This window comes from Hypanus sabinus (assembly GCF_030144855.1).
Source record: "Hypanus sabinus isolate sHypSab1 chromosome Y unlocalized genomic scaffold, sHypSab1.hap1 SUPER_Y_unloc_8, whole genome shotgun sequence".
Lineage (NCBI taxonomy): Eukaryota > Metazoa > Chordata > Chondrichthyes > Myliobatiformes > Dasyatidae > Hypanus > Hypanus sabinus.
Genome location: NW_026779038.1, coordinates 428,542 through 500,630, shown reverse-complemented (window position 1 = coordinate 500,630; position 72,089 = coordinate 428,542). Strand labels below are relative to the sequence as shown.

Genomic DNA, 72,089 nt, shown 5'->3' with positions numbered 1-72,089 from the left:
CCCTTATGAAATGTTGTTTGGCCTTCCATATTGGAACAAGGTGGAGGGCTATCCTTCCCTGCAAGGGGGAGATGTCTTTGTAAGGGACTATTTACAGGCACGGTCTCGTTCTTTTGCAGAATTGCGCAGGAAGGGGTTACTCGCACAAACCCCACCTCTGGACTTCGCACTCCACCGAACTCAGCCCGGTGACTGGGTCCTGATTAAGACTTGGAAGCCAGAGAAGTTACAGCCGCAGTGGGAAGGCCCATTCCAGGTGCTACTGACCACCGAAGCCGCAGTAAGGACAAAAGAAAAAGGGTGGACCCACGCCGCGAGAATCAAGGGACCCGTAAAGCCCGAAGAAGGTGCAGAATGGACTTGCGTCCAGGGAGAAGACCCGATGGTGCTAAAGCTCAAAAGACGGACAGAATGAACTTTGGGACTGTAATGTATATACTGCTATTGTTGAGAAGCGCTGAAGGGGGATGTGATAAGTGCAGGACGACGGTAAGGGTGGGCATGACGGTTTTTCCAGGGTCCTTTGTATCACACTCGCATGTAAACGAGAAATGTTATGACTACAACAAAAAGGAGGAGTATGTGGAAAGTTTAATCTAACCAACTGCTGCTTAAAGATAGATGACAACGGAAAGGTGGTTCAAAAAATATCAGATAAAATAAGGAAACTGGCCCACGTGCCGGTACAGACCTGGAAGCCGCTGGGGTATTGGGACTGGCTGGACGGATGGTTGAAAGGAGGCTGGTGGCGAACCGCTTTAGGGGTTATAGGAGGGGGATTGATGGTCCTCCTTCTGCTACCATGTCTGATCCCCTGCTTGCGGGAGCTAGTAGCTCGGGTGGCAAGACAAGTCATGCAACCAGGGGCCCCAGCTGATCCTGTTCAGGTACTCCTACAAAGGGAAATAGAGCTAGAGGAAGAAGCCTATGTAAACCCGTGGCAAAAGCCCAACTGATAGCACATTCTAAAAAGAAAAAGGGTGGATTGAGAGAAATGATTAAATTAAAGACGGTACTTAAGGAGTCCATTTAGAATGTGCTGACACAGAAAGAACGTGCAAAGCAACTTGCAGGGCAACGTATAAACCAATTTGCAAAATCAGGATGAAACAATAGCTTGCTGATTAAAGAAGCGATACGGGTAACGGGAAGACATGCTTAACGGTTGAACAATAACGGTGTTAATGCGCTGAGGCTGATAAGTGGGCCAAAGGGTAATCACATTTGTAATTTTGTAATGAGATTAAGGAAGAATGTCTGCACCTCACATGGGTGCAACTCACAAAGTCGTAAACAAGTAGGGTATAAAAAACTGTGCAAAGTGTAATTCGGCACTCAATCTAGCAGGAGCTGGTTGGGTCCGACTCTGCAGACTCGAAAAATAAAGTTTACCGTTCTGCAAATTGCTGAGACTCAGTGTGTTTCTGACAGTTAATAAAACTAAAGTAAAATAAATGGACCTTCTGAAGATCAAGCAAAAGGAGGAAGAAAGGTGTTTAGAGCTGCCAGAGCCAATTTCTGCAGTTTCAAAATAAATTCCTAACAGTAACAAAGGGCAGGCCTGAGATTATTTTCACAGCCACAAGTCTCACTGATCAAATGAATGTTTCCCTCTTGTCAGAAAAGATGCTAACCCACAAGAGTAAGAAATCCTCCACAGTGATTAATTCTTTAGGCCTTGATGCACCATCAATAACTCACACTGAGACGTAAGGCGAGATATCGGCTTTTATTGACTGGAAGAAGGAACCAGGAGTGAGTGTCTATCATACAATGTCCTGGAGACTGAGGCCGAGCGTTGGGCCTCAGATCTCCTTTATACAGGGGCCTGTGGGAGGAGCCACAGGAGCAGTCAGCAGGGGCGTGTCCAGACAGGCACATAGTTCACCACAGGCCTGAATGTGACAATTTAAAATTTACTGTGTTGTGAATATGCATTTTTAGAAGTTGTACTATATAGTGTGCTGTGTATATAGTTAGTGCATTCTCTAGTGAGTTGCAGTTGATAATCATGGAGGAATGCCATGTATTTAGTATTTACTATGTATTATCTTGTAATCTTGTATATAAGTATATTTTGTTACGAACCCCGTAACTGGGTCACTTACCAGCAAAGGTAGAGACGTCAGTTGAAGTCAGATGATACTATTTTTAACAGTATTAGTAAAAATACACAAAAATAATATTAATGCAAATATACCAGGACTCTGGTGAAGTCGTTGTCGGACAGCGTGATGGAGCCGAGGTGTGGGGCCGGCGACTGGGCTTCACCCAGGGAGAACGTCTGAAAGGTCTCGGCGTGGACCAGTCTCTTCCTGGGCAGGTCGACCAGTAGGCTGTCAGCTGGCAAAAAATCCGCACCCAGGAGCGGTTGGGCTACAGCGGCCAGTGTGAAGTCCCACGTGAACCGGCTGGAACTGAACTGTAGCTGCACCGTACGGATGCCATAGGTCCTTACTGTGCTGCCGTTTGCGGCCCTCAGGGTGGGACTCGGTTCTCTATTGTGGGTGTCGTAACTCGTTGGAGGTAAGACGCTGATCTCGGCTCCGGTGTCGACCAAAAAGCAGCGTCTGAACTGCTTGTCCCAGACATACAGGAGGCTATCCCAGCTGCCATAGCCATCAATGGTGGCTGGCCCTGGCATTTCCCGGGAACTTGCAGGGCGGGCTACAGCAGTGGACTTCTGCGCCCCACCGCTGGTGGTAGAAGCACCATTGTTCGTTGGCCTCCACACTTCTGCCTCTGGGGTTAGTGGGCTCTGTGGCCGGGCCTGGTCTGGTTTGCTGCTGGGAGCGTGGCCTGGTGATCTGTGTGATGGACGCTCCACTCTCCTTCTTGGTTTTCCACAGCACGTCTGCCCGGGTTGCCACCTTCCGGGGGTCACTGAAATCCGCATTGGACAGCAGCAGGCACATGTCCTCGGGCAGCTGCTCCAGGAACGCCTGCTCAAACATGAGGCAGGGCTTGTGTCCTTCGGCAAGGGACAGCATCGCATTCATTAACGCTGATGGCGGCCTGTCCCCCAAACCATCCAGGTGCAGTAAGCGGGCAGCTCACTCACGCCGTGAGAGTCCAAAAGTCCTTATGAACAGGGCTTTGAATGCTGTGTATTTGCCGTCCTCCAGGGGCGACTGTATGAACTCCTCAAACTGGGCCGCTGTCTCCTGGTCGAGGGAGCTCACCACGTAGTAGTAACATGTGGCCTCCGAGGTTATCTGCCGAATGTGGAATTGGGCTTCTGCTTGCTGGAACCATAGGTGAGGTCGCAGCGTCCAGAAGCTTGGCAGTTTTAAAGAAACTGCATGAACAGATGTTGCTACACACAGCGCTGCAATAACGAGATGGAGTCGGTGAGCTGCAGTTACAAAAGACGTTTATTCAAACTTCGCAGCCTCGCTTTAAAGCCTACCTGATCCCGTCCTCCCCGGGCGGGAATGATGTATTCACAGTCCCATTCTGCGTGCGGGCTTTTCCCTTTGTTGGTGAAGCAGACTTGGCGCTCTCTTTGGGACTGGCCTCAATGCCGGCGCGCGCTGCTTTGTGAACCCGTTCAAGTGCTCTGGAAAGTGGGTCGCCACAATATAATCATATATATCACAAATTTCCACAAAGTATTTATCTGAGGTATACATTTACAGAAAAGAGTGGAAAGAAAAAAACAAGCAAAATGAAAGAACTATGTACAAGTAGGGAGTGATCTTTTTTTTACAACAGATTCAATGATCTGTGAGAATAAAATCAGGCCTACGAGGCATTATGTAGTTAAACCATTTTTCTCAGTATGAATCAAATTGTTCCAGCTTAACGTTAACAGATGCTGTTATCTTCTCTACTTTGTAAATGTCCATTGTAATTTCTATCCATGTATTTAAAGCTGGGCTCTCCTGTGATAACCATTTCCTAGTAAGAGTCTTTTTACCAGCTACCAAGAGTATATTCATTAAATATTTATCTCTTTTCAACCATTCTTGAGGTATATATCCAAAATATATGGTCTTACTCTCCAAGGGTATTTCATATTTAAAGATGTCTTGTAGGGCATTGTGTATCCCCCTCCAATAACAGGGCAGTCCCAAAAAATATGATAATGATTTGCATTTTGATTTCCACAATTTCTCCAGCAAACGGGAAGGTTACTATCATAATGGGATTTCTGAGAGGGTGTAATAAAATATCTTATCAAGTTTTTCCATCCAAACCCCCTCCATTTCTGTGAACTGGTACACTTCCATTGATACCTCCATATTATTCCTCAGATATAATTATCCCTCCTTCCTTCTCCCATTTTGTTTTAATGTATGAAGTCAAATGTGTTTTAAGATTTGACAACCCCTTATACATGCTTGAAATGATTCTACTACCATTATCTGAATTATATGCTTTTCTAAAGAGCTCTATCAAGCATGTATTTGCCTTGGTTACATTTTTAAGCGTCTTATTAATATATTGCTGCATCTGTATATACCGATAAAAATCTTGTTTTTCTCTTAAGTGTTTCTCTTTAAGCATTTCAAAACTGAACAGTGTTCCTTCTTTCATTATGTTGCAAAGAACTGTTATTCCTTTAGCTGTCCAGTCCTTAAATCTAGCATCCAGTTTATTTGGTGTAAAATCAGAGTCATATGCACACCATTTAAGAATTGCAGTATCTCCCTCTAGTTTATATTCTTTTATAGTAGTTTTCTATATTTTAAGAGTCAATTTCACCCATGGGTTATCAATAGTATTTATGTACCTTTGCAGGTTGTTATCAGCCAAAATTGCTTGTATAGGGATGGGAAGTACCCGCTCCTGAATGTTTTTCCATTGAGCGTCTTATGATGGGTTGCACCAACATATCACAGCTCTCAACTGTGCTGCAAAATAATAATCTCTAAGAGAAGGTAGGCCCCATCCCCCCTTTTCCTTTGCTAATTGCAAAGTTTTGAGACAAACTCTAGGCCTTTTACCCTGCCAAATATACCTTGATAACATCTTGTTCCATTCATTGAATTGATTTTGACTAATCTCTATTGGTAGGGTCTGAAAGAGATATAGCAGTCTGGGCAGTATATTCATTTTAATAGACTCAATCCTTGAACTGAGACTGAAAAAAGGAATCAGGTTCCATGCATATCTGTGATATGTTAATTCACATGAACCTTTCTTTAACTACCAGAAGTACAAAGAAAAGATTTTCAATAGTTTTACTGACCAACAATTGTATTTTGTAAATATACACAAATTTAGAATTTGATGGCTGCAACACACTCAACAAAGTTGGGACAGAGTTAAAATAAGATTGAAAAGTGCACAGAATATTCAAGTAACACCGGTTTGGAAGACTCCACATTGAGCAGGCTAATTGGGGTTTGTACATTGTTAATTTTGCCAAATCTTTTGGCATAATGGTGCCCAAAAATTTGAAAATTCTATGTGCCATGCCCAGGGGTATTGACTTTCAATTTCTCTTGGTGGGCTTTAGTAATATGAATTGGGTTTTATAAATTGGGTTTTATCTTTGTTGTTCTTGTATCCTGATAATTGACCATATTGTTCAAAGGATTGCATCAATTTAGGCAAAGAGTATGTTGGTTGCCCTAGATAGATAAAGGTGTCATCTGCATAACAAGCCAATTTATGCTCTGACCCTTTAATAGTAATTCCCCTGATATCTTCATTTTGTCTGATGTATTGAGCTAATGATTCCAGATATAATGTGAAGAGTAGTGGTGACCATGCACAACCCTGTCTTTTGCCCCCTTCTAGGGTAAGACTATTTGATAATGATTTTAATCATAGCAGAAGGATTGTTGTATAGTGTCTGTATAGCCTTAATAAATGTGTATTGGAAACCAAATCTATGTAAAACTCTGTAAAGAAAATTCCAATTAACCGAATCAAATGCTATTTCAGCGTCCACGCTTATCACTATTGCTTCGATTTTATTTTTTTGTATATGATCCATAATGCGAAGTGTCCTTCGTATATTGTCTTGAGTCTGGCATTGTCGTATAAAACCTGTCTGATTGTTACGTATCAGTATGGTATGTAAACTCCTCTAATCGTTTGGCCATGATGGAGGTAAATAATCTATAGATTAAGAATGGATATTGGTCTAAATGACCCACATTCCATTTTATCCTTACCTTCTTTCGGTATAGCTGAGATTATCGCTTCTTTCCAACTGGGTGGCATTTGTGCCCTTTTTAGAGCCCAGTTCAGTGTGGGGAGTAAAACAGGAATCAACTCAGTTTTAAATTCTTTGTACCACTCTGCCATAACCCATCTGATCCTGGTGACTTGCTTAATTTAAGACTACTAATTGCAGTTCAGTTATGTCAGCAGTCATCGTTCTATTTTATTCTTCGCTTAAAGTGGGTAATAGAAAACTAGAGAATTTAAGAAGGTGTCAATTTGAGTTATGCTTCCCCCTGGAACTTTGGAATTTAGCGTTTTGTAAAACACTTCAAAAGCTTCTTGAATTTCACTTAGCTTATTTTTTATCGTTTTTGTTCTTGGGTCCCTAATTCTATGAATTGTATTTTCTGCTATTTTTTTTCCAGTTTCCTCAAAAGTATTTTCATAGATTTTGATCCACTTTCATAGTCTCTGTTTCAGAAACATTAAACTTTTCCTGATTCCTTGCATAGCCAAACTATTCATCTCATTCCTAATTCTTTTAATTTCCCCTAATGTATCCTGTGCCAAATTCAGTTTGTGTTTTTTCTCTAGTTCCTTCAGCCTATTTTGTAATTCCTCTAGTGTTTTATTCCTTATTTTTTTTCTTATATGAAGATAACACTATGATTTTCCCTCTTAAAACAGCCTTCAGAGTATCCCATAAAATGGGAGGTGAAACCTCTCCATTATCATTAAATTCTAAGTAAAGACCAATTTCTTTTTTAATTTGTTCCTTAAAGTAGGGATAATTGAGTAGACTTGAATTTAGTTTCCAAATAGTATTCTTTGGTTGTAGGTCAAAATCAACAGATAAATATATAGGTGCATGGTCACTTACGTCTGTTGTCCCAATTCCACAGGTGTTTATTTTGTCTTTGTCTTTTCCAAATGTTATGAAATAGTCTATTCTTGTATATACAGAATGTGGAGCAGAATAATGAGTGTAATCCCTTCTGTCAGGAAAAGGTCCCTCCATATATCAATTAAACCAACATCCTCAAAAAGTGTATTAACTTTCTTATGTAAAGATTTTGTTACATAGGTTTATCTATTGGAAGAGTCTAAGTTTGGTTGTAATTGTAAATTTAAGTCTCCCCCCCATATCAGGAGACCTTCTGTTCCCGTTACCATAATATCAGTAATTTTCTGAAAGAAACCAATATCACTTCCCAGGGGGTGTGTATGTATACAACAGAATAACTGAATTGCTGTCTATATTACCCCTTACCAGAATATATCGGCCCTCTTTATCTCCCATTTTGAATACTTTTTCAAAACTTAGCTTACTTGAGATAAGAATAGTAACCCCTCTCCTATGTCCTAACTTATATGAGAAGAAAAACAGATTAGTGACGCCCATTCTCTTGAGTTTTTTAAGCTCATTATCACTTAAATGAGTTTCCTGTAAATATACTACATGGGCTTGTTCTTTTTTCATTTTGAATAAAATTCTCTCACGTTTGATTGGATTTAATAGCCCATTGACATAAAAAGAAATGAATTTTACCTTGTCTTTAGCCATCTGTATTTATCTGTCAATGTATCATTGAAATTAGAATAAAACTTAATCGATCTACTCCCTGAACAATTAAGAACCAAGAAATGCAAATAATAACAAAAATGGCAACGAATGTGTGATTCCAAGGCTGAGGTCTCTGGTAGATGACCCTGCGTTGAGCTAGAGGAAATGTCTAGCTGTGGGGGAATAACCCCTCCTACTTGTGAGTTGAGGGCCCCCATTGCAGTATTCATAAAAGTCAGTGAACAAATCCATTACACAGAAAAGATTTCCCAGTGTACTCCTCCTATATATGTATACACACACACAAAAACATATCTATCTATATATATATATAGACACACATATATATTCTCATTTTGGTGGGGGAGAAAGGAATAAGTGAGGAAATAAAGAATAACAACTAAGTAATATAAAATCCACATTATAATAAGTATTTCTCGAGATAGGTATATCACCGTCTACTTTTGCTTCTGTTTAGCTTCTCAACATTTTTAAAGTTAGCCAAACCTTATGGCTCTTCTGGAGGGGGTGAGGACTGTCTTTGGGAAACTCCCGGTCTCTTCCCGATATACTTCTCTCGGCCTCCTCCCGTCTCCTGCCTTCTCGATTCTCGCACTACTTCCCAAGTGGAGCGGGATAATTCCTCAGTCAGGCTTTCCCTCGTTTTGGTCATGCTGACATGTCTGTAGTCGCCTTTGGCCTTCATGTCTGTAGTCGCCTCTTCCACTGTCTGGTATAACCACGTCCCGTTGTCATAAAACACTCCAAGTTTAGCAGGGCACAGAGTTTGAAATCTAATCTTTTTTTTGCTTTAGTACTCGCTTTACTTCAGAGTATTCTTTGCGTTTCTGGAGGACCGCGGGGGGTAATCTTGGTCGAAGTATATTAATTTATCGTCTAAAAACACTCTCTTCCTACCCCAGGTCCTTTGTAGAATCTCCGCCTTGGTGCTGTACTGAAGGAATTTAATTATTATTGACTGTGGCTTTCTATCCTGGGCAAGTTTTGGGACTAACGCATGGTGGGCTCTTTCGATTTCCAGCTCCATATCCGAGGGAAGATCCAGCGCGTCCCGCAGTAACTTTCCAACAAACTTCGTAATAGACGAGCCCTCCGCTCCTTCAGGAATGTTGAAGATTCTTATATTTTTCCCTCGTAATCTTCCCTCCAGATCAAGCAGTTCACCTTCTTGATGGTGTAATATTTTTATTGTCTTGCTCAGTATCTGTTCCACGTTTTGAACGCGATCTTCCACCTTCCCAATGTGAGTCTCTGCCACCGCTATTTTTTGATTGACGCTGATGAGCTCTGACTTAATATCACGGACCTGCTGCTTTATTTCTTTCTGGATTTCAAAGACATTTGCCGTTTCGCCTGAACGAGGCCCAGCGGCCGCCTCGCTAGCACGTGATCGGGTAGGAGAGCCGCTCGCTGCACTCCTCTCGGACGCAGGCTCCACAGTGTCACTTTTGTTATTTCCATTCCTTTTCCCCATTCTTGCCCCTCTTTTCAGTTCAAATATTTTTAGAAAAATATTATATTATTATATTTGATGGGTTAACGGGGTTTAATATGTGTTTTTCTGGAGGAGCTAGTGACTTAAGCTGCCATTCTCGACGATGATGTCACCGGAACTCCTCAATGTCCCGTTGTAACCTCTGACAGCCTTCCACACTATCCACAACACCCCCAACTGTTGTGTCATCAGCAAACTTGCTAACCCATCCGTCCATTTCCTCATCCAGGTCATTTATAAAGATCACAAAGAGTAGGAGTCCCAGATCAGATCCCTGAGGCACTCCACTGGTCACCAGCAGAATATGATCTGTCTATAACCACTCTTTGCCTTCTGTGGGAAAGGCAGTTCTGGATCCACAAAGCAATGTCCCCTTGGATCCCATGCCTCCTTACTTTCTCAATAAGCCTGACATGGTGTATCTTATCAAATGCCTTGCTAAAATCCACATACACCACATCTACAGCTCTACCTTCATCAATGTGTTTAGTCAAATCCTCAAAAAATTCAATCAGGCTTGTAAGGCACAACCTGCCTTTGACAAAGCCATGCTGACTATTCCTAATTATATTATACCTCTCCAAATATTCATAAATCCTACCTCTCAGGATCTTCTCCATCAACTTACCAACCACTGAAGTAAAACTCACTAATCTATAATCTTTCTTGAATAAGGGAACAACATCTGCAACCCTCCAATCCTCTGGAACCTCTCCCGTCCCAATTGATGATGCAAAAATCATTGCCAGAGGCTTAGCAATCTCCTTCCTTCACCTCCCACATCAGCCTGGGGTACATCTCATCTGGTCCCGGTGACTTATTCAACTTGATGCTTTCCAAAAGCTCCAGCACATCCTCTTTCTTAATGTCTACATGCTCAAGCTTTACAATCCACTGCAAGTTATCATTACAATCACCAAGATCCTTTTCCATAGTGAATACTGAAGCAAAGTATTCATTAAGTACCACTGCTATTTCCTCCGGTTCCATGCACACTCTTCCATTGAGGAGAGGCTGGTTCCCATGATGTGCTGAGCTGCATCCATAAGTCTCTGAAGTTTCTTACAGTCGGGGAAAAGCAGATGTCATACCAAATCATGATACCTCTGGATAGGACTAATTGCTTTTAATAACCCATCCCTCTTTCAAAAAGATTAGATCTATTTTAACACCGTCATTGGTCTTCCCTCAGCCACTTCTATTACAGTGAAGACAACCACAGCCTCATCATTGCTTATAGCTTCAGCTTTATGTGTTGGACCATACAGACAAGAATTAGACCATTTGGCCCATCAATCCACTCCGCCATTTCATCATGGCTGATCCATTTTTATTCTCAGCCCTAATTTCCTGCCCTCTCCCTGTAACCTTCATGACCTGACTAATCAAGAATCCATCAATCTTAAATAGACATAAAAACATTGCCTCCACAGCAGCCTATGACAATTAATTCCACAGATTCACAACTTTCTGGCTAAAGAAATTCCTTCCCATCTCCATTTTAAATAGACACCCCCTTATTCTGAGGCTGTGCCCTTTAATCTTAGACTCTCTCATCATAGGAGGCATCCTCTCTACACACACTCTATCATTTGAAAGGTTTCAATGAGATCACTTCTCATTCTTCTTGAATTTCAGTGAGTAGAAGCCTAGAACCATTTCATTATATGCTCCTCATATGACAAGCCTTTCAATCCTGGAATCATTTTCGTGAATCTCCTTGAACCCTCCCTGGTTTCCTTTGAACCGTCTCCAAAGTCAGATACCCTTTGTAAGATAAGGCTCTCAAAACTGCTGTCAATACTCCAAGTGCATCCTCACCAGTGCTTTATTAATTCTGAACAGTATCCCTGCAATTATATTCTAGTCCTGTCAAAATGAAGGCCAACATCGTAGTTGCCTTCTTCACCACTGATTCAACCTGCAAATTAATTTTTAAGGAATCCTGCATGAGGATTCTCAAGTCCCTTTTCACCTCAGATTTTTGAATTTTCTCTCCATTTAGAAAATAGTATAGTCTTCTATTTCTTCTACCGAAGTTCATGACCAAACAGTATATTCCATCTGCTACTTCTTTGCCCATTCTCCTAATCATCTGAGTCTTTTTGTAGCATCTCTGCTTCCCCAAAATTACCTGCTCCTCCCCCACATTCATATTATCATTGACATATAATACAAAATGAACCAGTCCCAACATAGATCCCTGTGGAAAACCAATAATTACCAGCAGCAAACCAGAAAAGGCTCCTTTTATTTCCACTCTTTGCTTCCTGCCAATCAGCCAGTGCTTTATGCATGTTGGTATCTTTCCTGAAATACAATGGGCTCTTAATCTGTGAAGTGGCCTCATCAATGCCACTTTGTCAAAGGCCTTTGAACATCCAAGCACACAACATCCACCAGTTCTCCGTGCTCTATCCTACTTGAAGAAATACTGGCAGCAGCAGAACATTGACTTCAACAACACAAAACTACAGTGCTGCACCAATGGGTTTTGGGACAGCCTAGTAAGAAAGCCATTGAAATAAAACTAGGGGGAAAGTATTTTTAAGAAAGCGGAAACTCTCACTCTAAGTAAACAAGGTGAGACAGCAGAAACCTGATTGGGTGAGGATTAACCAATCAGGAGAGATGGACAACAGGGGTATATATAGCAACGGTCTAGCCATGGCTAGGCATCATCCCTGATGAAGATGGTAGAATAAGTCACTGAAATGTTGGTTAAAATCGATACCTGCATTTGTCTGGAAGCCTGAAAGCATTAGATCCTTATTCTCTATCCTGCCTGTTACTTCCTTAAAGAATTCTAACAGATTTGTCAGGCAAGATTTTCCCTTGAGGAAACCATACTGACATAGATTATTTTATCATGTGTCTCCATGTACCCCAAAGGCACATTCTTAACAATGAACCACATTTTCTCAACCACTGAGTTCAGTCTAATTGATGTATAACATCTTTTTCTTCTGACTCTCTCCCTTTATGAAAGGTGGAGTGACATTTGTAATTTTCCAGTTTTTCAGAACTATTCCAGAATCTAACGATCCTTCAAGGATTATTACAAATGCCTCCACAATTTCTTCAACCATCTCCTATTGAACCCTAGGGTGTATATCATCTGGTCCAGGTGACTTTCCTAATCTCAGACCTTTCAGTTTCACAAGAACTTTCTCCTTTGTTATGATAACCACACATTCTGCCCGACATTTGGAACTTCTAGTAAACTGCTAGTGTCTTTCACAGTGCAGATTGCTGCAAATTACTTCTTCAGTTCATCTCCAATGTCCTTGTCCTCCATTACTACCTTGCCAGTATCATTTTCCAGCAGTCCAGTATTTACTTTTGCCCCAGTTTTACACTTTCTATATCTGATGGAACTTTTGGTATCATCTTTAATATTATTGGCGAGCTTATCTTTGTAATCCAAATTTTCCTTCTTGCTGACTTTTTTAGTTCCCTGTTTGTTTTCAATTAAAAAAACCTTTCAACATAGGGGGAGTGTTGGCAGTCAGCAACTGTCCCCACATTTAAAACATCATAGCTCAAAACATACTCCCATGTCAAATTCAGCGAATGATGCCAGTGAACTTTCATACATTCCTTGATGACGTTGGACAGCATTCTGACCTGTCCAGACACAGCCTCATTGTGTATGGAACAGTTTGTATGAAACTATGTCATGCTGGGCAGCATTCACCACCTTCTGTAGGAATAGCCTGAATTACTTTATTATCCCTGCATTTAGAACGTACATTTAAAATTCCCTTGTAGCTACCATTTGGGAAGCAGGATGCATAAAATACCACACCATCAGGTTCAGAAACACCTACTTTCCAACCAATTTTTGAACCAATTGACAATCCTAATCACTACTTCAGTAAAGCAACACCATCATCACTGCAAGACAATTCATTTTGTCTTCTAATTTTTTTCTTTATTGTAAATACTGTGTATAATTAATGTTTATGTTTTCTTGTGAATACTGCTATTGAAACATTATGTGCTCATGATACTGCTGGATGTAAGTTACTCTTTGTACCTGTGCATACTTATGCATGTGACAATTGACCCAATTGACTGCGATCCTGGAACCCACCCCACATTCAGCAGAGCAAACCTCCTCACAAATCTGTTACCTGTTCCTTTGTGGGGATCTCTCCAGTCATGAGCAACCAGAACAGGCCTTCAGGAAGGGGCTCCTCTCCTCCTGCAGCTTTGGTCAGAAGCTTCTGGCACTCAGGGATGCTGTAGCCACGGAAACGAATGCCCTAGCAGAGAGGGTTACAAATTCACTCTCCATCTGTCAGTATGCATGCTGAAGGGAGCGCAGAGCAGGGAGCAAAGAAAATGATCCTGTAAGAGGTTTATGTCAGTATTGTGGAGAGCTCAGAGTGAAAGAGCAAGTACAGTGTGTAGTTCCAGAGCAGCGTTCCTCTAAGACGAATACTGTAGATAGCAGAGCAATTCAGCAAGTATAGTGTGAATGGGAAGTACTCCTGTAAGAACGTGTATCTACGTACAGTGGAGAGTGCAGAGTAAGTGAGCAAGTATAGTGTCCCTGAAGAGGTATGTCTTAGTGTATTGTAGACAAACTAGCAAGAATAATGTCCATGCTCATAGGACTAAGCAGGATACATGTTTACGTACTGTAGAAAGGTGTGTGTACATGTATAGACACATCGAAACTCCAGCATTGGAACCATGATAGGGAATCTGAAGAGGGATGTTTAGTTAAAAGTAATGGACAATGGAGAGGTGGGTGGAGGGAGGAGGGAAGGGAAGCTAGGAATGGGACCTGACTATGGATATTGCCAGAATACCACAGCAAAGGCTTTTGACATGTTGAGCAGCAGCTGCCATCTAATGAATTGGTACAGGCGGGCAGAATCACACCTTCATGTTTCCCATTGGATCCCAATTAAAACCTATACACCTACATACCTCCTCCGGATCCAGTACTGATGTCTCGTACACCAAGCCCTTCATTCCTCTCATGCCACCATACACCTGAAGGACAGTAATGTTATCCATCAATTAGAGATTCTTTGGCCTCTCAGCTCCATCCCACCCCACAAAGACCCATTATGGTTGTGGGAAGCAGTTTGCTTTACAGGGAAACTGTCTGATGGTTCCCTAATCTCTCTACTGTAGAATAGTTTCCCTTTAAACTATATAGCTTTAGTTGGTCCTTCTTACATCTTAACATATATAATGTCCAAATCCCTTAAGAGCAATCCTCACAAGTAAGGAGAAAGTCACCTGGCACACTGTAGCAAGCCTCTGACCCACTTATAGTCAGATCCATTAAATTTTGTGTGTTTGGTGAGGAAGGTTGTCTAAGTTCACAGCAGAATTATAGAGCAAGTTGGAAGACAAAGTAGAACTGGACAGATGGGAAAAGCGATTGCTGTAAAGTCAAAAAAGGTGTAAGTGGTAGGACATGAAGGAATGCACAGTGTCAGGGTACAGTTGGGAGGTTACATTGCAATGGTTAGACCACACCTTGAGTATTGTATGCAATTCTGGTCACTGAACTACAGGATGTGTTGTACTGGAGAGGGTACAAGGGAGATTCACCAAGATGTTTCACGATTTAAGAACTTCATTTACTGGATATGGTGTACTTGTTTTCCCTGAAGTGAAGGACATGAGGCACAGATATGGTTTACCAAAAACAAGAGAGCACGATTGGAAGCAAGGGATAGTTAAAGAGTATGTAAGAGATACGGTTTTCCAAACACAGAGAATGAGTTATATCTCAGTGTAGCCACAGAAGGTGATTAAACTGCACTTAAAGGGCACTTAGACAGATACATACATGCGAGGTCTGCAAGATATGATACTAATGGGGGGCAAAGAGGATTAGGGTAGAAGAGACTTATATAGACATGTTGTACTGAAGGACCTATTTCTGCACTGTCCCACTCTGTGACCATATTTAACAGCAAATCCCCCAGAATTCATGCTTTAGCAGCAAGGGAAGCATAAACTTGGAAGAGATGGTCACTACTTATGAGTCAACAGGCCAACATACAACTTGCCACCACCCTAATCCAACACCTCCCCCACAATAAATTGCCAGTAGATACATTCCTACCATGTCAATGCTAATCTGCCCGATGATTGTTTTGCCATGCTGCTGTTTGAACGCCTTGATCCTGGACTGTTCCTTGGGGATAAGGTCAGCAAGAACTTCCTTCAGATTCTAGAAAGAGAAGTGATTGTTCAATACTACACAGAGGGCTGTAACTAGTCACTTTCAATTTTGAAACTACTTCATATGTCCATGCTCCTTGCCGGGCAAAAGTGACTCCGGGACATGGCTCCTTCAAGACGTATAGCCTTGTATTACAATGTAAACTGAACAGGCCATTTGATATTTTATTACTCTCATGCACACCACCATTCCTCCACCAAAAGAAAATTTACTTGCACAAACTCTGCCATCACAGATATCGGGAGGCAACTTGAGCTCTGAGCACATCTATATGTTGGACAATAGATGCTGGAAAATGCATCCCCACAAGATGCTGGGAAAACTCAGAAGGTGAAAAGGGAACAGTCTGTCAATATTTCAAGATCAGACCTTTCATTTTAACTAAAGGAGTGGCGACAATATAATCTTTATAAAGAAAGTTGAGGGGAGAGCTTCATCCACAGTGCTGGAAGAATTCAGCACCCATGGAGGATAAAATTAATTAATTTGGGCTGAGCCCTACATCAGGACTGCAAAGAAAGTGATTAGAAGCCAGAATAAGGAGGTGGGAGAAATTAATAAAAGCTACCAGGTGGGGGGGGGGGGGGGGAATGGATGGTAGAGGGGGATGATTTGAGAAGCTAAGAGGTGATAGTTTAAAGAGGAAAAGAGCCAAAGAAGAAATTTATTAGAAAGGAAGTGCATCATGGATTAAAGGGAAGGAGGTGGAGAACCAGTGGTGATGAGCAGGCCACAAAGGCAAAGTAGGTAGAAGGGTGAGAAGAGCCAACAAAATGTGATAAAGGTATTTTTGAAGGCTGGATGGAGAACAGGGAAACACACATAAACTGCAGCAGGACTCTGCACATTAGGCAGCATCTATGGAAATTAATTATATCAATGTTTCAGGCCGAGACCCTTCTACAGGACTGAGAGTGAAGGGGGAGGATGTTAGTATAAAAAAAGGTGGGTGGAGAAGAGGGAGCAGGAAGGTGACAGGTGAAGCCAGGTGGCTGGGGAAAGTCAAGGGCTGGAGAAGAAAAGAACTGATAGGAAAGGAGATTGGACCATGGGAGGGAGGGAAGGAAGAGGGGATCCCGAGGACAGTAATAGGCAGGTGAGAAGTGTAAAGTCAAAGTGGGTAATAGAGTGGGGGATGAATTTGTTTACCAGAAGAAGCATTTGATATTCATGCCATCAGGTTGGAGGCTACCCAGATAGAATATAAGGTGTTGATCCTCCACCCTAATGGTGGGCTCATCTTGGCACAGAAGGAGGGCATAGATCAACATGTCAGAATGGGAATTAAAATGTTCGGCCTGCAGGAAAGTCTGCTTATGGCAGATGGTGCAGAGGTACTTAATGAAGCAGTCCCCCTAGTTATGAAGGGGGTCACAAATATATACGAGGCAGAATTGGGAGGACTGCACATAATAGACTACCCAAGCAGATATACAATTGAAGTTTTACCTCACCTTGGAGGACTGCCTGGAGCCCTGAAAGAATGCAAGGGGGGCAGTGAATAGGCAGTTGTAGCGCTTAGGCTACATGTGGGACACAGATCAGTGGGGAGGGATAAATGGACTGGGGAATCATGAGGGAACAATCCCTGCCAGGAGGGATGGTGAGATAAAGATATGCTTAGTGGTAGGATCCTATGAGATGGTGGAAGTTGTAGAGGATAAGGTGTTGGATGTGGAGGCTGATGGTAGGTATGGACAAGGGGGTCTATATCTCCATCAAGGCACTGGGAAGATGAGGTAAGCAGGATGACTGGGAAATGGAAAAGATGTGAGTCAAGTTAGCATCAACAGTGGAAGGAGGGAAACTCTGTTCCTTAAAGAAAGACATCTCTGACGTCCTGGAAAGGAAGGCTGCATCATGACAACAGAAGTGGGGGAGCAAAGGAACTGAGAAAAGAGAATAGCATTTTTACTGCAGACAGTAGGAAGAGGTATAGTTGCTATAACAATGGGCATCAGTAGGTTTATAAAACCTGTCAGTTGGCAGTTTGCCTCCAGAGATGGAGCCAGAGAGATTGAAATAGGAGAGCGAGGAATCAAAGAAGGATGAAGCAAATTTAAACAGGCTGGAAGTTAAAGGAAGAGGTAAAATTGCTGAAATTGACAAGCTCAGTGTTAGTGCATGAGGCAGTGTCAATGCAGTATTCATGCAGTGGAGAAAGAGTTGTGGAATATAACAGGGAAAGGCTTCAAACATACTGTTCTCAATCGCCAATGAAAAGGAGGACATTAACAGGGGCCCATTCAAATGACGATAGCTCAGGTTTGAATTAGGTGGGAGGAGCCAAAGGAAAAATAGTTCAGGGTGAGGACTGGTGCTGCTGCCAGATGGAGGGGGGGGGGGTGTGGAAGAAGGGAACTGATTGGTTCTTTTGTCAAGAAAAAAAGCAGAGATCTTTAAGGCCTTCTTGATGGTGAATGGATAGAAGTGTATAGGGACTGTACATCCATGGTGAAGATGAGGCGGTTAGGGCCAGGGAATTGGAAATTATTGAGATCGAGGGCATGAGAAGTGTCATGGATGTCATGGAAGAGACTAAATAGAAGGGGGTGTTGTTTATCATGGAATCAAGATACAAAGACAAGTTCAGTGGGGCAGGAGAGGCCTACTCAGAATGTAGATCTTAGGTGGAGGTAAAACAGTGCAGTAAGGGATAAGGGAACGACGAGTTTGGTGTCAGTGGATGGGAGTTCTCCAGAATTAATGACACCAGTAATGGTGTTGGAGACAATTTTCCGATGATCCGGGGTGGGTTCCCTTCAAGGGGCATGTATGAGGAGGTGTCTGAGACTTGCCACAACAAGGTGGTCAATGCAACACACTATACAGGATTCCCCTTTATCTGTGCGATTGATGGTAAGTTTTGAATTGGTGCAGAGAGAGTGGAGGGCAGTGCATTCAGTGGGGGTAGGATTCAACAAGAAGTGCTAAAGTTAACAAAAAGTACACTGTGTCTTGATGAAGGGTCTCGGCCCAAAACGTTGACTGTTTGTTTCCAGGGATGCTGCCCGACCTGCTGAGTTCCTCCAGCATGTTGTACGCAGTGCTAAAGTTAAAACTGCTACTGGCTGATCAGCAATTCAAGAGATTTTGAAGTGGAAATGGGGACACAAGAGGAGCTGGATTCTGCAGCAAAAGAGTGAGTTGACAAGGGAAGGATGCCTTTCAGGAACCCCAAGCACAGAACCAAGTGGACGTGAAAACATGTGAGTGACATTAGAAAACAGATCAATGGCAACAAAGGTACAACAAATTGAGGACAGCAGCCATCCACTTACCATTGAGGAACTTGCTCTCCAAAAGGAAAATACAGTGCACGCTGTAATCTATTTAAAAGCAAAGAAAAGCATTCTTTGAGTAGATCATATGACACAGAAGTTTAATTAGATCATTTGGCCCATCGAATCTGCTCTGCTAATCTATAATGGCTTATTTTCCCTCTCAATCCCACTCTCCAGCCTTCTCCTATGATGCCCTTAATAATCAAGAACCTAGTAGTACACTCTGCTTTAAACATAACAAACTTTGCCACCAAAGCTGTCTGTAGCAATGAATTCCTAAGTTCTCTATCCTCTGGCTAAATAAAATTCTTCATCATCTCTGTTCTAGATGCCCTTCTAATTTGAGTCTGTGCCCTCTGGTCCTAGACTCTCATATTATTTGTGATATCCCCTGCACTAGTGATTGCCAACCAGTCGATCACTGAGACTTTACTAGTAGATCCCGAAAAAAAAGAAAAATAAACACACGAATACATTATTCCTGATAAACCTTTTGATACAAAAGCAAATTTTACCCCTAGAGCGCATATGTACATTGCTTTTAACCCACACTTAGTCGCTTTCCCTGTTATTGTGTTTCTCTTTCTCCATTCCCAGTGTCAGCATCTTCTGACGTCATGCTGTTGTCTGTCAAGTTTCCATGGAGCGTGGGAGAGCTTCGCTTATGTTAAACGTAAACCAACAAACGGGCAAACTGTCCAATAGCAAAAGAAAACACGTGTGGTAAAAATGACTCACTTATGCATTCATGACTTAACTTTAATCTATCATGGGTTTTGACTCTATTATGCCGCTATTTATATTACACCATTTATGGAAAAGTTTGATCAGTTGTACTTCTCTTCCTTTCTTTCAAATTTTTTGCCTTTGCTCCTGTGTATTCATGTTTAGCATTTCCAATAGTATGTTAATAATCAGCATTAATTTTACTTTTTACTGAAAAGTTAGCGTCCCTCGCTCTCTCAATTTAGCTGTTGTATGATTTAAGCGTAGCTTGTGCTGCATCAAAGTGACCAATTAGATTAGTTAAGAGTACAGACTGTGGCAAACATCAATATACGGCACTCGCTGGTAATATCCTGCAAGGTAGCTAGCTAGCATGGTGGAGACTTCACGAAAGAAAGTGAAAACGTACAAATTCCACCCAGAATGGGAAGAGGAATTTCTATTTACCTTGGTGAAAGACAAGTGTGTATGTCTGTTGTGCCACCAAACACAAGCACTGACTATAAGAGGGAATCACATCACCAACCACCCCAAAGAGCGCAATCCGCGCCAGGAAAGTTGAGGAGCTGAAATTGGGGTTGAAGGTCAGCAATCGTTTTTCACAAAACATACTATTCAAAATAAAGCTGCTATTGAAGCATCATTTCATGTAAGTCACCTCTTGGCTAAACACAAGAATCCTTTTACAGATGACGATTTATTCAAGGAGGTAATGACCGCAGAGACTGTTTTTAATGATTTTAAAAACAAAAACAACATCAAAACCAAAACAACACACACAAAATGCTGGTGGAACACAACAGGCCAGGCAGCATCTACAGGGAGAAGCACTGATGACGTTTCGGGCCCAGAAACGGAATGTTGGCCTTCATTGCTAGAGGGACTGAATTCAAGAACAGCAAGGTCATACTGCAACTATACAGGGTACTGCTGAGGCTGCATCTGGATTACTGTGCGTAGTTCTGGTCTCCTTATTTGAGGAAGGATATACTGGCCTTGGAGGCAGTACAGAGGAGGTTCACCAAATTGATTTCAGGGATGAAGGGATTCATTAATGAGGAGAGAGATTCAGTTGCCTGGGAGTATACTCTCTGGAATTCAGACTCCGGATGCCTTGCCTAGTGCATCACAAAATCACGTGGCGGTGTCCACACGCACTGGAACTTCTGGACCTTGCTATCGACTCTGGGGTTTCCGGCGGCGGCTGACTCTTCGGTTGGGGGTTGTATGACGTTCTGGGCGGAGGCGTGGTCCAGTGCATTTCTAACGATCAGCACCGTTTATTGTTCTTGAGTTAAAATGAGTTTATGCGATTACGGTGGGACGTTCCAGTTCATTTATTGTTGCATTTTAGTTTGGATTATACAGTTATTTGCTTGTGTATTTGTGGGTCATCCTGAGTGTAACCAGAGTGTGTGATGGTCACTTCCTCTGTCGTTGTAAGACTGGTTGGCTTCACTCTCCGGGTCATTGTGCCTGGTCCGTTTTGTGTTCATCACGATAAAGCTGCTGTTGAGTTAAAGAGCTTCCTCGTCTGTCATTATGGACCAAATGCCTGCCACAATATTCACCATTTGAACAATGGTTTGAAGTTATAGTCAGGCATTTATATAAAACATTAAATTTCATTTATTTGTCATTATATGTCGTTGCAAAAAAAGTGCGCAAAATGTACTGTGTTTTTTTCATTTCATTACTTTATACTGTATATTGCAGATATCTGCACTGACAGTTCCCCGGAGCTCTGCAATAGTGTGACTGCGCAGGCGCACTAAGCGGTTACACGGAACTACCCGTCTCTCTTGGTCGTGCAGAAGAGGCATTTCAATCTTGTGGTTGGTTATCGAACAACATGTACTTGTTGGCGTCGAACAGAGCGACGGCCAGGCTGTTGCGGAGTACTAAGGTGAGGTAGATGGTTCCGGTAGCTCTGCGGATGGGGAGGTGAGCAAAATTGACAGCGAGTTAATGATGTGGCTGATTTGGCGTCAGGCTTTGGCCTTACCGTTAGGCCGCGATCGCCCTTATTGATGTGAGGAGCTGGCTGGATATGGGTGTGGGGTGATTTGTAGATGATTGATAGGTAGACTGTGATAGTTAGAGGAGTGGTGGTGTAAGGGATGGAGATGGGAGGGATTGAGATGGGTGCTTTTAGATGAGAAGGTAGCATCATGCGGCCAGTGAGGATTGTTCGGACTGGAGATAAAGGAGAGGCACGGTGGGGTAAGGAGGAAAGAGGTAAGAAGATTGCATTGAGGGATTGAAGTGGATAAAAGTAGGGGTGAGGGCTGGATTGAACCAACGGGGATAAAAATGGGATTGAGGGCAGTGTCATAAAGATGAATACAGAAGGTTAGAGTTATGGTGTAGAGGGCAAAGCAGTGAAGAAGTTGAGTGGGTAAATTTGGGTTAGAGTAGATGGTAGCAGGTTGGAGATGATTGTAAGAGGCAGGGAGATGAGTGAAGAAAAAGTGTATAAAAGTGCAGGAAAAGACAGTTAACTAGTTACAAGATGAATGATTACAAGGTGCATTGTAAAATATGTGAAGTACTAACTGTGTGGGAATAGAGTGGAGTGCTGCTGGATGGGAGCTGGCAGTGCTTGCACTTCCCATTCCCTTTGTATAAACCACCTAGGAGTTTCATTGGTAGGTAGTAAAATCTGTCTTGGTTTCCCAGTCATCATTTTTGCTAGACTGGCATTCAGGTGAAGTTTATTAGGGAGTTATCATTTCTCAACTTTTGATGGCATTTTTTGTGAAAGTCACAGATGTATAACTGGAGTAGCTTCCCTCATCTATCTTGCTCTCTTGCTCCATTGCCGTATGCTTTTCTTGTTTTCATTTCTTGTACTTTTAATCCAATTGTCACATGCTTCAGTTTGCTATGTGGTTATTCAATTTTCCAATCGAAGTTTTGACTTCTGCCTATAAGAACAAGTTCATTACTGTTAATGAAGGAGGAGAAGCAAGAGCTTAACGATTTTGGGACAGCTTTTTTCCTTCTGCCATAAGATTTCTGAATGGGCCAATCCTTCCTTGTTTTTGTTTTGTTTTTCTCTTTACACTGATACAGTTTTATAGATTTTTATGTTTGCACTTTACTGCTTCTACAAAACAACAAATTTGACTTTATATGTCAATGAAAATAAGCGATTTAGACATTTCATTGAAGGTATCATAGAACATAGAAAACCTACAAGCCCTTCAGCCCACAAAGCTGTGCCGAACATGTTCTTACTTTAGAAATTACCTGGGGTTACCCGTAGCTCTCTTATTTTTCTGAGTGCCATGTACCAGGGGTCTCTCAAAGACCCTATTGTATCTGCCTCCACCACCATCGCTGGCAACCCATTCCATGACTCACCACTATCTGCATAAAAAACTTAACCCCAATATCTCCTCTGTACCTACTTCCAAGCACCTTAAACCTGTGCCCTCTCGTGATAGCCATTTCAGCCTTGGGAAAAAGCCTCTGACTATCCACATGACCGATGCCTCTCATCATCTTGTACACCTCTATCAAGTCTCCTCTCATCCTGCTTCACTCCAAGGAGAAAAGGCTGAGTTCACTCAACCTATTCTCATAAGGCATACTCCCCAATCCAGGCAACATCTTAGTAAATCTCCTCTGCACCCTTTCTATGGTTTCCACATCCTTCCTGTTGTGAAGTGATCAGAACTGAGCACAGTACTCCCAAGTGGAAACAAACCCAGTGTTACATGATTTGGACTGCCAAGACTCTTCATCTTTTTGTTATATTTGTCATCTTTTTGTGCTATTTTGTGCAAGTGACCCTTGGAGATGATAGGAAAGATTTTGCTTGATTCCTATGGGTGGGAGAGGTTTTAGGCTTTTGTATTTTCTGCCAGGTGTGAAAGGTGAGGACAGAGAATACCTAGGGTGGGTAGGGACTTTAAATTTGTTCACTGCTTAACTGAGAGAGTGAGGTATAAACAAAGTCTATGGAGGGCAGATTGTTTTCAGTGATGTTTTGAGTTGTGTCAATAATTTTGCAGTTTTTTGACCTGTCTTGGACAGATTAATTCTCATATCAAATGGTGAAGTATCCAGATAGTCACTTAGCCATGGCTGAAGACTTGAAGGTATACCAGGCCAGGCAGCATCTTATAGAACAAAGTACAGTAAACATTTCTTGATGAGACTTATGGACAGTAATGTTAAAGAGTCCTACTACAGGATCTCGGCCCAAAATGTTGTCTGTTCTGTTTCCCATAGATGCTGCCTGGCCTGCTTCCTCTAGTATTTAGTGTGTGTTTAGATTTACAGCATCTGCAGATTTTCTCTTGTTTGTGACTCTTCAATGTGAGCTGATTTTGTTGAAAGTTCCTGCCTCTCCTTAGGAGCTCTATGTTATCTGTATCTGTTGCATTTCAGTACTGGCCATCTTCAGGTGAAGAGTCTTGACTCTCTGTTCCCGCCTCCCCCCCCCCCCCCCCCCAACAGGGCTATAGACTTGTTGAGTTTGTCCAGTGTGTTGTCAGATGGCATGTTGCCGGTCATCCAACTTGATTTACATTGTATGAGACAGAATGGATGGCTTTGCATAAGCTAGTTGTACAAAGCTAGGTGAAAGTTCTCATCTTAAGGTGGTACAGGTTCCTGTTGTGACTGCACAGCTTTGCTCAGTGGTTAAGCGGTGTTTCTAACTTGGTTCATTTCTTGCAACCTTAAGTACATCATAAAGTCATAGCCCTACAGTATGGAAACCATCCCTATGGCCTATGAAGTCCATGCTGTCTGTCAGCTACTCATTTACACAGATCCATTCCATTTCTCCTGTATTCCCGTTTACTTCCCATTTGAAGTAAATTTATTATGATAGTATATATTCGTCACCATATACAATTCTAAGATTTATTTTAGAGTTGTACTTAATAAATGGGCATAATAAATCTGTAATAGGATAATAACTATAACATGATCAGTGAAAGACCATGCAAACTTGAATGTTCAAACAGTGTGTAAAAGTCAATAAACTGCAAATACAAAAAAAATACAGAAATAATAATAATAAATAAATAAATATGGAAAACCTAAGATAAAGAGAACTTGAAAGTAAGTTCATAAGTTTTGGGAACAATTCAGTGAAAGTGAATTGGATTGAAGTTACCCCTTTTTTTCCCCAAGAGTTTGATGATTGAGGGGTAATAACTGTCCTGAATCTGGTGGTATGAGTCCTGGTAGCAGTGAAAAGAGAGCATTTCCTGGGTGGTACACTGATAATGGATGCTATTTTCCTGTGACAATACTCCATGTAGATATGCTCAGTGGTGGGGAGGTCTTTACCTGTGACGGTTGTATTGGCTACTTTTGTAGGGTTTCCGTTCAAGGATCTCCATACTGAGCTGTGTATCCATACCAAGCTGTGATGCAGCCAGTCTATTTACCCCTACTATACATCTATAGAAGTTTGTTACAGTTTTGGGTGTCATGCCAAATAAAAATCTTATCCCTCAGTTATACACAGCAAAGGTTAAATACAGCAACTGATTAACTTACCAATGTGTTATTGGAAAGGGGGGGGGGAATCTAAGCACTAAGGAAAATTCCACCCATTCGCAAGAATTTGTACACTCCACACAAACAGTGCTGAAGTTTCAAGATTTTCAGAAGATTAACTTGTAGGTGAGTTAATAGTAAACAAAGCAAATTCAATGTTTTCATTTTCAGAGGCCTAAAATTTAAATACAAGGATGTAATACTGAGATTTTATAAGGGTTTACAGAAACAAAAGGGTTAATAATGAGGTGTCTTTGATAGCTTTGGGCATCTACTTGCTGGAATTTAGAAGAAGGAGGAGGATCTTATTGAAATTTATTGAAATTGAAAGACTTAGGTAGAGTGTAGAGTAGTGATCACCAACCTTTTTAAGTCCAAGATCCCCTACCTTGACCTCAGTGAAAGGCAAGATCGACCCACTAAATCGTTTAGAGAGAAAAAACAGCTCAGATTGTACTTTCAACTTGAGGCCTTTTATTTGGGCTAATTGTATTTGAATTACTTAAAATGCTTTTATCAAACTTTCAAATTAATTCACTGTAACTAGCATATCAAACATGCCATAGCTGTCTTGCTTTAAGAATATTACAATACTTAATATCTTTATTTCTAAGTTTAGTTATTTAATTTTATTTCAACAAGAAAAATAAATGAATAAAAATTGGCTGTTGCACTCAGTGTGATGACTAGTGCTGAACATTTTCTGCTAGTTCCCTGAAATTTGGCTCATAACTACAGACATCCAGTCTGAGACAGTCTGTGAGGTGTAAGACAGTAAGACAGCTCCTGTACTTAGATTTAATAATTTTCATCTGTGAAAATGCAGTTTCACACAGATAAGTTGACCCGAAGTAGGCACTGACTTTGGGTGGGTGTGGACACCGCCACGTGATTTTGTGATGCACTAGGCAAGGCACCCGGAGTCTGAATTCCAGAGAGTATACTCCCAGGCAACTGAATCTCTCTCCTCATTAATGAATCCCTTCATCCCTGAAATCAATTTGGTGAACCTCCTCTGTACTGCCTCCAAGGCCAGTATATCCTTCCTCAAATAAGGAGACCAGAACTACGCACAGTAATCCAGATGCAGCCTCAGCAGTACCCTGTATAGTTGCAGTATGACCTTGCTGTTCTTGAATTCAGTCCCTCTAGCAATGAAGGCCAACATTCCGTTTCTGGGCCCGAAACGTCGTCAGTGCTTCTCCCTGTAGATGCTGCCTGGCCTGTTGTGTTCCACCAGCATTTTGTGTGTGTTGTTTTGGTTTTGATGTTGTTTTTGTTTTTAAAATCATTAAAAACAGTCTCTGCGGTCATTACCTCCTTGAATAAATCGTCATCTGTAAAAGGATTCTTGTGTTTAGCCAAGAGGTGACTTACATGAAATGATGCTTCAATAGCAGCTTTATTTTGAATAGTATGTTTTGTGAAAAACGATTGCTGCCCTTCAACCCCGATTTCAGCTCCTCAACTTTCCTGGCGCGGATTGCACTCTTTGGGGTGGTTGGTGATGTGATTCCCTCTTATAGTCAGTGCTTGTGTTTGGTGGCACAACAGACATACACACTTGTCTTTCACCAAGGTAAATAGAAATTCCTCTTCCCATTCTGGGTGGAATTTGTACGTTTTCACTTTCTTTCGTGAAGTCTCCACCATGCTAGCTAGCTACCTTGCAGGATATTACCAGCGAGTGCCGTATATTGATGTTTGCCACAGTCTGTACTCTTAACTAATCTAATTGGTCACTTTGATGCAGCACAAGCTACGCTTAAATCATACAACAGCTAAATTGAGAGAGCGAGGGACGCTAACTTTTCAGTAAAAAGTAAAATTAATGCTGATTATTAACATACTATTGGAAATGCTAAACATGAATACACAGGAGCAAAGGCAAAAAATTTGAAAGAAAGGAAGAGAAGTACAACTGATCAAACTTTTCCATAAATGGTGTAATATAAATAGCGGCATAATAGAGTCAAAACCCATGATAGATTAAAGTTAAGTCATGAATGCATAAGTGAGTCATTTTTACCACACGTGTTTTCTTTTGCTATTGGACAGTTTGCCCGTTTGTTGGTTTACGTTTAACATAAGCGAAGCTCTCCCACGCTCCATGGAAACTTGACAGACAACAGCATGACGTCAGAAGATGCTGACACTGGGAATGGAGAAAGAGAAACACAATAACAGGGAAAGCGACTAAGTGTGGGTTAAAAGCAATGTACATATGCGCTCTAGGGGTAAAATTTGCTTTTGTATCAAAAGGTTTATCAGGAATAATGTATTCGTGTGTTTATTTTTCTTTTTTTTCGGGATCTACTAGTAAAGTCTCAGTGATCGACTGGTTGGCAATCACTAGTGCAGGGGATATCACAAATAATATGAGAGTCTAGGACCAGAGGGCACAGACTCAAATTAGAAGGGCATCTAGAACAGAGATGATGAAGAATTTTATTTAGCCAGAGGATAGAGAACTTAGGAATTCATTGCTACAGACAGCTTTGGTGGCAAAGTTTGTTATGTTTAAAGCAGAGTGTACTACTAGGTTCTTGATTATTAAGGGCATCATAGGAGAAGGCTGGAGAGTGGGATTGAGAGGGAAAATAAGCCATTATAGATTAGCAGAGCAGATTCGATGGGCCAAATGATCTAATTAAACTTCTGTGTCATATGATCTACTCAAAGAATGCTTTTCTTTGCTTTTAAATAGATTACAGCGTGCACTGTATTTTCCTTTTGGAGAGCAAGTTCCTCAATGGTAAGTGGATGGCTGCTGTCCTCAATTTGTTGTACCTTTGTTGCCATTGATCTGTTTTCTAATGTCACTCACATGTTTTCACGTCCACTTGGTTCTGTGCTTGGGGTTCCTGAAAGGCATCCTTCCCTTGTCAACTCACTCTTTTGCTGCAGAATCCAGCTCCTCTTGTGTCCCCATTTCCACTTCAAAATCTCTTGAATTGCTGATCAGCCAGTAGCAGTTTTAACTTTAGCACTGCGTACAACATGCTGGAGGAACTCAGCAGGTCGGGCAGCATCCCTGGAAACAAACAGTCAACGTTTTGGGCCGAGACCCTTCATCAAGACACAGTGTACTTTTTGTTAACTTTAGCACTTCTTGTTGAATCCTACCCCCACTGAATGCACTGCCCTCCACTCTCTCTGCACCAATTCAAAACTTACCATCAATCGCACAGATAAAGGGGAATCCTGTATAGTGTGTTGCATTGACCACCTTGTTGTGGCAAGTCTCAGACACCTCCTCATACATGCCCCTTGAAGGGAACCCACCCCGGATCATCGGAAAATTGTCTCCAACACCATTACTGGTGTCATTAATTCTGGAGAACTCCCATCCACTGACACCAAACTCGTCGTTCCCTTATCCCTTACTGCACTGTTTTACCTCCACCTAAGATCTACATTCTGAGTAGGCCTCTCCTGCCCCACTGAACTTGTCTTTGTATCTTGATTCCATGATAAACAACACCCCCTTCTATTTAGTCTCTTCCATGACATCCATGACACTTCTCATGCCCTCGATCTCAATAATTTCCAATTCCCTGGCCCTAACCGCCTCATCTTCACCATGGATGTACAGTCCCTATACACTTCTATCCATTCACCATCAAGAAGGCCTTAAAGATCTCTGCTTTTTTTCTTGACAAAAGAACCAATCAGTTCCCTTCTTCCACACCCCCCCCCCCTCCATCTGGCAGCAGCACCAGTCCTCACCCTGAACTATTTTTCCTTTGGCTCCTCCCACCTAATTCAAACCTGAGCTATCGTCATTTGAATGGGCCCCTGTTAATGTCCTCCTTTTCATTGGCGATTGAGAACAGTATGTTTGAAGCCTTTCCCTGTTATATTCCACAACTCTTTCTCCACTGCATGAATACTGCATTGACACTGCCTCATGCACTAACACTGAGCTTGTCAATTTCAGCAATTTTACCTCTTCCTTTAACTTCCAGCCTGTTTAAATTTGCTTCATCCTTCTTTGATTCCTCGCTCTCCTATTTCAATCTCTCTGGCTCCATCTCTGGAGGCAAACTGCCAACTGACAGGTTTTATAAACCTACTGATGCCCATTGTTATAGCAACTATACCTCTTCCTACTGTCTGCAGTAAAAATGCTATTCTCTTTTCTCAGTTCCTTTGCTCCCCCACTTCTGTTGTCATGATGCAGCCTTCCTTTCCAGGACGTCAGAGATGTCTTTCTTTAAGGAACAGAGTTTCCCTCCTTCCACTGTTGATGCTAACTTGACTCACATCTTTTCCATTTCCCAGTCATCCTGCTTACCTCATCTTCCCAGTGCCTTGATGGAGATATAGACCCCCTTGTCCATACCTACCATCAGCCTCCACATCCAACACCTTATCCTCTACAACTTCCACCATCTCATAGGATCCTACCACTAAGCATATCTTTATCTCACCATCCCTCCTGGCAGGGATTGTTCCCTCATGATTCCCCAGTCCATTTATCCCTCCCCACTGATCTGTGTCCCACATGTAGCCTAAGCGCTACAACTGCCTATTCACTGCCCCCCTTGCATTCTTTCAGGGCTCCAGGCAGTCCTCCAAGGTGAGGTAAAACTTCAATTGTATATCTGCTTGGGTAGTCTATTATGTGCAGTCCTCCCAATTCTGCCTCGTATATATTTGTGACCCCCTTCATAACTAGGGGGACTGCTTCATTAAGTACCTCTGCACCATCTGCCATAAGCAGACTTTCCTGCAGGCCGAACATTTTAATTCCCATTCTGACATGTTGATCTATGCCCTCCTTCTGTGCCAAGATGAGCCCACCATTAGGGTGGAGGATCAACACCTTATATTCTATCTGGGTAGCCTCCAACCTGATGGCATGAATATCAAATGCTTCTTCTGGTAAACAAATTCATCCCCCACTCTATTACCCACTTTGACTTTACACTTCTCACCTGCCTATTACTGTCCTCGGGATCCCCTCTTCCTTCCCTCCCTCCCATGGTCCAATCTCCTTTCCTATCAGTTCTTTTCTTCTCCAGCCCTTGACTTTCCCCAGCCACCTGGCTTCACCTGTCACCTTCCTGCTCCCTCTTCTCCACCCACCTTTTTTTATACTAACATCCTCCCCCTTCACTCTCAGTCCTGTAGAAGGGTCTCGGCCTGAAACATTGATATAATTAATTTCCATAGATGCTGCCTAATGTGCAGAGTCCTGCTGCAGTTTATGTGTGTTTCCCTGTTCTCCATCCAGCCTTCAAAAATACCTTTATCACATTTTGTTGGCTCTTCTCACCCTTCTACCTACTTTGCCTTTGTGGCCTGCTCATCACCACTGGTTCTCCACCTCCTTCCCTTTAATCCATGATGCACTTCCTTTCTAATAAATTTCTTCTTTGGCTCTTTTCCTCTTTAAACTATCACCTCTTAGCTTCTCAAATCATCCCCCTCTACCATCCATTCCCCCCCCCCCCCCCCCCCACCTGGTAGCTTTTATTAATTTCTCCCACCTCCTTATTCTGGCTTCTAATCACTTTCTTTGCAGTCCTGATGTAGGGCTCAGCCCAAATTAATTAATTTTATCCTCCATGGGTGCTGAATTCTTCCAGCACTGTGGATGAAGCTCTCCCCTCAACTTTCTTTATAAAGATTATATTGTCGCCACTCCTTTAGTTAAAATGAAAGGTCTGATCTTGAAATATTGACAGACTGTTCCCTTTTCACCTTCTGAGTTTTCCCAGCATCTTGTGGGGATGCATTTTCCAGCATCTATTGTCCAACATATAGATGTGCTCAGAGCTCAAGTTGCCTCCCGATATCTGTGATGGCAGAGTTTGTGCAAGTAAATTTTCTTTTGGTGGAGGAATGGTGGTGTGCATGAGAGTAATAAAATATCAAATGGCCTGTTCAGTTTACATTGTAATACAAGGCTATACGTCTTGAAGGAGCCATGTCCCGGAGTCACTTTTGCCCGGCAAGGAGCATGGACATATGAAGTAGTTTCAAAATTGAAAGTGACTAGTTACAGCCCTCTGTGTAGTATTGAACAATCACTTCTCTTTCTAGAATCTGAAGGAAGTTCTTGCTGACCTTATCCCCAAGGAACAGTCCAGGATCAAGGCGTTCAAACAGCAGCATGGCAAAACAATCATCGGGCAGATTAGCATTGACATGGTAGGAATGTATCTACTGGCAATTTATTGTGGGGGAGGTGTTGGATTAGGGTGGTGGCAAGTTGTATGTTGGCCTGTTGACTCATAAGTAGTGACCATCTCTTCCAAGTTTATGCTTCCCTTGCTGCTAAAGCATGAATTCTGGGGGATTTGCTGTTAAATATGGTCACAGAGTGGGACAGTGCAGAAATAGGTCCTTCAGTACAACATGTCTATATAAGTCTCTTCTACCCTAATCCTCTTTGCCCCCCATTAGTATCATATCTTGCAGACCTCGCATGTATGTATCTGTCTAAGTGCCCTTTAAGTGCAGTTTAATCACCTTCTGTGGCTACACTGAGATATAACTCATTCTCTGTGTTTGGAAAACCGTATCTCTTACATACTCTTTAACTATCCCTTGCTTCCAATCGTGCTCTCTTGTTTTTGGTAAACCATATCTGTGCCTCATGTCCTTCACTTCAGGGAAAACAAGTACACCATATCCAGTAAATGAAGTTCTTAAATCGTGAAACATCTTGGTGAATCTCCCTTGTACCCTCTCCAGTACAACACATCCTGTAGTTCAGTGACCAGAATTGCATACAATACTCAAGGTGTGGTCTAACCATTGCAATGTAACCTCCCAACTGTACCCTGACACTGTGCATTCCTTCATGTCCTACCACTTACACCTTTTTTGACTTTACAGCAATCGCTTTTCCCATCTGTCCAGTTCTACTTTGTCTTCCAACTTGCTCTATAATTCTGCTGTGAACTTAGACAACCTTCCTCACCAAACACACAAAATTTAATGGATCTGACTATAAGTGGGTCAGAGGCTTGCTACAGTGTGCCAGGTGACTTTCTCCTTTCTTGTGAGGATTGCTCTTAAGGGATTTGGACATTATATATGTTAAGATGTAAGAAGGACCAACTAAAGCTATATAGTTTAAAGGGAAACTATTCTACAGTAGAGAGATTAGGGAACCATCAGACAGTTTCCCTGTAAAGCAAACTGCTTCCCACAACCATAATGGGTCTTTGTGGGGTGGGATGGAGCTGAGAGGCCAAAGAATCTCTAATTGATGGATAACATTACTGTCCTTCAGGTGTATGGTGGCATGAGAGGAATGAAGGGCTTGGTGTACGAGACATCAGTACTGGATCCGGAGGAGGTATGTAGGTGTATAGGTTTTAATTGGGATCCAATGGGAAACATGAAGGTGTGATTCTGCCCGCCTGTACCAATTCATTAGATGGCAGCTGCTGCTCAACATGTCAAAAGCCTTTGCTGTGGTATTCTGGCAATATCCATAGTCAGGTCCCATTCCTAGCTTCCCTTCCCTCCTCCCTCCACCCACCTCTCCATTGTCCATTACTTTTAACTAAACATCCCTCTTCAGATTCCCTATCATGGTTCCAATGCTGGAGTTTCGATGTGTCTATACATGTACACACACCTTTCTACAGTACGTAAACATGTATCCTGCTTAGTCCTATGAGCATGGACATTATTCTTGCTAGTTTGTCTACAATACACTAAGACATACCTCTTCAGGGACACTATACTTGCTCACTTACTCTGCACTCTCCACTGTACGTAGATACACGTTCTTACAGGAGTACTTCCCATTCACACTATACTTGCTGAATTGCTCTGCTATCTACAGTATTCGTCTTAGAGGAACGCTGCTCTGGAACTACACACTGTACTTGCTCTTTCACTCTGAGCTCTCCACAATACTGACATAAACCTCTTACAGGATCATTTTCTTTGCTCCCTGCTCTGCGCTCCCTTCAGCATGCATACTGACAGATGGAGAGTGAATTTGTAACCCTCTCTGCTAGGGCATTCGTTTCCGTGGCTACAGCATCCCTGAGTGCCAGAAGCTTCTGACCAAAGCTGCAGGAGGAGAGGAGCCCCTTCCTGAAGGCCTGTTCTGGTTGCTCATGACTGGAGAGATCCCCACAAAGGAACAGGTAACAGATTTGTGAGGAGGTTTGCTCTGCTGAATGTGGGGTGGGTTCCAGGATCGCAGTCAATTGGGTCAATTGTCACATGCATAAGTATGCACAGGTACAAAGAGTAACTTACATCCAGCAGTATCATGAGCACATAATGTTTCAATAGCAGTATTCACAAGAAAACATAAACATTAATTATACACAGTATTTACAATAAAGAAAAAAATTAGAAGACAAAATGAATTGTCTTGCAGTGATGATGGTGTTGCTTTACTGAAGTAGTGATTAGGATTGTCAATTGGTTCAAAAATTGGTTGGAAAGTAGGTGTTTCTGAACCTGATGGTGTGGTATTTTATGCATCCTGCTTCCCAAATGGTAGCTACAAGGGAATTTTAAATGTACGTTCTAAATGCAGGGATAATAAAGTAATTCAGGCTATTCCTACAGAAGGTGGTGAATGCTGCCCAGCATGACATAGTTTCATACAAACTGTTCCATACACAATGAGGCTGTGTCTGGACAGGTCAGAATGCTGTCCAACGTCATCAAGGAATGTATGAAAGTTCACTGGCATCATTCGCTGAATTTGACATGGGAGTATGTTTTGAGCTATGATGTTTTAAATGTGGGGACAGTTGCTGACTGCCAACACTCCCCCTATGTTGAAAGGTTTTTTTAATTGAAAACAAACAGGGAACTAAAAAAGTCAGCAAGAAGGAAAATTTGGATTACAAAGATAAGCTCGCCAATAATATTAAAGATGATACCAAAAGTTCCATCAGATATAGAAAGTGTAAAACTGGGGCAAAAGTAAATACTGGACTGCTGGAAAATGATACTGGCAAGGTAGTAATGGAGGACAAGGACATTGGAGATGAACTGAAGAAGTAATTTGCAGCAATCTGCACTGTGAAAGACACTAGCAGTTTACTAGAAGTTCCAAATGTCGGGCAGAATGTGTGGTTATCATAACAAAGGAGAAAGTTCTTGTGAAACTGAAAGGTCTGAGATTAGGAAAGTCACCTGGACCAGATGATATACACCCCAGGGTTCAATAGGAGATGGTTGAAGAAATTGTGGAGGCATTTGTAATAATCCTTGAAGGATCGTTAGATTCTGGAATAGTTCTGAAAAACTGGAAAATTACAAATGTCACTCCACCTTTCATAAAGGGAGAGAGTCAGAAGAAAAAGATGTTATACATCAATTAGACTGAACTCAGTGGTTGAGAAAATGTGGTTCATTGTTAAGAATGTGCCTTTGGGGTACATGGAGACACATGATAAAATAATCTATGTCAGTATGGTTTCCTCAAGGGAAAATCTTGCCTGACAAATCTGTTAGAATTCTTTAAGGAAGTAACAGGCAGGATAGAGAATAAGGATCTAATGCTTTCAGGCTTCCAGACAAATGCAGGTATCGATTTTAACCAACATTTCAGTGACTTATTCTACCATCTTCATCAGGGATGATGCCTAGCCATGGCTAGACCGTTGCTATATATACCCCTGTTGTCCATCTCTCCTGATTGGTTAATCCTCACCCAATCAGGTTTCTGCTGTCTCACCTTGTTTACTTAGAGTGAGAGTTTCCGCTTTCTTAAAAATACTTTCCCCCTAGTTTTATTTCAATGGCTTTCTTACTAGGCTGTCCCAAAACCCATTGGTGCAGCACTGTAGTTTTGTGTTGTTGAAGTCAATGTTCTGCTGCTGCCAGTATTTCTTCAAGTAGGATAGAGCACGGAGAACTGGTGGATGTTGTGTGCTTGGATGTTCAAAGGCCTTTGACAAAGTGGCATTGATGAGGCCACTTCACAGATTAAGAGCCCATTGTATTTCAGGAAAGATACCAACATGCATAAAGCACTGGCTGATTGGCAGGAAGCAAAGAGTGGAAATAAAAGGAGCCTTTTCTGGTTTGCTGCTGGTAATTATTGGTTTTCCACAGGGATCTATGTTGGGACTGGTTCATTTTGTATTATATGTCAATGATAATATGAATGTGGGGGAGGAGCAGGTAATTTTGGGGAAGCAGAGATGCTACAAAAAGACTCAGATGATTAGGAGAATGGGCAAAGAAGTAGCAGATGGAATATACTGTTTGGTCATGAACTTCGGTAGAAGAAATAGAAGACTATACTATTTTCTAAATGGAGAGAAAATTCAAAAATCTGAGGTGAAAAGGGACTTGAGAATCCTCATGCAGGATTCCTTAAAAATTAATTTGCAGGTTGAATCAGTGGTGAAGAAGGCAACTACGATGTTGGCCTTCATTTTGACAGGACTAGAATATAATTGCAGGGATACTGTTCAGAATTAATAAAGCACTGGTGAGGATGCACTTGGAGTATTGACAGCAGTTTTGAGAGCCTTATCTTACAAAGGGTATCTGACTTTGGAGACGGTTCAAAGGAAACCAGGGAGGGTTCAAGGAGATTCACGAAAATGATTCCAGGATTGAAAGGCTTGTCATATGAGGAGCATATAATGAAATGGTTCTAGGCTTCTACTCACTGAAATTCAAGAAGAATGAGAAGTGATCTCATTGAAACCTTTCAAATGATAGAGTGTGTGTAGAGAGGATGCCTCCTATGATGAGAGAGTCTAAGATTAAAGGGCACAGCCTCAGAATAAGGGGGTGTCTATTTAAAATGGAGATGGGAAGGAATTTCTTTAGCCAGAAAGTTGTGAATCTGTGGAATTAATTGTCATAGGCTGCTGTGGAGGCAATGTTTTTATGTCTATTTAAGATTGATGGATTCTTGATTAGTCAGGTCATGAAGGTTACAGGGAGAGGGCAGGAAATTAGGGCTGAGAATAAAAATGGATCAGCCATGATGAAATGGCGGAGTGGATTGATGGGCCAAATGGTCTAATTCTTGTCTGTATGGTCCAACACATAAAGCTGAAGCTATAAGCAATGATGAGGCTGTGGTTGTCTTCACTGTAATAGAAGTGGCTGAGGGAAGACCAATGACGGTGTTAAAATAGATCTAATCTTTTTGAAAGAGGGATGGGTTATTAAAAGCAATTAGTCCTATCCAGAGGTATCATGATTTGGTATGACATCTGCTTTTCCCCGACTGTAAGAAACTTCAGAGACTTATGGATGCAGCTCAGCACATCATGGGAACCAGCCTCTCCTCAATGGAAGAGTGTGCATGGAACCGGAGGAAATAGCAGTGGTACTTAATGAATACTTTGCTTCAGTATTCACTATGGAAAAGGATCTTGGTGATTGTAATGATAACTTGCAGTGGATTGTAAAGCTTGAGCATGTAGACATTAAGAAAGAGGATGTGCTGGAGCTTTTGGAAAGCATCAAGTTGAATAAGTCACCGGGACCAGATGAGATGTACCCCAGGCTGATGTGGGAGGTGAAGGAAGGAGATTGCTAAGCCTCTGGCAATGATTTTTGCATCATCAATTGGGACGGGAGAGGTTCCAGAGGATTGGAGGGTTGCAGATGTTGTTCCCTTATTCAAGAAAGATTATAGATTAGTGAGTTTTACTTCAGTGGTTGGTAAGTTGATGGAGAAGATCCTGAGAGGTAGGATTTATGAATATTTGGAGAGGTATAATATAATTAGGAATAGTCAGCATGGCTTTGTCAAAGGCAGGTTGTGCCTTACAAGCCTGATTGAATTTTTTGAGGATTTGACTAAACACATTGATGAAGGTAGAGCTGTAGATGTGGTGTATGTGGATTTTAGCAAGGCATTTGATAAGATACACCATGTCAGGCTTATTGAGAAAGTAAGGAGGCATGGGATCCAAGGGGACATTGCTTTGTGGATCCAGAACTGCCTTTCCCACAGAAGGCAAAGAGTGGTTATAGACAGATCATATTCTGCTGGTGACCAGTGGAGTGCCTCAGGGATCTGATCTGGGACTCCTACTCTTTGTGATCTTTATAAATGACCTGGATGAGGAAATGGACGGATGGGTTAGCAAGTTTGCTGATGACACAACAGTTGGGGGTGTTGTGGATAGTGTGGAAGGCTGTCAGAGGTTACAACGGGACATTGAGGAGTTCCGGTGACATCATCGTCGAGAATGGCAGCTTAAGTCACTAGCTCCTCCAGAAAAACACATATTAAACCCCGTTAACCCATCAAATATAATAATATAATATTTTTCTAAAAATATTTGAACTGAAAAGAGGGGCAAGAATGGGGAAAAGGAATGGAAATAACAAAAGTGACACTGTGGAGCCTGCGTCCGAGAGGAGTGCAGCGAGCGGCTCTCCTACCCGATCACGTGCTAGCGAGGCGGCCGCTGGGCCTCGTTCAGGCGAAACGGCAAATGTCTTTGAAATCCAGAAAGAAATAAAGCAGCAGGTCCGTGATATTAAGTCAGAGCTCATCAGCGTCAATCAAAAAATAGCGGTGGCAGAGACTCACATTGGGAAGGTGGAAGATCGCGTTCAAAACGTGGAACAGATACTGAGCAAGACAATAAAAATATTACACCATCAAGAAGGTGAACTGCTTGATCTGGAGGGAAGATTACGAGGGAAAAATATAAGAATCTTCAACATTCCTGAAGGAGCGGAGGGCTCGTCTATTACGAAGTTTGTTGGAAAGTTACTGCGGGACGCGCTGGATCTTCCCTCGGATATGGAGCTGGAAATCGAAAGAGCCCACCATGCGTTAGTCCCAAAACTTGCCCAGGATAGAAAGCCACAGTCAATAATAATTAAATTCCTTCAGTACAGCACCAAGGCGGAGATTCTACAAAGGACCTGGGGTAGGAAGAGAGTGTTTTTAGACGATAAATTAATATACTTCGACCAAGATTACCCCCCGCGGTCCTCCAGAAACGCAAAGAATACTCTGAAGTAAAGCGAGTACTAAAGCAAAAAAAAGATTAGATTTCAAACTCTGTGCCCTGCTAAACTTGGAGTGTTTTATGACAACGGGACGTGGTTATACCAGACAGTGGAAGAGGCGACTACAGACATGAAGGCCAAAGGCGACTACAGACATGTCAGCATGACCAAAACGAGGGAAAGCCTGACTGAGGAATTATCCCGCTCCACTTGGGAAGTAGTGCGAGAATCGAGAAGGCAGGAGACGGGAGGAGGCCGAGAGAAGTATATCGGGAAGAGACCGGGAGTTTCCCAAAGACAGTCCTCACCCCCTCCAGAAGAGCCATAAGGTTTGGCTAACTTTAAAAATGTTGAGAAGCTAAACAGAAGCAAAAGTAGACGGTGATATACCTATCTCGAGAAATACTTATTATAATGTGGATTTTATATTACTTAGTTGTTGTTCTTTATTTCCTCACTTATTCCTTTCTCCCCCACCAAAATGAGAATATATATGTGTGTCTATATATATATATAGATAGATATGTTTTTGTGTGTGTGTATACATATATAGGAGGAGTACACTGGGAAATCTTTTCTGTGTAATGGATTTGTTCACTGACTTTTATGAATACTGCAATGGGGGCCCTCAACTCACAAGTAGGAGGGGTTATTCCCCCACAGCTAGACATTTCCTCTAGCTCAACGCAGGGTCATCTACCAGAGACCTCAGCCTTGGAATCACACATTCGTTGCCATTTTTGTTATTATTTGCATTTCTTGGTTCTTAATTGTTCAGGGAGTAGATCGATTAAGTTTTATTCTAATTTCAATGATACATTGACAGATAAATACAGATGGCTAAAGACAAGGTAAAATTCATTTCTTTTTATGTCAATGGGCTATTAAATCCAATCAAACGTGAGAGAATTTTATTCAAAATGAAAAAAGAACAAGCCTATGTAGTATATTTACAGGAAACTCATTTAAGTGATAATGAGCATAAAAAACTCAAGAGAATGGGCGTCACTAATCTGTTTTTCTTCTCATATAAGTTAGGACATAGGAGAGGGGTTACTATTCTTATCTCAAGTAAGCTAAGTTTTGAAAAAGTATTCAAAATGGGAGATAAAGAGGGCCGATATATTCTGGTAAGGGGTAATATAGACAGCAATTCAGTTATTCTGTTGTATACATACACACCCCCTGGGAAGTGATATTGGTTTCTTTCAGAAAATTACTGATATTATGGTAACGGGAACAGAAGGTCTCCTGATATGTGGGGGAGACTTAAATTTACAATTACAACCAAACTTAGACTCTTCCAATAGATAAACCTATGTAACAAAATCTTTACATAAGAAAGTTAATACACTTTTTGAGGATGTTGGTTTAATTGATATATGGAGGGACCTTTTCCTGACAGAAGGGATTACACTCATTATTCTGCTCCACATTCTGTATATACAAGAATAGACTATTTCATAACATTTGGAAAAGACAAAGACAAAATAAACACCTGTGGAATTGGGACAATAGATGTAAGTGGCTATGCACCTACATATTTATCTGTTGATTTTGACCTACAACTGAAGAATACTATGTGGAAACTAAATTCAAGTCTACTCAATGATCCTTCTTTAAGGAACAAATTAAAAAAGAAATTCGTCTTTACTTAGAATTTAAGTAAGAATTTAAGAGTTTGGCTATGCAAGGAATCAGGAAAAATTTAATGTTTCTGAAACAGAGACTATGAAAGTGGATCGAAATCTATGAAAATACTTTTGTGGAAACTGAAAAAAAAAATAGCAGAAAATACAATTCATAGAATTAGGGACCCAAGAACAAAAACGATAAAAAATAAGCTAAGTGAAATTCAAGAAGCTTTTGAAGTGTTTTACAAAACGCTAAATTCCAAAGTTCCAGGGGGAAGCATAACTCAAATTGACACCTTCTTGAATTCTCTAGTTTTCTATTACCCACTTTAAGCGAAGAATAAAATAGAATGATGACTGCTGACATAACTGAACTGCAATTAGTAGTCTTAAATTAAGCAAGTCACCAGGATCAGATGGGTATATGGCAGAGTGGTAGAAAGAATTTAAAAATGAGTTGATTCCTGTTTTACTCCCCACACTGAACTGGGCTCTAAAAAGGGCACAAATGCCACCCAGTTGGAAAGAAGCGATAATCTCAGCCATACCGAAAGAAGGTAAGGATAAAATGGAATGTGGGTCATTTAGACCAATATCCATTCTTAATCTATAGATTATTTACCTCCATCATGGCCAAACGATTAGAGGAGTTTCTACTTATACTGATACGTAACTATCAGACAGGTTTTATACGACAATGCCAGACTCACAATATACAAAGGACACTTCACATTATGAATCATATACAAAAAAATAAAATCGAAGCAATAGTGATAAGCATGGATGCTGAAATAACATTTGATTCGGTTAATTGGAATTTTCTTTACAGAGTTTTACATAGATTTGGTTTCCAATACACAATTATTAAGGCTATACAGACACTATACAACAATCCTTCTGCTATGATTAAAATCATTATCAAATAGTCTTACCCTAGAAGGGGGCACAAGACAGGGTTGTGCATGGTCACCACTACTCTTCACATTATATCTGGAATCATTAGCTCAATACATCAGACAAAATGAAGATATCAGGGGAATTACTATTAAAGGGTCAGAGCATAAATTGGCTTGTTATGCGGATGACACCTTTATCTATCTAGGGCAACCAACATACTGTTTGCCTAAATTGAACAATATGGTGAATTTATTGTTGCAATCCTTTGAACAATATGGTCAATTATCAGGATACAAGAACAACAAAGATAAAACCCAATTACTTTCATATTACTAAAGCCCACCAAGAGAAATTGAAAGTTGATACCCCTGGACATGGCACACAGAATCTTTCAAATTTTTGGGCACCATTATGCCAAAAGATTTGGCAAAATTATCAATGTACAAACCCCAATTAGCCTGCTCAATGTGGAGTCTTCCAAACCGGTGTTACTTGAATATTCTGTGCACTTTTCAATCTTATTTTAACTCTGTCCCAATTTTGTTGAGTGTGTTGCAGCCATCAAATTCTAAATTTGTGTATATTTACAAAATACAATTGTTGGTCAGTAAAACTATTGAAAATCTTTGTACTTCTGGTAGTTAAATAAAGGTTCATGTGAATTAACGTATCACAGATTTTTGTTTTTATTGCATTTTGGAAAATATCCCAACTTTTCTGGAAATGGGGTTTGTAATTATCAGCTTTTATATAAAAAAATTAAGGAAGATGTGGCAAGATGGAACCTGATTCCTTTTTTCAGTCTCAGTTCAAGGATTGAGTCTATTAAAATGAATATACTGCCCAGACTGTTATATCTCTTTCAGACCCTACCAATAGAGATTAGTCAAAATCAATTCAATGAATGGAACAAGATGTTATCACGGTATATTTGGCAGGGTAAAAGGCCTAGAGTTCGTCTCAAAACTTTGCAATTAGCAAAGGAAAAGAGGGGATGGGGCTTGCCTTCTCTTAGAGATTATTATTTTGCAGCACAGTTGAGAGCTGTGATATGTTGGTGCAACCCATCATATGATGCTCAATGGAAAACATTGAGGAGCGGGTACTTCCCATCCCTATATAAGCAATTTTGGCTGATAACAACCTGCAAAGGTACATAAATACTATTGATAACCCATGGGTGAAATTGACTCTTAAAATATAGAAAACTACTATAAAAGAATATAAACTAGAGGGAGATACTGCAATTCTTAAATGGTGTGCATATGACTCTGATTTTACACCAAATAAATTGGATGCTAGATTTAAGGACTGGACAGCTAAAGGAATAACAGTTCTTTGCAACGTAATGAAAGAAGGAACACTGTTCAATTTTGAAATGCTTAAAGAGAAACACTTAAGAGAAAAACAAGATTTTTATCGGTATATACAGATGCAGCAATATATTAATAAGACGCTTAAAAATGTAACCAAGGCAAATACATGCTTGATAGAGCTCTTTAGAAAAGCATATAATTCAGATAATGGTAGTAGAATCATTTCAAGCATGTATAAGGGGTTGTCAAATCTTAAAACACATTTGACTTCATACATTAAAACAAAATGGGAGAAGGAAGGAGGGATAATTATATCTGAGGAATAATATGGAGGTATCAATGGAAGTGTACCAGTTCACAGAAATGGAGGGGGTTTGGATGGAAAAACTTGATAAGATATTTTATTACACCCTCTCAGAAATCCCATTTGCTGGAGAAATTGTGGAAATCAAAATGCAAATCATTATCATACTTTTTGGGACTGCCCTGTTATCAAAAACTATTGGAGGGGGATACACAATGCCCTACAAGACATCTTTAAATATGAAATAGGCTTAGAGAATAAGACCATATATTTTGGATATATACCTCAAGAATGGTTGAAAAGAGATAAATATTTAATGAATATTTAATGTTAGTGGCTGGTGAAAAGACTCTTACTAGGAAATGGTTATCACAGGAGAGCCCAACTTTAAATACATGCATGGAAATTACAATGGACATTTACAAAATGGAGAAGATAACAGCATCTCTTAATCATAAGCTGGAACAATTTGATTCATACTGGGAAAAATGGTTTAACTACATAATGCCTCATAGGCCTGATTTTATTCTCACAGATCATTGAATCTGTTGCAAAAAAAAGATCACTTCCTACTTGTACATAGTTCTTTCATTTTGCTTGTTTTTTTCTTTCCACTCTTTTCTGTAAGTGTATACCTCAGATAAATACTTTGTGGAAATTTGTGATATATATGATTATATTGTGGCGACCCACTTTCCAGAGCACTTGAACGGGTTCACAAAGCAGCGCGCGCCGGCATTGAGGCCAGTCCCAAAGAGAGCGCCAAGTCTGCTTCACCAACAAAGGGAAAAGCCCGCGCGCAGAACGGGACTGTGAAGGGGAGGGCGGGATCAGGTAGGCTTTAAAGCGAGGACGCGAAGTTTGAATAAACGTCTTTTGTAACTGCAGCTCACCGACTCCATCTCGTTATTGCAGTGCTGTGTGTAGTAACATCTGTTCATGCAGTTTCTTTAAAACTGCCAAGCTTCTGGACGCTGCGACCTCACCTATGGTTCCAGCAAGCAGAAGCCCAATTCCACATTTAGCAGATAACCTCGGATGACACACGTTACTACTACGTGGTGAGCTCCCTCGACCAGGAGACAGCGGCCCAGGTTGATGAGTCCACGCAGATTTCAGCGACCCCCGGAAGGTGGCGGCCCGGGTGGGCGTGCTTTGAAAAGCCAAGAAGGAGAGTGGGGCGGCCGTCGCACAGATCACCAGGCCACGCTCCCAGCAGCAAACCAGACCAGGCCCGGCCACAGAGCCCGCTAACCCCAGAGGCAGGAGTGTGGAGACCAACGAACAATGGTGCTTCTACCACCAGCGGTGGGGCGCAGAAGCCCGCCATTGTCGCCTGCCCTGCAAGTTCCCGGGAAACGACGAGTTATGACACCCGCAATAGAGAACCGGGTCCCACCCTGAGGGCCGCAAACGGCAGCACAGTAAGGACCTACGGCACCCGTACAGTGCGGCTGCAGTTCGGCTCCAGCTGGTTTACGTGGGACTTCACACTGGCCGCCGTAGCCCAACCGCTCCTGGGAGTGGATTTTTTGCCAGCTGACAGCCTACTGGTCGACCTGCCAAGGAAGAGACTGGTCCACGCTGAGACCTTTCAAACGTTCTCCCTGGGTGAAGCCCAGTTGCCGGCCCCACACCTCGACTCCATCACGCTGTCCGACAACAACTTCACCAGAGTCCTGGCAGATTTCCCATCAGTTCTGGCACCGCAGTTCACAGCAGCCATGCCCAGACACGGAGTACAGCACCACATCCCGACACAAGGTCCACCCCTCCACGCCCGTGCTTGAAGGCTTCCCCCGGACAAGCTCCGACTGGCAAAGGAGGAGTTCAAGAGGATGGAGGAATTGGGGATCATACGACGGTCTGACAGCCCATGGGCCTCCCCCCTGCACATGGTGCTCAAAGCAATGGGGCTGGAGACCATGCGGCGACTACTGCAGGCTGAATGAAGCTACAACACCAGACCGCTACCCTGTGCCGCACATTCAGGACTTTGCAGCAGACCTGCACGGCGCACTGATCTTCTCCATCAAATCCCGATGCATCTGGACGACGTCCCCATAATGGCACTCATCACCCCTTTCTGCTTTTTCGAGTTCCTCCGCATGCCATTTGGCCTAAAGAATGCCGCACAGACATTTCAGTGGTTAATGGACACGGTGGGATATGACCTGGACTTCGCTTTCATCTATTTGGACGACATCCTCATAGCCAGCAGCAGACATCAGGAGCATCTGTCCCACCTCCGTCAACTCTACGCCCGACTTAGTGAATACGGCCTGACAATCAGCCTGACCAAGTGCCAGTTCAGGCTCAACACCATCGACTTCCTGGTTCACAGGATCACTACAGACGGGGCAACCCCTCTGCCCGCTAAGGTAGACGCAGTCCGCCATTTCCCCCGACCCACCACGATCAAAGGCCTTCAGGAATTTGTGGATATGGTGAATTTCTACCACCGCTTCCTCCCTTCAGCAGCCCGAATCACATGCCCCCTGTTCGCCCTGATGTCAGGTAAGGGCATTACCTGAGACAAGGAGTCTGCCACCACTTTCATTAAAACCAAAGAAACCTTGGCAAACGCCGTGATGCTAGTGCACCCCAGAATGGAAGTCCCTACTGCCCTCACAGTGGACGTATCTAACACGGCAGTCGGTGGAGTGCTGGAACAACTCATCGAGGGTCGCTGGGAACCCCTGGCATTTTTCAGCAAACACCTTCAACCACCCGAGCTCAAATACTGTGCTTTCGACCGGGAACTGTTGCGCTATACCTGTCAATCCAGCATTTCAGGTACTTCTTAGAAGGTAGGCCCTTCACCGTGTTAACGGACCACAAACCGTTTACCTTTGCGTTCATGAAAGCATCCGACCCCTGGTCATCCCACCAGCAGCGACATCTGTCCTACATCTCCAACTACATGATGGATGTCCGGCATGTCTCGGGAAAGGACAATGTCGTGGTGAACGCCCTCTAACATCCAAGCCCTGTCCCAGGGGGTAGGCTATGAAGCACTGGCAGAGGCACAGCAGACAGACGAGGAGATCCCTAGTTACAGAACTGCAGTCTCTGGTTTGCAGCTCCAGGACCTCCCCATAGACCAAGGTGAAAGGACCCTACTCTGTGACGTCGCCACCGGCCAGCCCCGTCCCGTCGTCCCAGCACCTTGGCGGCGGCAGGTTTTCAACTCCATTCATAACTTGTCGCACCCCTCCATCAGGACAACCGTCCGGATGGTAGCCAACAGGTTTGTTTGGCACGGACTCTGCAAGCAGGTCAGTGAATGGGCCAGAACGTGCATGCACTGCCAGACGGCCAAGGTGCAGCGGCACACCAAAGCTCTGCCGCAGCAGTTCCATCCCGCCCACCGGTGTTTCAACCACATTCATGTGGATATCGTGGGCCCCCTGCCAGTGTCGCGCAGAGCGCGGCACCTCCTGACTATCGTGGACTGGTTCACAAGATGTCCAGAGGTGGTCCTGCTCACCGAAACCACCTCCAAATCTTGTGCCCGGGCCCTGATCGCCACCTGGGTATCTTGCTTTGGTGTACTGGCCCATATTACCTCCGACAGAGGCGCCCAGTTCACCTCCAGCCTGTGGTCAGCTACGGCCAGCCTTTTGGGGACACAGCTACACCACACAACTGCCTACCACCCACAGTCGAACGGCCTGGTGGAACATTTCCACCGTCACCTGAAGTCGGCTCTCATGGCCCACCTGCGAGGAGCCAACTGGGTGGACGAGCTTCCCTGGGTCCTGCTTGGAATCTGCACGGCGCCCAAAGAGGATCTGCACACCTCGTCGGCCGAGTTGGTGTATGGCGCACCCCTGGTCGTCCCAGGAGAGTTCATACCAACCCCTAGGGGGCAAGAGGAAGAACCCGCAGCAGTCCTGGGCAGACTACGCAAGAAGCTCGGTAACCTGGCCTCCATACCCACTTCACAGCACGGACATAACCCGACCTGCGTACCCAAAGACCTGCAGAACTGTGAGTTCATTTTTGTACGACGGGGCAGACATCGGGCACCGCTACAGTGGCCCTACGAGGGGTCACTTACGGTGATCAGAAACAACGGGTCCACGTTCGTGCTGGACATTGGAGGGAGAAAGGAGGTTTTCATGATGGACTGCCTCAAACTGGCCCATGTGGACTTGGCGCAACTGGTCGAGATTCCGGCACCGCGGTGCAAAGGCAGACCTCCCAAACAGAGTCCGACCCAGACAGAGGACATTGGGGGGGTGTATCGCTGGTTCTGGCGGGGGGTGTGGTTATGTGGTGACCCACTTCCCAGTGCACTTGAACCGGCTCACAAATCGGCGCATGCCGGCCTTGAGGCCGGTCCCAAAGAGGGCACCAAGCCTGCTTCACCAGCAAGGGGGAAGAGCCCGCGCGCGGGACGGGACTGTGAACTTGTGCCCCCTACAGCATTCCTGCCCAGGGAGGGGGGAATCAGGAAGGCTTTAAAGTGAGGCTGCGAAGTTTGAATAAATCTCTTTTGTAACTGCAGCTCATCGACTTCGTGTCATTATTGAAGCGCTGCTTGTAGCACACCGCTACAAAATGATATATATGTACAATGTCTGAAATACATCTTATGGAAATGTTTGTTTAATGATGAAATTCAATAAAAAATAAATTACAAAAAATGAGACATTGATAGGATGCAAAACTGGGCTGAGAAGTGGCAGATGGATTTTAACCTAGATAAGTGTGAAGTGGTTCATTTGGATCGGTCAAATATAATGGTAGAATATAGCATTAATGGTAAGACTCTTGGCAGTGTGGAGGATCAGAGAGATCTTGGGGTCCGAGTCCATAGGACGCTTAAAGCAGCTGTGCAGGTTGACTCTGTGGTTAAGAAAGCATAGGGTGCATTGGCCTTAATCAATTATGGATTGAGTTTAAGAGCTGAGAGTTAATGTTGCAGCTATATGCGACCCTGGTCAGACCCCACTTGGAGTACTTTGCTCAATTTTGGTCGCCTCACTACAGGAAGGACATGGAAACTATAGAAAAGGTGCAGAGGAGATTTACAAGGATGCTGCCTGGATTGGGGAGCATGCCTTATGAGAATAGATTAGGTGAACTCGGCCTTTTCTCCTTGGAGCGACGGAGGATGAGAGGTGACCTGATAGAGGTACACAAGATAATGAGAGGCATTGATCATGTGGGTAGTCAGAGGCTTTTCCCCAGGGCCGAAATGGCTAGAGGGCATAGTTTTAGGGTGCTAGGAAGTAGGTACAGAGCAGATGTCAGGGGTAAGTTTTTTACGCAGAGAGTGTGTGAAATGGGATGCCAGCAGTAGTGGTGGAGGTAGAAATGATACAGTAATAACTCCTGGATGGTTACATGGAGCTTAGAAAACTGGAGGGCTATGAATAAAGCCGAGGTAGTTCTAAGGTAGGGACATGTTTGGCACAGCTTTGTGGGCTGAAGGGCCTGTATTGTGCTGTAGGTTTTCTATATTTCTGTTTCTAAAACTGTTCACAATACTTATAAAGTTGTCTGACCAATGCCTTATAAAGCCTCAGCATTATTTTCTAGTTCTCTTGAAATGAATGCTAACATTGCATTTGCTTTCCTCTCCATAGGCTCAACCTACAAATCCCTTTGCACTTCTGATTTCTGAATTTGCTCCACATTTAGAGTTAGTCTAGGCCTTTATTCCTTCAACCAAAGTATATGGTTATGCTCCTCCTTACTCTGTATTCCATCTGCCACTTCTTTGGCTATTTCTCCTAATGTAAGATGTAAGACATAAGAGCAGGATTAGGCCTTTCACCTGTTAAGTCTACTCCACCATTCCATCATTGCTAATTCCAGATCCCACTCAACCTTGCATCTTCCTTCTTGCCATAACCTTTAATGCTCTTACTGATCATGAATCTATCAAACACTGCTTTAAATATACCCATGTACTTAGTCTCCACTGAAGTCTGTGGCTCAGCCTTCCATAGATCTGGCTAAAAAAAAATTCCTCCTTACCTCTGTTCTAAAAGGTAAGCCCTTAGTTTAGAGGCTATGCCCTCTTCTGGATACCGCCCCCCCCATAGGAAACTTCTCCCCTATCAAGCCCTTTCAACATTCGGTAGATTTCAATGAGAGTTCCCTCCCCCCCCCCCCCCCCCCAAGCTCTAATTCCAGTGAGTACAGGCCCAAAGATGCCGAACACTCCTCATATGTTAACCCCTTTATTCCCATAATCATCTGTGAACTTCCTCTGGACTGTCTCCAATGATAACACATCCTTTCTGTGCTGGGGCTCAAAACTGTTGACAATACTCCAAATACAGCCAGATTAATGTCTTATAAAGGCTCAGCATTTTCTCCTTTTATAGTCTAAATAATTGTCAACATTGCATTTACCTACTTTACTACAGAATCAACTTATAAATTAACCTTCTGTGAGTTTTGCATAGGACTCCCAGTTTTGCCTGCACCTCTGATGTTTGAACCTTTTCCACATGTAGATAATAGTCCACACTATTCTTCCCTTTATATGGATTCTACATTTCCCAACACTGTTATCCTTCTGCACTTTTTTGCCCAATTCTCCCAAATTCTGCTACAATTGCATTGCTTCCCCTGCACTACCTACCTCCCCACTTATCTTCATATCATCTGCAATTTGCCACAAAGCTGTTAGTTCTTTTATTCAAATCATTGACAATGTGAAAAGTAGCGGTCCCAATTCTGACTCCTTAGGAACACTACTAGTTACTGGCAGCCAGCCAGAAAAGCCTCCTTTACTCCCACTCGTTGCATTCTGCCTATGAGTCATTCTTTTTTCAATACCAGTATTGTTCATGTAATGCCATAAGATTTTATCTTGTTAAGCAGCCTCATGTTAAGATGCCTTCTGAAAATTCAAGTGAATAGCATCCACTGCCTCCTTTGTCCACCCTGTTTGTTACATGCTCAAAAAAGCTCTTAACAGACTTTCCTGATTTTTGAGTCAATATTTTCCTTTTCAGATACCATGTTGACTTTGACATTTTATCATTAGTGCCAAAGTACCCTGAATCATCTTCCTTAATAATAGACTCCAACACGTTCCCAACCATTGTGATTGGGCTAACTGTCCTATAATTTATTTTCTTTTGCCTGCCTCTCTTCTTAAAGAGTGGAGTGACATTTACAATCTTCCAGCAATTCTTGAAAGCTCATGACCAGTGCACCTGTTACCTCTTTAGCAATCTCTTTCAGGGCTCTGGAATGTAGTCCATTTGGTGCGGTTGACATCCATCTTAAGATCTTTGAGTTTGCCTAGCACTTTTTCCTTTCTAATAGCAATGGCACTCACACCTTCGCTCGGATCTCTAGCACACTGCCAGTGTCTTCCACAGTGAAGACTGATGGAAAATACCCATTAAGTTCCTCTGTCATTTCTTTGTCCCCATTACTACCTCACAAACATTGTTTTCCAGTGGTCTAGTATCAACTCTCACCTCCCTTTTGTTCTTTATATAATTGAGAAAACTTCTGGTATCCTGGCATCCTGCTTTATATTATTGGCTAATCTGCCCTCATATTTCATCTTCTCCCTTCTTTTAGCTTTTTTACTTGCCTTTTGTTGGATTTACAAACTTCCCAATCATTCAGTTTCCCACTCAGTTTTGCTACCTTATATGTGCTTGGCTTTTGTGCAGTCCTTAACTTCCTTCATCAGCCACAGTTCCTTGCCCCGGCCATTTGAGAACTTAATCCTCTGTGGGACAAATCTGGCTTATTAAATAACATCCAATCTAAGTCAGCCACTCCCCTAATAGGCTCAAGTAAAAGCTGCCCTAAAATGCCATCTTGTGGGCATTGAACAAGTTCCTCTATTGCGAATCGACACTTAACACAATTTACCCAATCCCCTTGCATATTGAAGTCCCCCATTACAATTGTATCATTACCCTTATTACCCTTATGGCTTTTCTAGCTCCCTTTGCAATCTCAACCCCTTATCTTGGCTACTATCTCAATCCCATATCTTGGCTACTATTTGAGGGTTATATAGTATATGATTTCCATAATGGTGTTTTTACACCCCTGCAGTTTCTTAACAGCACCCACAAAGATACAGCATGCTCTATTCCTGTGACACCTGTTTATAAAGATGTAAGTCTATCTGTTACCAACAGAGCCATAACACCACCTGTGCTTTCAAGAATATAAAAGAGGATAGTAAAAGTTTCTTTAGGTATGTGAAGAGGAAACAATTAGTTAAGACCAAAGTTGGGCCCTTGAGGACAGAAACGGCTGAATTTATTAAGGGGAACAAGGAACTGGCAGATGATTGAACAGGTACTTTGGATCTGTCTTCACTAGGGAAGATGCAAACAATCTTCCAGATGTAATAGTGGCCAGTGGACCTAGGGCCAAGGAGGAACTGAAGGAAATTCACATTAGGCAGAAAATGGTGTTGAGTAGACTGATGGGACTGAAGGCTGATAAATCACCAGGAGTACTTAAAGAGGTGGCTCTAGAAATCGTAGATGCATTGGTAATCATTTTCCAATGTTCTATAGTTTCAGGATCAGTTCCTGAGGATTGGAGGGTAGCTAATGTTATCCCACTTTTTAAGAAAGGAGGGGGACAGAAAACAGGGAATAATAGACCAGTTTGCTTGACATCAGTGGTGGGAAAGATGCTGGAGTCAATTATAAAAGATGAAATAGCAGCACATTTGGATAGCAGTAACAGGATCGGTCCGAGTCAGCATGGATTTACGAAGGGGAAATCATGCTTGACTAACCTTCTGGATGTTACTATGAAAATGGACAAGGGAGAGCTAGTGGATGTAGTGTAGCTGGACCTTTAGAATGCCTTTGATAAGGTCCCACATAGGAGATTAGTGGGCAAAATTAGAGCATATAGTATTGGGGGTAGGGTACAAACATGGTTAGAAAATTGGTTGGCAGACAGAGTAGGGATTAATGGGTTCCTTTCAAAATGACAGGCAGTGACTAGTGCAAGGGTACTGCAAGGTTCGGTGCTGGGACCGCAGCTGTTTACAATATACATTAATGATTTAGATGAAGGGATTAAAAGTAACGTTGGCAAATTTGCAGACAACACAAAGCTGGGTGGCAGTGTGAAATGTCAAGAGGATGTTATGAGAATGGAGGGTGACTTGGACAGGTTGGGTGAGTTTAATGTTAATTAAACATTAATGTTTAATGTGGATAAATGTGAGGTTATCCACTTTGGTGGCAAGAACAGGAAGGCAGATTACTAGCCAAATGGTGTCAAGTTAGGAAAAGGGGAAGTACAATGAGATCTAGGTGTCCTTGTTCATCAATCACTGAAAGTAAGCATGCAGGTACAGCAGGCAGTGAAGAAAGCTAATGGGATGTTGGCCTTCATAACAAGGGGAGTTGAGTATAGGAGTAAAGAGGTCCTTCTGCAGATGTATAGGGACCTTGTGAGACCCCACCTGGAATATTGTGTGCAGTTTTGGTTTCCAAATTTGAGGAAGGACATTCTTGCTATTGAGGGAGTGCAGCGTAGGTTCACAGGGTTAATTCCTGGGATGGCGGGACTGTCATATGTTGAAAGATTGGAGCGACTGGGCTTGTATACACTGGAATTTAGAAGGATGAGAGGGGATCTGATTGAAACATATAAGATTATTAAGGGATTGGACACGCTAGAGGCAGGAAACGTTGCAGAAGTTCAGAACAAGAGGCCACAGTTTAAGAATAAGGGGTAGGCCATTTAGAACGGAGTTGAGGAAAAACTTTTTCACCCAGACGTTTGTGGATCTGTGAAATGTTCTGCCTCAAAAGGCAGTGGAGGCCAATTCTCTGGATGCTTTCAAGAAATAACAAAATAGAGCTCTTAAAGATAGCAGAGTCAAGGATATGGGGAGAAGGCAGTAACTGGGTACTGATTGTGTATGATCAGCCATGATCACATTGAATGGCCTGAAGGGCTGAATGGCCTACTCTTGCACCTACTGTCTATTGTGTGTCCATTTGATACAAAGCGTATTCATTGATGTTAAACTTTCGGTCATGACTCAGTGATGCCCAGCATCTAATTGTTGTCCACCTTATTCCAAATGCTACACGCATTTAAATTCAACACCCTCAGTTCTGCATTGTTTGCCCTTTAAAATTTTGCCTCTGCAATACATATTAAGTTGTTGCTTTGTCTGCATTTGTACCTAATCATTGGCTTTTCCTTTCTTACATTCATGTTACATCCATCATAAGAACTTGAGAAATAGGAGAAGGAGTAGGCCATCTGGCCCATCATATCTGCCCAGCTATTCAATAAGATCATGGCTGATCTGTCTGTAAACTCAGCTCCATCTTCCTGCCTTTTCCCCATAACCCTTAATATCCCTACTATGTAAAAACCTATCTAACTGTATCTTACATATATTTAATGAGGAAGCCTCAACTGCTTCCCTGGGCAGAGAATTCCACAGATTAACCACTCTCTGGGAAAAAGAGTTTCTCCTCATCTCCATCTTAAATCTTTTTCCCAGAATCTTGAGGCAATTCTAGTCTTACCTACCAATGGAAACAACTTTCTTATTTCTATCTTATCTATCCCTTTCAAAATTTTGTGTGTTTCTATAAGATCCCCCTCATTCTTCTGAATTCCAGAGAGTATAGTCCCAGGCGACTCAATCTCGCCTCGTAAGTTAACCCCTTCATCTCTGGAATCAATCTGATGAATCTCATCTGCCGGTATATCCTTCCTCAAGCATGGAGGCCTGAACTGCACACAGTACTCCAGGTGTGGCCTCACCAGTACCCTATATAGTTGCAGTATGACCTCACTGTTCTTGAATTCAGTCCCTCTAGCAATGAAGGCCAAAGTTCCATTTGCCTTCTTAATAACCTGTTGTATCTGCAAGCCAACTTTTGCAATTCATGAACAAGCACTCACAAGTCCCTCTACACAACGGCATGCTGCAATCTTTCACCATTTAAATAATAATCGGGTCTTCAATTATTCTTTCCAGTGGATGATCCCATACTTACTAACGTTGTATTCCATCTGTCAGACCTCGGCCTACTCACTTAACCTATCTATATCCCTCTGCAGACTCTCCACATCCTCTGTACAATTTGCTTTCCCACTCAGTTTAGTGTCATCAGCATATTTTTGCTATGCTACACTCAGTCCCCTCTTATAAATCATCAATATAAATGATAAACAGCTGTGGGTCCGGCACCAACCCCTGTGGCACCCCTCTCACCACTGACTGCCAACTGGAGAAATACCTATAGATACCAACTCTCTGCCTCTATCGATTAACTAATCCACTATCCATGCCAAAACACTTACTGAACTCCATGCATCTGTATCTTATGTATAAGTCTCTTGTGTGACACCTTATCAAACACCTTCTGGAAATCCAAGTATACGACATCCCCTCCATCCACTGCACCCATTATGTCCTCAAAGAACTCCAGTAAATTTGTCAAACAGGACCTGCCCTTTTCTGAATCTATGCCGTGTCTGTCTAATGGAACCACTCCTTTCTGAATGTTTTGCTATTTTTTCCTTAATGACAACTTCAAGCATTTTCCGGACTTTAGATGTTAAGCTAACTAGCCTAAGTTGCCCATGTTTTGTCTACATCCTTTTTAAAAAAGTGGCGTGACATTTGCTGTCTTCCAGTCTGCTGGGACCTGCCCAGAGTCTAGAGAATATTGGTAAATGATTACCAAAACGTCTGCTATAACCTCTGCCAGTTTCCTCAGTACCTTGGGATGCATCCCATCAGCATCAAGGGACTATCTATCTATAGGCCCTACTTGTAAACGTGCTGGCTCATCCTTACCTCAATCATACTGGACCCCATCCCTCTGCGTTATTAGCCTAAACCACTCCCAACAAGCTCTAGTAAATCTGATCACAAGAAATTTGTTCCCCTTCAGATTCAAGTGTAACCCATCCCTCCCATACAGGCTCCACCTGCCTCAGAAGAGGGCCCAATCATCCAGAACATGTCTGCTGCCACAGCAACACCTGACCCTCCACCTTTCTTTGTATCATCTGCGAACATGGCTGTAAAGCCATTAATTCTGTTCTAAATTCATTGATGTATTAAAGTGAAAAGAATCAGTCCCAACACCAACCCCTGTGAAATGAACCGGAAAACGCCCCCTTTATTCCCACTCTTTGCCTCTCACTAGTCTTCTATACCTGAAGGAAACCATGCTAACTTTGTACTGTTTTGGCCTATCTCACCAAGTACTTCATCAGCTCGTCCTTAACAATTGACTAACGTCTTTCAAAACACTGAAGTCAGGCTAAATGGTCTATAATTTTATTTCTGCTGCCTTCCTCCATTCTTAATGAGTGCAGTGACATTTGCAATTTTCCAGTCCTCTGGCACCATGCCAGAGTCCAATGATTTTTGAAAGATCATTTCTAATGTCACCACAAACTCTAATGCTACCCTAGGGTACAGTTCCTCTCGATCTGGGTCAGCTTTTTATGCACCTTCTGTCTTGTAACTGCACCCACTTCTCTTCCTTCACACACTACAACATCAGGCACACTGCTGGTATCTTCCACAGTGAAGACTGATGCAAAATATTCTTTTAGTTCATCAGCTATCTCCTTGAACCCCATTAATATGTTTCTAGTAGTCCTATATCCACTCTCATTTCTATTTTTTTAACATATTTGAAAAATCCACTGACATTAATTGCTAGCTTGCTTTCATATTTCATCTTTTCTAATGATTTTTTTAGTTGTTCTCTGTAGGTATTTTAAAACTTTTTAACTAATTTTTGCTTTGTTATATGCCCTTTCTTTTCTTTTTACAATAACTTTGACATCCCTTGTCAGCCAGGGTTGTACTGTTTACCATTTGAGTATTTCTTCATTTTTTGGAATATATCTGCGAGGCTGGGTCCGACGGAGTTTTCATTGTGTGCTGTGTCTGCGAGGCTGAGTCGGGTGGCGCCGTGGAACTCCATAGTGGGGGTATTCCCTTCTGCCGCCTGTGTGGGATGGCAAGTCTGTCGGGACCCTGGGGACTTGTGGAAACTGTGTGGTGATTTCTTTTGAACTTATAGTCCCTTAATATCTTTGGACTATTTTTACTGTGCCCATGGTCTTTTTTTTATCAATTATGCTATTTTTTGCACTGTTCAGGGAAGTATGGGAGTGAGGTTGGAGAATGTGAAGGATTATTCTTTTCCCTCCCCCCATGAGTAATCCCATGCTGTCAAGCTATTTCTTACCCTTGTACAGGTCACATGGGTGTCCCGCGAATGGGCACGGAGGGCAGCCCTGCCCTCCCACGTGGTCACCATGTTAGACAACTTCCCCAACAACCTGCACCCCATGTCACAGCTGAGTGCAGCAATCACAGCCCTCAACAGTGAAAGCAGCTTTGCCCAAGCCTACTCAGGTGGAGTCAACAAGACCAGATACTGGGAGGTAAGGAGGGGTTGAAGATGATTGGGGGGAGGGGCTTTGCATTGTCCAAGTGGTATGAAGGAGGGTGAAGGGATGTTTTGTGCAAAGTGTGGGTGAGGGATATAAAACTCACTATACTTGCTATACCATGAAAACTGGGAAGTAAGGAGGGAGAGTGAAGGAGGGGTTCTGTGAGGTGGAGGAGACAGTGAGGCATGAAAGCTCCTTACTCCATGGGTCAGCATGACGAGATACTGGGAGGTGAGCTGGGGCAGACTGAAGGTATTGTCCAGTCCAGTGGTTCCCTGTCCAAGGGAACAAAGGACCAAGTTCTAGGTGGTAAGATGGGGGAGTGAAAAGAGGGATGGTTATGTGGCAGTGAGAGAGCAGATTTGTGGGATAGGACATTGCAGAGTATCTGTGTAGGTGTAATCTAGAGCAGGGAGTCAAATCTCAACTACAGCAACATGTACAGGGATGTACAGTATTGAGAGGTAAACATTTAAGGTGATGATGGCCAGGTCTGTTTGGGATATTGATGGGCCAGTTCTCTTGTGAGGAGTGCCCTAGTTTGCCAGTGCGAGGGTCTAGTCAATACTCTAACAAGACCAAATGAGGAGGATGTGGCAGGTGTGTGAAGAAGGTTGGGGATGAGGTGGACAAAGATAGGGCAATGCGTTGAGTGAATCTGGGGTGTGCCTTCACATGCAGAGTGAGGTGGGTAATCCTATGTGTTTTTTTACGCCTAGACTCAGTAATAAGGGTTTGTACTCTTTGAGTGGGGATAACCCATTCACCAACTGCTTTCGGCTCAGCTCCCTATTTCTAGGCAACCAGAAGTGTCACTGCAGGAGATGTGGTACCTGTCATGGTTTAACCCTAAGCTTAATCCTCAGGCCTCCAAGCTCTAACATTTGTTGAAGACATTTCAGTGTAGGTTTAAGCTGACTCTTTTTTCTCCTAACCTGTCTTTCCTTCACCCTCCCCTGCAGTTTATCTATGAGGACTCAATGGACCTCATTGCCAAGCTGCCTTGTGTGGCAGCAAAGATCTACAGGAACTTGTACCGGGAGGGCAGCAGTATCGGGGCCATTGACTCTGACCTGGACTGGTCTCACAACTTCACTAACATGCTGGGTTATACACAGCCTGAGTTTACTGAGCTGATGAGATTGTACCTTACTATCCACAGGTCAGTATCGCTCACACACTCTCTCTGGTTGGGATGTGGGGGTCAATTGGAATATAAGGAACATAGAACAATACAGCACATTACAGGCCCTTCAGCCCACAATGTTGTGCTGACCCTCAAACCCTGTCTCCCATATAACCCCCCCCCCCACCTTAAATTCCTCCATATACCTGTCTCCATATATTTAGTCTCTTAAACTTCACTAGTGTATCTGCCTCTACCACTGACTCGGGCAGTGCATTCCACACACCAACCACTCTCTGAGTGAAAACCTTCCTCTAATATCCCCCTTGAACTTCCTACCCCTTACCGTAAAGCCATGTCCTCTTGTACTGAGCAATGGGGCCCTGGGGAGGAGGCGCTGGCTGTCCACTCTGTCTGTTCCTCTTAATATCTTGTACAGCTCTATCATGTCTCCTGTCATCCTCCTTCTCTCCAAATTGTAAAGCCCTAGCTCCCTTAATCTCTGATCATAATCCAAACTCTCTAAACCAGGCAGCATCCCGGTAAATCACCTCTGTACCCTTTCCAATGCTTCCACATCCTTCCTATAGTGAGGCGACCAGAACTGGACACAGTACTCCAAGTGTGGCCTGACTAGAGTTTTACAGAGCTGCATCATTACATTGTGTCTCTTAAACTCTATCCCTCGAATTATGAAAGCTAACACCCCATAAGCTTTCTTAGCTGCCCTATCTACCTGTGAGACAACTTTCAGGGATCTGTGGACATGTACCCCCAGATCCTTCTGCTCCTCCACTCTACCAAGTATCCTGCTATTTACTTTGGACTTTACCCTGGAGTTTGTCCTTCCAAAGTGTACCACCTCACACTTCTCCGGGTTGAACTCCATCTGCCACCTCTCAGCCCACTTCTGCATTCTATCACTGTCTCTCTGCAATCTTCGACAATCCTCTACACTATCTACACCACCACCAACCTTTGCGTCGTCTGCAAACTTGCCAACCCACCCTTCTACCCCCACATCGAGTTTATTAATAAAATTGCTGAGTGTCCTCAGTAATCATACCCAGAACCATCTTACTTCCCTTTGTAGCAATGTACAGAACCCTGGAGGAGCTCAATGGCTTGGGCAACATCTGTAGAGGACAATGAATGGTTTATGTTTCAGCCAAAGACACTGTTTATTTCCCTCCATAGATGATGGCTGACCTGCTGAGTTCCTTCAGCATTTTGTGTGCGTGGCTTTATATTAATTGATCAATTGGAGAACCCTTGTTTTTCCATAGGTCAGTGAGGTCCTTTGCCTACCTTCTGTTTTGTATTGCGAGTGGAGATAGCTGGTGTGCAGAGGCTTCTTGAGAGTCAGGAATGACACCCTGCCTGCGACTGGTGTGATAGGTGCTCCTACACCTTATCTTCACCATCATTCAGGGCCTGAGACAGTACCTTCAGATGAGGTGATGCTTCACCGTGAGCATGTCAGTGTAATCTTATCTGGTGTTCCTGATGTGGCCTCCTCCACATCAGTGAATCCTGAAGATTGTGGGACCATTTTTGTGCTTCTCTCTGCTTCAAAAGCTGAGATTTCCTATGGACAGCCTGTTTCAGTCCAGCTTCTCATTCCCTTCCAAATTGTTGGTTGTAACTTCTTCTACAACAATGATGAGGTCAGTCTCAGGTTGGAAGAGCAACACTTCATGTTCCATCTGGGTAGCCTTCAGTCTGATGGCAGGAACACTGATTTTACAACTACATGCTCCCCCTTGTCACTTTTTTATCATTAACCAATCTGTATGCATTCTCACCACTTCTCACTTATTCTTTTCACTTTTTACGTTTATTCCAGTCCCTTCTATTAGTTTCCATTTCATTCAGCCATTTATTGCTCCCACCTGTCACTTTCCAACTTCTCACTTCATACCCCCATATCTCACCCATTCATCTCCCCCTCACCTTGTCTCACCTGTCTCCTGCCAGCTTGTACTCCTTTTCCTCATACCACATTCTTATTCTTGTTTCTGCCTCCATCCTTTGCAGTCCTAATGAAATTCTCATCCCAAAATGTCAACTGCCCATTCCTTTCATGAGTGCTTCTGACCTGCTGTTTCCCCCAGCTTATGGAGTAGAGCTCCAGATTTCCAGCACCTGCAGTGTAAAATCTCCTATGTTCTGTACCTGCCCTACTCTCTGACTTGCTAATGAACAGGATGTATTCTAGTCCCACACAATGCAAAAGAGGTGGCCATGATATGGGACTACATGTGAGGAAGTGGTACAGGGTTGGGGTTAAAGAAGTGGTCAGTCTGGAAGATGGTCCAATAAGTCTTTTCTCTAAAATCTCTGAGCCCATCATGTTACCTCCACTGTTATCTTGTTTGCAGTGACCATGAGGGTGGGAATGTGAGTGCACACACTTGCCACCTGGTAGGAAGTGCCCTCTCTGACCCCTATCTGTGCTTTGGGGCTGCTATGAATGGACTGGCTGGCCCTCTTCATGGACTTGCCAATCAGGTAAGGCGCTGGCTGTACTGGGAGAGGCTAAGGGGGCAATTCGATCCATAGTGGGGCACTGAGGTCAGAAGGATAGTTTGATCCAGGATGGGACATCATGGTCACTGGAGGCCTGTGACTACTGATGTGCCATAGGGGTCGGTCTGAATATGATGTTGTTTATCATCTTCTTTAGTTGTCTTGATTGTAAAGTAGGAACCTGGATTTGAAGATGTGGTTAGTGGATCACACATTTGTGAACAATATCACACTGCTTGGGGATAGTGAGTTAGGATGGTGGAAATATATGTTTGTGATTATTGGAAATACACATGAGTTGGGGAGGGTGAACTCTAGGGAATTCCTGAACCCCATGATCTCCTTATGAGTGTAAGTGTAATTGGATTTCAATGTATTGGTGATTACTGAGGTATCAAGTACCTTAACACCCTACCTATGGATTAAACACTCCCTCAGCCCTATCTAGTCAGTCAAGAAGCGGAACAGAAATAGATTCTTCTAGATCATACTAACCTGACCTGCCTAGATCTATCTCATAATTTTGAGACTTCCAAGAAGATCTCTCCTCATTTTTCTGTGTTTTAGGGAATAAAATCCTAATTTATTGAATTTGTATTTAACCAGACAATGGGTGACTACCCTGGAGAAATCTTGAGCCACCATGTCTGCTTTTGAGAAGGGCTGTAATAAGTCATCAATGAGTACTTGTCACTGGAGATTCAGCTTATATAATTTTTGAGTGAGGAGTCCCCATAACAAGAGCAAGAGAGTGTCAGGGGTTCATCTCTGGTGGAAAGAGAGGGTGGGCATGAGATGATCTGGTTTCCTGCAACTGGAATGCTCTCAATCAGTAGTAGTCATGGATAGCAGTTAGAAGTGGAGGGTAGGGGGGAGTTGGGTGGGAGAAAGAGTAAGGGAGGGGGAGAGGGAGATTCCAATACTGATGTGATTGTGTTCTGCCCTCAACACTCAGGAAGTGCTGATCTGGCTGACTAACCTGCAGAACAAGCTAGGTGGTGATGTGTCTGATGAGAAGCTAAGAGACTTCATCTGGAACACCCTCAATTCTGGCAGGGTGAGTAGGTGAAGAGTGGTGAGCCAAGAGTTGGGATGGTACCTACTGGGGAGAGAAGGAAATGGATAGTCTAACAAGGCCAAGGGGAGTTTGTGGGCTATTTCAGGAAGAGAAATATGAGGGGTAGGTGGGGTGTAGAAACTGGTGGGGAATAGGAGTGGATAATCTGTGATGAAGGAAGGGTGGAAGGTCTGGTGGAAGTGAGGTGATCAGTCTATGGCAGGGAAGGACAATTTCTGGTAGTGGAGCAAGGGCAAAGCAGGATTCAGTCTGTGAGGGTGGGAGCTGGGAGTGGTTTAGTCTGTGAGCAGGTGGTGGTGTTGGTGGGCTGGTATCCTCGGTTGTAAGGGATGTGTGATGGAAGACAGAGAGATGGGATTAGGGCTTCTCTTAGCCTTACCTTGGGCGTTGTGCGTGGTCAAACCGGAGTAGTGACTGTCTGTTGGATTACAGGTGGTACCAGGCTATGGCCATGCCGTGCTGAGGAAAACTGATCCCCGTTACACCTGCCAAAGAGAGTTTGCCCTCAAGAACCTTCCCAATGACCCCATGTTCAAACTAGTGTCTCAGCTGTACAAGATTGTGCCAGGTGTTCTCCTGGACCAAGGTAAAGCCAAGAACCCCTGGCCCAATGTGGATGCCCACAGTGGTGTCCTGCTTCAGGTGAGGAAGATGGCACGGTTGGGGAAAGGGTGTAACTTCTCTCTCTTTCAGCCTATGCAAAGAATGAAATTGGTGAACCCCTAAACCCTTTAACCCTCTCTCTGTCTTTCTCCCCCCTCCCCCACAGTATTATGGAATGAAGGAGATGAACTACTACACTGTGCTGTTTGGGGTGTCACGAGCCCTAGGCGTGCTCTCCCAGCTGATATGGAGCCGTGCCCTAGGATTCCCGCTGGAGCGTCCCAAATCCATGAGCACAGACGGTCTGATCCAGCTAGTACAGAATAAGATGGAGTAACATCTGGGCTCTGTAGTTTCTACAAAATGTACATCACTGGAGGAAGAGGAGGTGCTAATTAGTGCCGTTGGAGAATGGCACAACCTAATGAATGAGACATTGTATTCTGTATTTGTTTCAGCTGGGTGGTGTGGGTCACTGACACCAAGGGTACAGGAAAAATAACACAGAGGGCCGTACTTAATTTAATTATTGATATCAGTTTCTTTTGTAATGTGCTTATAGTGACCTATGGACACAAAGGTAAATGGACACACTCCTTGAGAAATGTGTGAAGCAAGGTGAGCAAGTCTTGAGTGATCTCTCTCTCTCTTTTCCTCTCACTATGATGACTTAAGCAGAAAAGATATATAGTTATTGAAATCTACATATCTTGTCTCATACCCCAAGTTGTTAAGCATTCAGAATAAGAAAATAAATGTTTTATTACTTAGCTCAGGTGTTCACCCTCCCTGTTTGGGAAAATGTTCAGCTGTGAGAACCGTATCTGCCTTTGTCTGGACATGAGTGGAAGGGATGTGTGTCCATCAGAAGGTCTCATTGGGGTGGGGTACTGTTCCTTTCCATCTGGGCTGGAGTTAGGCTATAAGGTGAAAAGGGGTGTGTATGTGTGTCTGTGCCTGCGTGTGTATCGTGTGTGTGTGTGTGTGTGTGTGTTCCTCCTTGACTGCAGCAGGGTTGAGTGGGATGGGGTTGTGATGAGGAGCAGACCCAATCGGAATTGAGCATGCATTGGGATGGACAGCGGGGAGTGTGATTTTCACTGATCCCTGGGATTCTGCAGAACAGAGAGCCCTCGGGAGTATGGAAACATAGTTGACTGAAAGTAGAGGCAAAGGTGTTAGATTGTAAAGAAGGGTTTTGGTATGTTGCCTTTTATTATTTAAAGCACTGAGTGTAGTATTTGGTATCTTATGTTGCATTTGTACAAAGGTTTATGAGATTGGACGGAGTATTGTTAGATAATGATCCTGCTGTACAAGCTCTAACTTGTGAAAGTTAGAAACTGGAAAGGACAAGTTTAGACACCACCTGAAAGTTGTAGGAGAGTATAATCTCATCTCTGGTGGTGGACAGTAACAGTTTTCTTTTCATAAGGATTCTGTTTGTTTAAATTTTGGGTCTGTTTCTTAAGCAACGGGCATTGTCTGCGCTGGTGAAATTGCTGAAGTTTGTTCTTAAATTTTGTTGGGAGTGGGAATGGATTTATTCCATTTGGTGATACCAGTAAATACTTCACTTTTGGAGGTGCCTAGCCCAGGACAATAGGGTGAAAATGATATTTTCAACTTACATTCACAAAATACTGGAGGAACTTAGCCAGTCAGGCAGAAACTGTGGAAATAAATAAACAGTGGATGTTTGAGACATCATGATATATTTGGGCCCAAATTTTTGGCTGCTCATTCATTTCTATAAATGCTGTCTGACCTGCTGAGTTCCTCATGTTGTGGCTGTTGCTCTGGATTTCCAGTTCCTACAGAATCTTGTGATTGTTGGAGAGAGGGTACCCCAACTGGTGGGGAGGAAAGAGACTCTGCTAATACTTTGTACAGAAGGTTGAAAAGGGTAATGAGGAGAGCCATGGCTCAGACAATTCACGTTCTTTGTTTAAACTATAGGGCTGACTGCTCTGAGATCAGATTTTACTGTAGTTGGTGGAGCCAGTGTGCAGGACTGCTTGCCCTGGTCCAGGATCTGGCTTGGGTTGGGTTTCTGAATGTATTGGAGGATTGATTTCTGATCCTGGGCATGGGGTAGTTCACCATGGGCATGTTGAAGTCAAGATTGTGGATTACCTTGAATGTGGTACTAATTTCCACATTCAGTTTGGAGGAAATCTGGAAGTTCATGAAGGTCTATCAAAGGAGAGCGTATAAAGAAGAAAAGTGAAAAAGGTGGTATGCAAAAACATAGTGCCTCTCTGTCTCCTAGTAAATGGTGCTAGTTTAAAATACTCAGATAGTGTATCAAAGTTTCTAGATTTAAGTCAACCAACATTCTGTGAATACAGAGCAACTGAATTGTTAAACAAAATTACTTTTAATCTGCTGGTAGCCGAGTTAAAAACCTTCAGACTTGAGACCCATGAGATTGACCTGAGGAAGCAGCAGACACGTGATGTGAGAGATTGGGGAACTATTTGGAAACATAGAAATGTACAACACATTACTGGCCCTTCAGCACACAATGTTGTGCTGACCCTGTAAACTACTCTAGAAGCTGGCTAGAATTACCCTATCGAATAACCCTCTATTTTTCTAATCTCCATTTACCTATCTAAGTGTCTTAAAAGACCTTATTGTATCTGCCTCTACTACTATCACTGGCAGTATATTCTATGCATCCACCATCCACCACATTTAGGCAGAGAGCCAACCCAACCAGGGTGCTGGTACCATTACTTTTCCTGTCCAACATCTGCTCATAGACTCACTGAGACTGAAAATAAATGTGGAGAAAGAGATGAAAAACTGCTGCTTTCTGGTTTTCACCAAAATGTGGCTGAATAACAACATGCCTGACTCAACATTTCAACTCTATGGGATGACTCTTTTAGAAAATCTGTGTTGGGGCAATCCAAAGGAGGTGGAACCAATATTATTTAGCACACTTTTCTGGGGCAATTCAACATTTTAAGATTAAATGCTAGCCATATTACCTACTTATAGTTTATTTGTATTTATCACTGTTGTCTACATCAATCCCCCCAAGTATAAATAGCAAGGAAGCACTGGGAGAGCTCTAGAGTACAGGCAGTCCCCGGGTTACGTATGAATTCCATTCCTGAGGCCGTATTTAAATCGGATTTGTACGTACGTTGGAACAAGTACATTCGGTATTATTTAGTGTCAGTCAAATGTTTGTCTTAGTATATAGTATATTTTTACCTTTCTATGCATATAAAACACTTAAGAAACCTATGTATTTACTAGGATGTTACCTGATTTACTATGATTTACTAGGATGTTACCTCGGTTTCAGCACTTAAGTTACAGAGAAAGGTTGAACAAGTTAGGTCTCTATTCATTGGAGTGTAGAAGGTTGAGGGGGGATTTGATCGAGGTATTTAAAATTTTGAGAGGGATAGATAGAGTTGACGTGAATAGGCTGTTTTCATTGAGGCAGGGGAGATTCAAACGAGAGGACATGATTTGAGAGTTAGGGGTCAGAAGTTTAAGGGGAACACGAGGGGGTATTTCTTTACTCAGAGAGTGATAGCTGTGTGGAATGAGCTTCCTGTAGAAGTAGTAGAGGCCAGTTCAGTTGTGTCATTTAAGGTAAAGTTGGATAGGTATTTGGACAGGAAAGGAGTGGAGGGTTATGGGCTGAGTGCGGGTAGGTGGGACTAGGTGAGATTAAGAGTTCGGCATGGACTAGGAGGGCTGAGATGGCCTGTTTTCCGTGCTGTGATTGTTATATGGTTATTCCAATAATTAAACCACTGCGTTGCTTAGTACTAATTGTAGCTTTCATCGGGGCAGGGCCTTTCACATGCTCCATCATTCTCACTTTATCCATTATCCTTTAAATTTGTTCAGATCATTGACTGACTGTATCCTAACACTTTTTTGATGACCGACGTCGTTTCACCTCTTTCCATACCCTTTATTATTTCCACTTTATTTTCAATTGCGATCTCTTCCCATCAATGGAACAGAAAGACTGCGGGTGTCGGGTCCCGACCTCCACTGGCTCTCGAGGTCCACTGGGTCTTAAGGACCACCGCACTGAGACAAGCTGAATGGGACCAGTTGGGCTGTGCTGGGTTTGGGTATTTGATCCTCCACAATATTCCACATGAGAATTTAAACTGGAGGTGGCAGTGTTTTTTTTACGAGGTCGAGTTGCGAGCTCGACATCAACCCGGCACAGATGGTACGGGAGTCACTGGATCGACATCAACCCGGTACGGAAACCTCCGTTCTTCAGCCTGGCACTGATCTCACTGTGCCACCAGCCGATCGGAACGCGGGGTCAGGGTGAATCTTGCTAAGAAAATTTTAAGCCAAATACAAAGTTAAACACTCAACACAGTGTCAATAGTAATGAATTAAAATGGCAGACGGCATTTTCCTCCCTTGGCTCGTAAGTACGAATTGTCCGTAAGTAGGACATTTGTAACTTGGGGACTACCTGTATCATCAACTCACCACAAACAAGCATCTGAGAAATAATTTCTTTGTAATTACAGGATACATCAATTATGTTAACCTGTTGGACATTGTACCTAAATTCCGTCAGCACATCGCATTGGCCACCAGGGGAAAAAACAGATGGCAGCATATTTATACAAACTAACACATTACTTAGGAAGCCACCCCACACCATCATCTTGGCCTTTCTGTCTATGTTTCCATAATGTTGATGCCATCACACTATAACTGACTGAAAATGAAGCAAGCAGTGGAGAACCATCACTCTAGGCCTAATGAGGCTATTTCTATGTTCTAGGACTATTTTGAATGAACTAATTGGTTGTATTCAACTTTAGTTCAAAGCAGGTTACAGAGAAAACACAAATCTTGAGGGATATGCTTCATCTGTCTCCAGCTACTACAGTAAATATGTAGATGATGTTAGTTTTTCAAGAACGGTCATCTCATGGCCCAACCAGAAGCCCTGACTGGATTCAGAGATGCACTCCCTACTAAAAGCCCACATTGTCTTCAAATCTGGTGTCAGACAGCTTTCAGAGTACCCAGGAGAAACCTCATTTTAAGCATTGGGAGGACAAACACCACATATGCACAAAAAATTAAATGCGTGTTGACGTATGTGACTAGGCAACAAGGGCACTGTGGATATGCGAGGAAAACAGCAGCAACTACCTCCCTCCCTGATGCTGTAAACCTCTTTTATGTGTGTATTCATATTTCAAGGAATGCAACGCAACATAGCTACAATAACCCTCCCCTCCCCCACCCTCAGATAAGCAGACATTCTCTACAACAGGAGTCAGGCCTCATAGCGTGGCTGGAGCAGACTACTCAAACATTTTTATATATCCAAATACCAGAACAATCACAAGATTGCCAATGACACAACAGCTTGGGGCTCATCATCAGCAATGACCTTTATAGAGAATGTAGAAAAGTTTGAGGTCTGGTGCCGGGCAAATGAATTGTTCTCAATGTCATCTTGACAAAGGGAATGGTTATTGATGTCAGGAATGCTCACAGCGCTGACATCCTTCTTTACATAAGTGGCGGAGCTGTGGAAATCACATATGTTTGGGATTGCATGTCTCATACAACTTTTTTTATGGTCCCAGAACACATTCTACATAATCAGGAAAGTTCAGCAATGCCTCTACTTTCTGAGAAGCTGAACTATGTACAAGTACACATAATTCTAGAGGTGTGCAGTGGAGAACACCTGGATAAGTTGCATCACTGCATGGTATGCAAACTGCATTGCAGTGGAGAGGAAGGCTCTACAATGGACAAAATTCAAGTCAAGTCAAGTCAAGTTACTTTTATTGTCATTTCGACCATAACTGCTGGTACAGTGCATACTAAAAATGAGACAACATTTTTCAGGACTGCTGTGTTACTTGACACAGTACAAAAACTAGACTGAACTAGTTAAAAATACAACAGCGAAAGCTACTGTAGACTACAGACCTACACAGGACTGCATAAAGTGCACAAAAACAGTGCCGGCATTACAGTAAATAATAAACAGGACAATAGGTCAAGGTGTCAGTTCAGGCTTCAGGTATTGAGAAGTCTGATAGCTTGGGGGAAGAAACTGTTACATAGTCTGGTCGTGAGAGTCCGAATGCTTCGGAGCCTTTTCCCAGGAGGGAGAAGAGATTGTATGAGTGGTGCATGGGGTTCTTCATAATGTTGTTTCCTTTGCGGATGCAGCGTGTAGTGTAAATGTCCGTGATGGCAGGAAGAGAGACCCCGATGATGATCTCAGCTGACCTCATCAAGTGACCAAGTACATTGCCCAATGTAACACTTACCTGTCATCAAGGACATAAACTGAAAGGTGCTAAAAAAAGGGCCAGAAACATAATCCTGCTCAAAGTCATGGACTCTTTTTCTCACTCCCATGAGGGTGGAGTTATGTGCCATCCATGTCAGGACCACTAGAGTGAAAAGGAGATACATTTCCTAAGTAGTAACATGGATTTAGCACCTCTCCCACTAATCCTCCTCTCCATTGCCCGAACCACTTAAATCATTTTCTATCAGCCACCTTATGTGTAAAAACTCCTGTGTCTGGCTCTCTTTATGGATGTACAATCAATCTATGTATATGAGCTATCATTGTGATTGTGCTTTTTTTACTATATTGTTTTGTCTTTTTTGTACTGCATCAGATCTGAAGTAACAAATCATTTTCTTTTACATTTATGTACTGGAAATGACATTAAACAATCATGAGTAGGTCCCCATTGGTTGGATCTGCCTAGTGTGAAGGGGAAGGGGGTTGAAATGACCCAGAAGGAGAGGCACCAGGTAAAGAGATCCTAGAAGTCCTAGAAAAGGGGTGTAGAGTTGAAGTGAAAGGGGGCTTGAAGGGGAGCCCTGCTCCTTATTAGGAGGACAGTGGTGACAGATACAATTCCGCTTTAAGCAGCTGGTCATATTGTAGGCTCTATCTTTCCAGTCTAAGTTAATGAAAGTTCAGGAACTTGCACCAGACCCTGCTTCGCTTGACCACATGCTAGGTTAGCATGCCAAGGCAATTTATAAAGATGCACATCCTTGAGTCCGGCTTAGTGCAGCCACACATGTTCTGTGACATCCACTCCACTGGGTCAGTTGACAGTAATGAATGTTGTCTGGGTGGGGGGTTGGGGAGAGATTGCTATGGTTGCCAGAGGAGCCAAGCATTGATATGGAAGCTAAGGGAACTGGTTGTTTTTCTTTGATATTGTTAACATCATGTGAAGCCTTTAACTTGATTTTTGTGTCTTCTTAACGGTGGTTTGGAGATTTGGGGAGGGATCCGTATTTTAAGGAACAAATTTTAAAAAATTGGTCTCTACTAAGAATTTAATGATAATGGAGAGGTTTCACCTCCCACTTTATGGGATACTCTGAAGGCAGTCTTAAGAGGGAAAATTATAGCGATATCTTCATATAAGAAAAAAATAAGGAATAAAACATTAGAGGAATTACAAAATAGGCTGGGGGAGGGGGATTCCAGTGATGTCATCATCGAGAATGGCAGCTTAAGTCACTAGCTCCTCCAGAAAACTGCGTAATAAGCTCCGTTAACCCATCAAATATAATATTTTTTGAAAAATATTTGAACTGAAAAGAGGGGCAAAATAAATTAAAAAAGCAAATTACAAAAAAAAAATGATGGTGCACATCTAAAAATGTGGATGGTAATTTTGAGAAACTGAAAGAGTTGGTTTTAATTGAAGAATTTAAAAGGAGTGTCCCTAATGACATGAAGACGTTGTTAGATGAGAAGGATGCTGCCTCTTTTCAAGATTCTGCTAAATTAGCAAATGAGTTTGCCTTAATCCACAAGTTTAAATTTACCCTGAGTAAGACCTTCTTAAAGAGTAGCATGGATTATCAGGATAAACCAGAAATCAAATCTGGGACTAGTGACAAAGGTAAGGATGCAGGGAAGCAAGTGAAGGAGAAATATTCTGGTCTTACTTCTCGCAGTTGTAGGAAACCTAATCACGTTGTTGTAAACTGTTTCTTCTTGAAGAAGAAGAAGGAAAAGGAGACAGTTCTGGATACCTGTGTCCAACACTTTGAAACACCCATAAACCCAAAGGGTTCTGAATATTCTGATGAAGCTCTGTGGAAGGTTAGGTTAGGTTAGGAAAGAATTCCTTCATTTTATGTCAGATGGGTTTGTTTCAGTAAAGAAAGGGTCAACCCTGGTACCAGTGAGGATTCTTCGAGATACTGGGGCTTCTCAATCAGTTATATTAGACAGTGTTCTGAAGTTTAGAGATGAGACTGCCACTGGTGAGGTAAATCTTATTTGAGGTTTTGCAGGTGATGTTGTTTGTGTACCTCTACAAAACATAATTTTGAAGTCGGAGTTAGTTTTGGGACCTGTTAAAATAGGATTACGACCCAGTGGAAGGTATTTCTTTGTTGTTAGGGAAATGACCTAGCAGGTAGTAAAGTTGTTTATGCAGTGCAGCTGACAACTAAGCCTTTCACTGATAACCTATAGATAGAACCTAACATTTATCCTTCCTGCACAGTAACTCTAAGTATGGCTAAAAGGTCAGCCAATGAAAATAGTTCTGTGCAAAATGGTTCTGCTACCCATGATACTCAAAATCAGGATTTAAGTTTTGATGACTTGTCAGGGACTTTTCTGCCTTCATTGTTTCACCAGAATCCAGATATTAAATCTGATAATAAAGATTTATCTCTGTCTAGAAAGTAGTTTATAGCACAACAGAGCAGAGACCCTGAGACTGAAACTTTAAGTGAAAAAGTTCTCTCAGATGATATTGAGAAAGTGCTAGCTGGGTATTATTTCAAAGGTGGATTGTTAATGAAGTGGAGACCACCTGATATTCCTGCAAGTGAGGAATGGGCAATTGTTCAGCAAACTATAGTTCCTGAAGTCTATGGGAATGAGATTTTAACTTTGACCCATAGTAAGTCCTTGGGTGGCCATCTAGGTGTGAATAGAACTGTGAACAAAGTTTTGAAACAATTCTGGCCTAGTTTGAGGAAAGATGTTGCAGCATTTTGCAGGATTTGTCACACTTGTCAGGTTGTGGGCAAACCTAATCAGGTCACCCCAGTGGCCCCACTGCATCCTATTCCTGCATTTGGTGAACCCTTTTCTAATGATATTGTGGATTGTGTTGGCCCAATGCCAAAGGTTAAAGCTGGACATCAGTATTTGTTAACCATCAGATGTACAGCATCCAGATTACCCGAGGCAATACCTCACTGAAAAATAAAAGTCAAAACTGTGTGGAAGTTTCTCATGAAGTTTTTCACTTTATCTGCTTTGCCTAAAGAAATCCAGTCTATAAAGGCAGTAATTTTATGTCAGGAGTATTCCAGCAGGTAGTTTGTGAATTGGGTGCTACACAAATTACATCATCTACTTACCATCCAGAATCACAAGAGGCTTTGGAAAGATTTCATTCTACCCTTAAAACCATGGTTAAGACATTCTGTAGTGAAAACGAGAAGGATTGGGATAAGGGAGTTAATTTGCTTTTGTTTGCAGGAAGGGAATCAGTGCAAGAATCCCTAGGTTTCAGTCACTTTGAACTTGCGTTTGGTCACCAGGTCTGAGGACCTTTGGCAATATTAAAAGAACAGTTGGTTAACAAAGACCTGCACTTTAATTTACTAGACTGTGTTTTGAAATTCAAGGACAGATTACACAAGATCTGTAGCTTAGCAAGAGAAAACTTAAAGGTTTTTCAGGTAAGAATGAAGTCTTGGTATGATAAGCTAGAATGAGGTCATTCAAACAAAGAGATAAGGTTCTGGTTCTGTTTCCCACGTAAATGAACCCTTTGCAATCAAGGTTCCATGGTCCTTATGTGGTTGTATATAAGGTTAAGGATGTGGATTATCTAGACAAAAAACACCAGACAGGCAAAAAAACAACACAGCTCTGTAACATAACCATTTAATTTTTATTGAAGGAATGACACAATATAGAGTACGTAATGTGTTACATTTTCCTCCATTTTGCTTTTATATCTTACCCCTAAACAAACCTCCCCTCACCCTCCCTCCCTGAACATACCACGTCAGCTAATGTATTTACAATACAACACTTCACAAATACAAGTACGGACATTTCACAGCCATACCCCCACACTACTTCAAGACGAAGGCCCACACACATCCACAACATGTCAGATGATCCAGAATATACTCGTATTACAATTCATCAACCACCCTGTGAGGAAAACCATATGCATGTTAAAAGGGAGGCAACTTCCCAAGAACATTCAAATGTCCTCAATTAGTAGTTAAATCCTTAAGACTCCCAAAATCTGACAAGAAAGGTCCCCATTTTGAATAGAACTTCTTCACAGATCCCCTCCAAGTGAATTAAATCTTACCTAATTTCAGAAAATTCTAACCAAACAGCAGCAGCAGATGGGGGAGTGGTAGATTTTCAGGCCAGCAAGATCCCCTACAGGCCAAAAGCGATGTAAATGCAACGATATCCAGCTGGTTTGCATTTAAACCCAAAGCATCAGCCGCCACACCAAATACAGATATAAGCAGGCAAGATCTCAGTCACTCCCAAAACCTCACTGATAATTTTAAAAACCAGTGCCCAATAGCCATCAACCCGAGGTCTCACCTCTCAAGCCATCAAATGCATGCACTAAACCAGCTGGAGAGAAGGAACACCTGTCACAGCCAGCGTCTGTCCTGTGATGTAAGTCAGCAGGCCTGGCTTTACTTAAATGTACCATTTGTAAAAATTTTAATTGTATGAGCCCCAGTCTAGCACACGATGACGAGGAATTAACCCTATTCAATGCTTTTGCCCAATATTCCTCAGCCAGATCCATACCAAGGTCATCCTCCCACCTAGTCTTAGTTTTGTATAAATCTTGAACTCCCAAAGACATCAGCCAAGAGTATAGTACAGAGATCAGCCCTTTATTATTAAAGCTAAGAGTGAGTTTTTCCCACAACATAGCAGGTGGTAGATCAGAAAAAGAGGGAACCTTTACCTTGACAATGTGGCGAATCTGCAGGTATTTTAAAAAATGATAATGCGGAAGGCCATATTTACTGCACAGGTTATCAAAACTAACATCAGTTTACAAATCCTTAATGCGCTTAAGACCGTTCAAACCCCATTTTCTAAAAACTGAATCAAGTGTGGAGGGAAGAAATAGATGGTTTCTATGAATGGGACCCAAAACTGAAGCTGATGTGAACTTATAGTGGCAGTGAAATTGATTAAAAATTTTGAGGCTGGAGAACAGAACCGGGTTAGATGTGAATTGAGAGGATTT

At 42.6% G+C, this 72,089-nt stretch overlaps 2 protein-coding genes across 3 annotated transcripts; one reads left to right on the top strand and one right to left on the bottom strand.

The window, feature by feature from the left end:
* Positions 1–13,230: 13,230 nt before the first annotated feature.
* LOC132386032 (citrate synthase, mitochondrial-like) lies at positions 13,231–19,934 on the bottom strand. The gene is made up of 5 exons (XM_059958315.1): positions 19,252–19,934; positions 18,699–18,746; positions 15,298–15,405; positions 14,142–14,207; positions 13,231–13,468 (listed from the first exon to the last, which is right to left on the bottom strand). The coding sequence occupies exons 2-5, from the start codon at positions 18,699–18,701 to the stop codon at positions 13,322–13,324; spliced, it is 324 nt and encodes a 107-aa protein (XP_059814298.1). The 5' UTR covers positions 18,702–18,746; positions 19,252–19,934; the 3' UTR covers positions 13,231–13,321.
* Positions 19,935–21,174: 1,240 nt separating this feature from the next.
* Positions 21,175–61,318, top strand: LOC132386033 (citrate synthase, mitochondrial). Of its 2 annotated transcripts, none has more exons than XM_059958316.1 (11): positions 21,175–21,333; positions 27,658–27,705; positions 31,002–31,109; positions 32,200–32,265; positions 32,939–33,070; positions 55,259–55,447; positions 56,419–56,618; positions 58,964–59,093; positions 60,067–60,168; positions 60,622–60,831; positions 60,959–61,318. In XM_059958316.1, exons 1-11 carry the CDS (start codon positions 21,280–21,282, stop codon positions 61,127–61,129), a joined length of 1,410 nt encoding a protein of 469 aa, XP_059814299.1. In that variant the 5' UTR covers positions 21,175–21,279; the 3' UTR covers positions 61,130–61,318. The 2 variants fall into 2 exon arrangements, with proteins under 2 accessions (XP_059814299.1, XP_059814300.1); XM_059958317.1 differs by lacking the exon at positions 21,175–21,333 and adding an exon at positions 26,990–27,152.
* The last annotated feature ends 10,771 nt before the right edge of the window (positions 61,319–72,089 follow it).

Excerpts from the sequence above, each read along its gene's own strand:
- LOC132386033 (XM_059958316.1), top strand. The coding sequence starts at position 21,280 with ATGTACTTGTTGGCGTCGAACAGAGCGACGGCCAGGCTGTTGCGGAGT. Across the intron at positions 21,334-27,657 it reads GGCTGTTGCGGAGTACTAAG|ATTACAGCGTGCACTGTATT; the intron begins GTGAGGTAGATG and ends GCTTTTAAATAG. Across the intron at positions 31,110-32,199 it reads GGCAGATTAGCATTGACATG|GTGTATGGTGGCATGAGAGG; the intron begins GTAGGAATGTAT and ends ACTGTCCTTCAG.
- LOC132386032 (XM_059958315.1), bottom strand. Across the intron at positions 14,208-15,297 it reads GGCAGATTAGCATTGACATG|GTGTATGGTGGCATGAGAGG; the intron begins GTAGGAATGTAT and ends ACTGTCCTTCAG. Across the intron at positions 13,469-14,141 it reads CAGTACTGGATCCGGAGGAG|GGCATTCGTTTCCGTGGCTA; the intron begins GTATGTAGGTGT and ends CCTCTCTGCTAG.